Source organism: Culicoides brevitarsis, chromosome 2, assembly GCF_036172545.1.
Source record: "Culicoides brevitarsis isolate CSIRO-B50_1 chromosome 2, AGI_CSIRO_Cbre_v1, whole genome shotgun sequence".
NCBI classification, from domain to species: Eukaryota; Metazoa; Arthropoda; class Insecta; order Diptera; family Ceratopogonidae; genus Culicoides; species Culicoides brevitarsis.
In genome coordinates, this window is record NC_087086.1 from 16,361,098 (window position 1) to 16,416,387 (window position 55,290).

General features: G+C 29.4%; 5 protein-coding genes across 14 annotated transcripts; 2 read left to right on the forward strand and 3 right to left on the reverse strand.

Annotated features, from left to right (window-relative positions):
* Positions 1 to 2,517: 2,517 nt before the first annotated feature.
* Positions 2,518 to 14,588, reverse strand: LOC134830740 (uncharacterized). Its single transcript, XM_063844310.1, has 8 exons — positions 14,401 to 14,588; positions 13,572 to 13,731; positions 12,839 to 13,511; positions 12,330 to 12,456; positions 3,527 to 3,889; positions 3,185 to 3,459; positions 2,953 to 3,125; positions 2,518 to 2,888 (listed from the first exon to the last, which is right to left on the reverse strand). The coding sequence occupies exons 1-8, from the start codon at positions 14,477 to 14,479 to the stop codon at positions 2,690 to 2,692; spliced, it is 2,049 nt and encodes a 682-aa protein (XP_063700380.1). The 5' UTR covers positions 14,480 to 14,588; the 3' UTR covers positions 2,518 to 2,689.
* Positions 14,589 to 22,520: 7,932 nt separating this feature from the next.
* LOC134828593 (uncharacterized) lies at positions 22,521 to 32,200 on the forward strand. The gene is made up of 8 exons (XM_063841573.1): positions 22,521 to 22,611; positions 22,699 to 23,423; positions 23,485 to 23,589; positions 28,187 to 28,313; positions 28,807 to 28,976; positions 29,944 to 30,142; positions 30,409 to 30,621; positions 31,809 to 32,200. The coding sequence occupies exons 1-8, from the start codon at positions 22,521 to 22,523 to the stop codon at positions 32,126 to 32,128; spliced, it is 1,950 nt and encodes a 649-aa protein (XP_063697643.1). The 3' UTR covers positions 32,129 to 32,200.
* Positions 32,201 to 36,569: 4,369 nt separating this feature from the next.
* Positions 36,570 to 37,650, forward strand: LOC134832073 (putative zinc finger protein 840). The gene is made up of 2 exons (XM_063845972.1): positions 36,570 to 37,430; positions 37,489 to 37,650. The coding sequence occupies exons 1-2, from the start codon at positions 36,591 to 36,593 to the stop codon at positions 37,648 to 37,650; spliced, it is 1,002 nt and encodes a 333-aa protein (XP_063702042.1). The 5' UTR covers positions 36,570 to 36,590.
* Positions 37,651 to 37,667: 17 nt separating this feature from the next.
* On the reverse strand, positions 37,668 to 43,108 carry LOC134832072 (serpin B6-like). Of its 9 annotated transcripts, none has more exons than XM_063845968.1 (4): positions 42,887 to 43,107; positions 41,777 to 42,713; positions 39,330 to 39,470; positions 39,131 to 39,272 (listed from the first exon to the last, which is right to left on the reverse strand). In XM_063845968.1, exons 1-3 carry the CDS (start codon positions 43,073 to 43,075, stop codon positions 39,343 to 39,345), a joined length of 1,254 nt encoding a protein of 417 aa, XP_063702038.1. In that variant the 5' UTR covers positions 43,076 to 43,107; the 3' UTR covers positions 39,131 to 39,272; positions 39,330 to 39,342. The 9 variants fall into 9 exon arrangements, with proteins under 9 accessions (XP_063702032.1, XP_063702041.1, XP_063702033.1 ...); XM_063845969.1 differs by lacking the exon at positions 39,131 to 39,272 and adding an exon at positions 39,536 to 39,665; XM_063845962.1 differs by lacking the exons at positions 39,131 to 39,272; positions 39,330 to 39,470 and adding an exon at positions 37,668 to 37,855 and having other exon boundaries at positions 42,887 to 43,108.
* A 1,009-nt stretch (positions 43,109 to 44,117) lies between these two features.
* On the reverse strand, positions 44,118 to 50,595 carry LOC134832070 (myosin heavy chain, muscle-like). Of its 2 annotated transcripts, XM_063845960.1 has the most exons (7): positions 49,814 to 50,595; positions 47,830 to 48,716; positions 47,669 to 47,747; positions 45,996 to 47,171; positions 44,711 to 45,613; positions 44,630 to 44,650; positions 44,118 to 44,569 (listed from the first exon to the last, which is right to left on the reverse strand). In XM_063845960.1, exons 1-7 carry the CDS (start codon positions 50,387 to 50,389, stop codon positions 44,489 to 44,491), a joined length of 3,723 nt encoding a protein of 1,240 aa, XP_063702030.1. In that variant the 5' UTR covers positions 50,390 to 50,595; the 3' UTR covers positions 44,118 to 44,488. The 2 variants fall into 2 exon arrangements, with proteins under 2 accessions (XP_063702030.1, XP_063702031.1); XM_063845961.1 differs by lacking the exon at positions 44,630 to 44,650.
* Positions 50,596 to 55,290: the final 4,695 nt, after the last annotated feature.

The following is a 55,290-nucleotide window of genomic DNA, read 5'->3' on the forward strand; positions in this document are numbered from 1 at the left end:
TTACAAAGTAGCATTTATAAAGTTAAGTACATCACATTATTCGTGCCATTTTTTGTATCTTTTTTTTATTCTGTGCCTCAGACCATCTTGTACCAAGCAACAGCGAATTTATTCATAAAATTTACATAAAAAGCATCAATCAGTTAAATTTCTTTTTGCAGTGCTATAAAAAATAAAAAAAAAAGACGAAGCGAAGTTGTTCTCATTTATCGACATGTAACTCTCGAACACGAATAAAATAGCAAAAGAAAAAATAAAAAATTATATTTAATAGATTAAATGTCTTATTAAAGGCATATTCTCTCGTCTTTGTCGCTGTCGCTCTTTACTGAATGTTATTCAATAAAATGCTCGTTTTGTGTGTACTTTTAATGCTGCACCGATCACAACGCGATGACATCGCAAGGAAATTAGTTTCTTTCTTTTCCTCGTTTCATTCCCAGCCGTCATTTGTTGTCAGCACTCACAACTTTAATTATGTGTACTTGTACTTGTGTGTGAAAAGTTCGAAAAAGTAGCAACAGCGAAAATTGAATCTGTCATTTTCCCTAATCTGACGAGATTTGCATTATTTTGCAGGAGTTGAGTGATTTTTTTCCAACAGCAACAATAAAAAAAAAAGTGCTGTACATATAGGAAATTTTTGTCGTGTGTCATGTTATGATTGTGAAAAGTAGACGGCAATGACAGGTAGAATGACGAACATATTTACATTGATTTTCTGTAATTTTCTTTAACAAGTTGCTGTCAATCAATTATTTTTGACCTAAATATTTCCGAAATTTGTATTTATTGGCAAAGGTTATGTTTTCGTATTATTTACTTGTATAGTGATTTGTTTTAGTTACAATAAATTTTTAAGAAAACCCTAGGCACATTTTAATTTTTTTTTATAAATTTTGATATAGAGATTTTTTTTAATCCGGAAATAAGAAATAGTTTTAAAAATCTTGAATTAAGAAAAAAATAAAAATGTGCATTGGGAAATCAAAGAAATATATTATAAAAATTTAAGATTTTTTTTTTTTAAATTCGCATGGGGTTTTTTCTTATTTTTTCTTAATAAGGCCGCTCCAAATTTTTTTCTATGTTTTTGTCCTCTGCCCCATTTCAAAAGCCGAAAATCCAATGGGGCAAAATAAAAAAAAAGTTAAAAATTTCATCAAAATTGACCTTTTTTGGTCCTTTTCCTCACTCTTTCAAGGATTTTTAAAAAAATTTTTTAAATATTTTTAATTTTTAAAATTTTTTGTGTTGAAAATCGAGATTTTACATGTACTTTCTTGTCTAAAATATTTTCTAAAAATTATTTTTCAAAAATTTTTGATGGTTTTTTACCATTTTTATATTGATTTTTTTTATGAAATTTTTTTGTTAAAATTTTTAACTTAAAATACTTTTAGATCAATTTTAAATCATCAAATCTCAATGTAGATACCATAAAAAAATTAAAAATATTCATGAAAGATCAAAATTTGTTAAAATTTTGTCATTTTGTGTAAAATAATATTTCAAAACTTTTTTTTTTATTTTGACCATTCCCCCCATTTTGAAAAAAATGTTATGGGACAAAAACATCGGAAAAAATTTGGAACGGCCTAAATAAAATATTTTAAAATCAAAAGAAATTTTGAAAATGTGCATTGGGAGATTTTTGGATTTGTTTACAAAGCTTTAAATTTTTAACAAAAAATTATATTTAAAAAATTAAAAAAAAAAAATAAATGTGCATGAGGTGTGTATTGTTGTATTGTTGCTGTTGAAAATGTTCTTAAAAAATTTAAGAAGGTAAATTTTTATTTATTTTTATAATGTTGGAAATTTTTTTCAAAGCCCGAAAACATGGAAATTCAATAACTCTTCTTTAAAAATAAGCCTTTGGCATTATGTATTTTTAATTTTTTAAAAAATTTAAATTAAAAAATAATTTTAAAAAATTTGTAATTAGAAAATACTTTTAAAAATGTAAATTGGGTTGGCATTAGAAATTTATTTTTTTACTTAAAATTTAAAAAATCAATAAATTTTAAGATTTTTGAATTGAAATACTTTTTGGGGAATTTTTAAAAATTTTGAAAATAAATAAATTTTGAAATCGTAATTTTTTCAAAAATGTGCATTGGGGTTAAAATAATAATTTGTGTCAAAAACCCATCCTATACTTTCTAAAATTTTCTAATGAAATTCCGTTTTCTCGTACATTTCCTCTCAACTTCTTCCATACCATTGTTACTCAATCTTGCCATGAAACTTCTTTGCAACATATTTTATGCTTGGATATCTTCTTATGCTGTCATGGATATATATTGACTCAACTTGACATCCTTCCCTGATTGATTTTAAATTAGAAACTTGATATGTGCATTTTCATTTCCCTGAATTGATGTAACAACCTGCTATTACAATTTCAATATTTTGTCATTATACTCCAAGTCAACTTGTAAAAACGAACTGTCAAAGCAAAAAGTTTCTGCAAAGGACTTTTTCACCGAGACAACAAATTAAAAGTCCAATTAATTATCCTTTACAACTAACGTCATTTATTTACAATATAAATAAAAAAACAACATCAATAATTCAAACTTTACACATAAAACGAACGCTCACACTCAAAACTCGCTTCACTCACAAACAAACAAAAAAAGAGCAATTAATAAATCTCCGATGTCCCAATTTTTTGCGTTGTGTCCTATTGTGGCAACAGATTTTTGTAATCAATTACTGATTGATCGATATCCGGCACAAAATTGCGGCACTTGGGGAAATTTGGTGGCGCTTTCACGAAATCACTTGGCTCGCCAACTTGCAGTACGAGACCCATGCCAACGGAAAAGTGGTACTCAAAGTGACAATGGAGCGCCCATAGACCCGGATTATCGGCACGGAATCTATTTTTAAAAAAAATTGATAAATTTTCTTTTTTTTTATGACGAAAAAGGATTTTTTTGTTACCTTAGTACGGTGTAACCTTGACTGGGAAGGGAGATCGTATCTTGCAGCGAGGCGGTATTCTGTCCCCTGAGAGTACGTTTTCTGCCTTGACTCGGCAACATGCGACTTTTATCGAGTTTTTTGTACAAATCAACCGTCATTGGGAAGTTACGAACGAAATCTGTCTCCATTACCTAAAAATTTCCCGTGAATTTTGATTTTTATTTAGATTTTTCGAGAAAAAACGCCTTACATGCATGGCATATCCGTGCAAATGGAAGGGATGATTAATGGGTCCGATATTTCGTGTCTCATCAATGATAACGAGTTCCACGACGCTACCTAATTTCGCCTTTACCAGATGCGTGCAATGGCAAAATCGCTCACCGTCACATCGTTTCGGCCAATTTCCATCCTCGCAGAACATGTCTTCCGTGATTTCGTCTGGCTGGGTAAGTGGACTTATCGGCGGAAACACAAACGAGATGTTATTGATGGCTGCCTGCAGGACATTTGACCCACGATTGTCTGAAAAAAAAAGTTAAAATATTAAAAAAAAATATTTTTTTTTTGTTGGAAATTTGCGGTAACTCACTCATAAAATGTTCATAGCGATTTTCCTGGAAGAGCTCATGCGGACTAACGGCGTAATTATTGAATGCCAGATAAAACCGTTCATCAACTGGGGCCTTGAGCAGCTCCGTGTCGGCAGCAAGTGCCGCGAGATCCGTCGAACACAAATTACGCGTCAAGGGATTGTGACATGTGGTGTTCGGGTGATTTAATGTCGCGCCAATTGGGAGTTCTTCGGCAGCCCGACAACGAGCCCCTTCGCTACCATAAGCTTCGTACTCGGAAACTGCTACTTCGTAACTCGCATCGGCATCAACGTACGACAAAACAGCAAATTGCTCGTGATTACAAACGCCCAGTAATTTAACGCGAACACAATAATTTCCTGTGAATGAGAGAGAGTAAAAAAACACATGAGACATGAATTTCAAGTGCACTCGATTTTGCAATGAAAACGTTTAATTATTATGTTATTTTCGGGTAACGAGATATGAAAAGAGGTGAAAATGTAGGTCATGCATGCTGTTGTTGCTGCTGCTGTGCAAAACGTGGCTGCTGTTTTGTTATCATATTTTGTCAAAATAAATAAATAAATGAGTTGTTTACTCATAAAGCCCGAATGTTTTGATGCAAATAATAACAAAATTTAATGAATGTTTATGCGTTTAATAGTCCGATTCGCATTCACGGGTTACCAGGCTACGCATTAGTGCAAGAATAACGCCGCTAATTAACAAACTTTGCATTATTTGAGCGTAACGAGGATCGTTAACAATTATTATGAGAGAACAGTTAACGCCTCTTCTAATTTTAGGAATTAAATTAGGAAATTATTTGAACTTATTGATTGGTATTATATAGAATTTTTAATTTTTTAAGGCTAAAAATATCAAAATTTTAAACTAATATTTAAATTAATTTTTGAGTGTATATTTTAAAATATTTTAATATTAATTTCAATCAAATAAAATTATTAGATATGCATTTAAATTTTAATTTTAATAAAAAATTTAATTTTAATTTTTTTTTAATTTTAATAATTTAAATTGATTAAAATAAATAACGTGAATTAAATTTTTATTTTTTTTAATTAATTATTTTTTTTAAATTATTATTTTAATTTTTTTATAGAAATTTTTTAATTTTAGGTTTTCAAGAATTAAAAAATTTAGAAAGCTTTTTGATTGATTTTGACTTTGAATAAATTGAATATAAATGCAAAAATAATCTCAAACTATTTTTATAAAAATTTTATTAATTGAAATTATATTAAATTTAAGAAAATAAAAAAAAACATATTTTTAATTTTAAAAAAATTGATGGGTTTTTAAAAATTAAAATTAAAAACTAAAATATAATTTAATTAATTAATTAAAATTAATTTAAATTTTTAAAAAATTAAAATAAATAAGAATTTAATAAATAAAATAAAAAAAAGTAAATTTAAAAAATTTTAAATTTTTAAAAAATTAAAATTTAATTTAAATTTTTAAAACTTTATTTTTTTTTAATTTTAAATCGGTTAAAAAGTGATAAAATGATAAATAAAAAAAACGGAAAAATTTATTTTTGTCTAATTTTTTAAGAATGAAATAATTAATTCAGCCTCACCGATGACAAAAATTAATTTTTCTAATGCTTTAAATGACTTTTCATGATAAAAATAAGCCAACTTGAGTGAATTTTCAAGGCAAACCAACAACTCTTGGTCAAACACAAAATGGCAAAAAATAATCAAACTTTCTCTCCGGGAAATAAACTTTTGCATTGTCATGAGTGTCATGTTCTGCTAATAAAAATCCCACACATACGTCATTGTTATTTATGCAGGAAAAGTTTCACAACAACTTTAAATCATCGTCACCTCCCATACGAAATGACAACGGCATTACACGACGCAAATGCATTTGAGCAAATAAAATTATTATCTAGATGGTAACTCCAGTATAATTGAACTAATTACTTTAATTACATAAAATTTTAATTAGATAGGCGTTTCGGCAAAGAAAAAATTAAGGTGACCATTTTTGGTGCAACAATTTTTTTTTTTTTTTAATTTTTCCAAAGCCACAAATTTGTATCGAAATCGAGTAAGTGAAGAGGAGGTGCATCACAAAAAAAAACATGCATGACATGTCGTAACTGAAAATTTCTTGTGTTTTACCTTCTGTCTCGGAATTCATTTAAAATTGCATTAATAAAAGCTGCATGTTACGTGCAGCCGAGAAGAAATGTGCAAAGAAGCAACATCACCCAAGGAAAAAAGCAGCATCAACATTCTGTTCTCGGGTTTAGCTGTAATTGTAACAACTATACGTTTGCATTTGCGAGCTGCACTTTCACATGTAATCATGGTTGTAAAATATCGCATCAGAATGCAGCAAATAGAGAGATACACGGAGCGCAAAGAGGAAACAATTGTAAATTTTCAAAGTGGTTTTCTGGTTCATGCAAAAGATAAATTTGAATTTTAGCATTATGTAGGCGACAACGGCGCACAACGAGGAGCAAATTCAAGACATGTTCAAGTCATAAATAAATTTTAAATTGTGTGTCGTGTCTAAAATATGTCGAGAATTGTTCACATTTTATCACCGCACCCCGAAGAAGTGACGCCGACACAGGAAGCAACTCGATAATAACTTCTCAATCTCGTCGCAAAAGCAGCCAGAGTTTAAACACCTGTCATTCAATCTTGGCGAGAATTAATGTTTACTGCCGACACACGATGACGACGTAACTTTTTCTCCTTGCAGAATCGTTATCGTCACTTGCACTTGCAATCACAGTTTCGTGTCGTGTCGTCGTCGTCGCTAAGCGAGAAAACTTGCGATAAGGGAAAATTCCGCGAAACTTTTTCTCTCAAAGTTGTTATCAGCAAGGCGCAAATAAAGATCTATGTCAACAAGATGACATTTTATAATTCCAATGAAAGAAAGGGAAAAGGGACGCGCAAATGGAAAAATTTACCTGAATCGCGTGGAGTCATCGTGTAGACACACGTTTGCAATTGTTTGAAATGTAAATATTTTATTAAATGTTATTTTTTCTGGGAAAATGTTGTTTTCGATCTCTCACTTGCTCTTTTTGCTCGGTATTTATTCGCGATATATTAGATGATGTGTGTGCCCTGTGACGTCAAAGTAAACTAGATTTACGGATTAAAAGCTTAAGGAATTAAATATTTTAAGTTTTTGTATGAAATTTAAGATATTAATTCAAACTGTGAGTCATTGAACGAGAAAATATTTCATAATTTACGAAATGACCAGAAATATATTTATTACTATAAAAATTTGAACTTTTTAATTTTTGTAGCACTTTAGGGACCAATAAAATGACTTAAAAAGTTTGATTAAAAAAAATAAATTTAAAAACTCCAAAAATTTAAACGGAAATAAAATGCTTGAATTTAACAAAAAATAATTAATAAATTTTTAATAATAAAAGTTTTTAATTAATAAATAATATTTTTTATACAAAAATTAAAAATTTAAAAAAATTTTATTTAAAATTTAAACAAAAAAATTTTTGAAAGAAAAATTTTAAAAGCTCTGAACAATCACACAAAGGATATTTCGTAAAAAGATATTTGTAAAATCGTTCTATGGATTTAAAAAAATTAAATGTTGAGTTTTTTTTTACTTATTTTCAATAGAAAAAAAATAAAAATGTCTTAAATACACTACAATGGAACCCAGATCTAAAAAATGTTAAAAATAGTTTTCAAAAATTTAAAGAAATCTGAAATTTAAAAACTTTAAGAAATATTCCATTTTTTTAAAATTTTAATTATAATTTAAATCAAAATATGAAATAAAATTACTACTTTATGATTGAAAATTTATTTTTTCTATGTGTTTGAATTTATTAATTTTTAAGTTTTAACGAAACCCAAGGACATTGAACGTACAAATTTTATCATATTTTGGATTTTTTTTTGTTTGAATGAAATTTCTTATTTATGAAATGAATTCAGATCCGGAAAAAAATACTATTTTTCATGTGATGTGAAAAATTGATAATTTTTTAAGAAATTTTTCCTTGTTGATAATTTTCTCTTAAAATATTTTTTTTTTAAAGAAAATTCTCAAAAATTAAAAAAAATTGTTAAATTTATCAACTTTTGTATCACAGTATCAAATGTCGTCATCCGTTTATAAAAAAGTATCACGTTTCTATTATTCCAAGGACGAAGAGAATATCTTGTTCAGAAATGAATACAACCTATCGAAGGTGCAAACTTTTAAATTACCCGCAGATATACCTTTGCTCACTCTCTCTCACACACAAAGACGCTCTTAATAAAAGTGTTCTATAATAATCACATAATTTAAAGAAGCTCAACACGAAGATTACAAACGGAAAACACATAAAAGGTATCAAATAAGCATCAGTGTGTATTGCATGAATATTTTCCGCACATGTGAGAATTCTGCCACTGTATCAAACAAAAAAAAACTGAAATGCTAATACTTGTTGGTTTAAAAATACAAAATGAAAAGAAATTCAAGTATGTTATAATCTTATATGGGGAACGGGAGGAACGGTGTGAATAAAATAATAATTTAAAAGACGATAATGAATGTAAAGCTGTTGTTATCATTGCAAGAAGAAGAATTTTTGTTTGGTTTTTTTTTCGTGCGTCTAACAAAGACATGAAGAAGAGCTTATGTTGATAGAGAACACTTTATTCAATGACCTAATTTATTTAAGAATACTTGAGATCTTTGATTTTGGATTTTGCAACAAAATTTTACGTTCAAGTGACGTCAAGGATTGCTCTCAGCGAGGTTTTGATTGCATTAAAATTTCTTAGCTCTATATCATGACATGAGAGCGTTGACCTAATTTTAATACTTGGATAGATTTGGTAAAATATAATCAAATTAAAAATTAATTAGGCAGTTTTTTACAAACAAAAAAAATCGAAATGAAAGTTTAATTTAATTTATATAACTTTAATTGAAAATCTAATTGAATTTTGTAACAATTTTAATTGAGCTACAAATAATTATTTTAAAGTGTTGGTTTTTATTCTTTAAAAGGTTATTTGCTTTGAAAAAAAAATATTTTTACAAATTCTAAGACTTTCATATTTTTTAGTCCAATTTTTCAAAAAAATTAGGCAAAAATATAAAGAAAAAAAAAATTGACTAAAAAAATATGATAGTCTTAGAATATGTAATATTTTCATTTTTGTTAAATTTTTGTAAATTATGATTTATATTGATTTATTTATTTTATTAAAAAATATCAAAATTAAAAAAAAAATTTTGTTTAAAAAAAATAAAATTAAACAAAATTCACGTGACTTTCAAAAACATGTTTTTTAACATTTCAATGGAAAATGTCGTAATTAAGCAAATTTCTTTATTTTTTTGAATAATTTTACCATAAACAGTAATTTTTCATGATTTTTTAATATAAAAATTCCAAAATATGTCAAAAATATTTGTATTTTATATTTAATTTTTTTTTTTCCCCCTGAATTTTTTCGACAAAATTTCATTTTAAAATGAGAAAATGTATTCATACCTATTTTTTTTTTTAAATTTTTTTTTCATTTTTTATTTGAATTTTTTACTATTGTTAAAAATGATAAAAAATAATGTTCAGATATTTTGTGGTTCTACTTCCTATGAAACTTTTATAAAATCGATTTATTATTTAAAAACTTCCAAATTGACCTGAATACATCGAAATGCAATTCGAAACCCAATTTTGTAGTAAGTAGAAAATCTCTTTGAAATCTGATTGCTTTTTAATATGCAATTCAAATTTACTTGAAAATCACTTTAAATTCCTTTAAAATCTTGATAGCACTTTCCATTTTTCCACAAAATGACCAAAAATCTCTCCATTAGACAAACAATGCACCACAAAATTTCCCCAGATTTGCATTAAAAACAAATCCTCTTGAATAAATACTCGAACTAAATGTGTTTCAGTGCAAATTTCTAACATTCCCTATCTTCACATCGACAACATCTTCTCATTATTATCATCTTCCCAGCATCAAATAATATTTTAATAACGATAATAAATGCTAATAACATTGTTATTGTTGCACGTCGTCATTGTTGTTCTTGGTACAAAATTCGAAATTAGGATTTAAAATTTATTGATTGCCACATTCTCGGTACGCAAGTTGCTCCAATCTCGTTGTTAATATTTATGAGATAACGAGAGTTGGAATAACAATAAACACCTTGAAAATATTTTTCTTACAAGTACACAGGAATGTTTAACAAGCCATAATTGTTTTTAGAGACAAAATTGTTAATCCTTCAGTTCCTCCTGAATCACGAAGAAGATTTATTAACGTATTGAAAGGAATCTTACACACGCACCGTTTTTCCTCTTGTTTTTTTCTTCACGAACCGCATGAATATGTAACGTCATGCGAGTGCACAGTGAAAAATGTACGTCTTGCGGTGTGACATGTGATGCGAAATATTGGCTAAATGTGAAAAATTTAATTTTTTGGCTTTTTTTGAAGAAATTTCAAGGCAAAAAATGATCTACTCGAGACGTTAAGGACTTCCTTTTCAAAAAATTTCATAAAAATCCTCCAAAAGTTGAAGGTTGAATGAAATTTTTTGAAAAAAATAATTAATTGCTGTCTCGAGAAGATCATTTTTTGCCTTAAAATGTTTTTAAAAAAAGCCAAAAAAATTAATTTTTCACTTTTTGCATCACGTTCTGCCCGTGAGACGTACATTTTTCGCTGTGCAGATAAGAAAACGAAGAAAAATATGGAAGGAAAAAACTCCTTAGACGCCATGTGTGCAGATTTTTATCTTGAAAATTACTTGACATCCACTTGACATGCATTTGACATCACTTGGGGCAAGCATACTCTCGTGAACGAAACTTTTTCGCAACGTTTGTCTTTAAAATTGTTTCTTCAACCCCAAAAAATCTGATAAGATGAAAGAAAGCGATAATGTCCCTTCCTTTCGTTTTTTTTGCCCATTAAAAATGGGACAACCGACGTCTATTAATGTGGTTGTAATGATAATAATGATGAGCAAGGTAAAAAGTATAAACACCTGATTTTAATGAAAAATATGAAAAATTAATTCGTACAAAAGATCGACAGTAGAGACCAAAATCCACAAAAAAACGACAATAAAAACTGTCAAAAACCAACAAAGTTGAAAGAAGAACAACAAAAAAAAATTGTGTGCTAAATTACTTTCAGAAGATAAGATAAACAACGAAAGAATGGGAAAAGTACCTTTTTGGTGGCAATTGAAAAGAATTATAAATGATTTCCATTATGTCACATCGCACACCCGCCCGCTGCGACGAACATACAAAACACCATTAAAACATGTTGTTCATGCAAAAATTCCGTGTAAAGAAGGATTAACACTAAATTTTAAAAGCCAGCCTGTTAAATGTTCATTATTAAAAAACATTCACTTAGCGTACGTTTGCCGCTTGTAGACTTTTAGTCTTTTCACTTCTATCACCTTGTCTCATTTATTTTACCACTTTATAACATGCTGCCGCTACACATTCGCACAAATGGCGTTTTTGTCTCATTTCGCTTTTCTTTTTATTTTTTTCGGTTGTTTTGTATTTAGTTATGGCAAAACAGAGAAAAAAGGAATCATAATAAAAATTCAACGAAAGAAACATATGTAACGAGAATTGTATATCGAATTTTCACACACACGCAGACATTTCACATGAAAAGAAAAAAAACAAATGTTGATGGTGCGTGTTCCCAAAACATAACAATTTCTCGCATAAAATGATGCTTTATGATTACAATAACGAAAGAAGAAACAACAAAAGCACGCGTGGATCGTAGGTTTCGTACCTGTCTATTGTTCTATTTTCTACTTTATCGCATTTTGAGGTAATTTTACGAAAAACACATCGATTGTCCATTTTTGTGTTCGATTAAAATATTCGAGGAAGTTTAAAAAATTAATATTTTTTACTTCTAAAAATTTAGTGATAAAATTTATTAATTTTTATTTTTAAAAGATTTTTGTAAAATTGTAAAAAAAAATTAAATTTTTAATAAAAAAATATTTGCATGTGTCATATAAAAAATAATGATTAATAAAAATTGATTTAAATTAAATTTAATTAATTTAATTCAATAAATTAATAATAAAATAAAAAATATTTTAAATTTAAATTAATTTAATTAAATAAATTAATAATAAAATAAAAAAATATTTTAAAAAATATACAAGAATAATTGAAGCAGTTGAACGAAAAAATTTTAATTATAATTTTTTTAATTTAAAAATATTTAAAGCTTTTAATAAAAATAAATTGAAAAAAAAATAATTATTTATATTCGAAAACAAGCCTTGGAACAATAATATTGTTCAATACTATTTATTGCCATAATTAAATTATTGTTGAGAAAAATTATGGAAAATAAATAATTGTCGAAAAAAATTATGGAAAATAAATAATTTTCTAAAGAAATTATGGAAAATAAATAATTGTCTAAGAAAATTATGGAAAATAAATTATTGTTGAAAATATTTTTACCCCATAAATAAAAAATAATATTGTTCCAAGGCTTGCTCGAAAAATAAATTTTTAACCATAAATTTAATTTATTTTATAAATTAATAATTAAAATAAATTTATATAATTTTTTTTGATTAATTTTGATTGATAAAAGAAACATATATAAAAAAGTTTCAAATTAAAATTTATTTAAACATTTTTGAAATTTTCGAAAACGACTCAAAATGCGATTTAGTGAAAAAAAAATCTCACGAAAGTTTCTCGTTCTTTCATTTTTTTTCGTTAGTTGAATTTTTTCAAGGTTTCATGTGACTTACCTGGCGCTTGATCTGCATTCACTACAAAGTCGTACCGCTCCCCAGACGTACTGATCAGAGTATTGACATTTTCAGGATGCACATCAAAGGAATCCGTGGAAATTACACTTAGGTTATGACCTTGAATCTGTTCAAAAAAAGGTGAATTATAAATTCAATCGTCTCTTTTCGACATCATTAGTGAGACAATTCACAATTATTATTTTATTTCTTGTCTAGACAATGAGCGAGAGAAAATATTAAATCTGAATGACAAACTTGCTTTGTGTGTTTTGGGATTTAAATTCGCAAATTCACAAGAGAGAGAGAAAAAGAGCTACCGCAAATATTTAATTTTTATTTAAATCTCGTTCCAAGAAACTAAATGAATTAAAAATATTTGGATAAGAGTTTTTTATCGTAGAAAAAATATGAAAAAAATATTCATTTCTGACGAAACCTTCGTCAATTACAGATTTCATCACATCTGTTCGGGTCAGTTGTCTGGTCAAAAGGAGTAACGAACTCACCTGGATTTGTACGGGACATACGTGACTGCCGCTGTTGATGAATCTAAATCTATATCTCGAGCCTTGTTTCACTTTGTACACCTCAATGGGACTATTCACGTACTGCTCGGGTCTCTTTTCGTCGACATAGACGCCTTTTCCGTTAATTAGCACGTTTTTCGGAACGATTCCAGGACGGCGTGTGGGCAAGCCAGGCATAAACATGTCAGCATCGTCGTGCATCCAGTCCGAAACAATCACCGTGTGCTCTTTCAAGTCAAAATCGTACAAATTCTGATGCGGACTCGTTTCGTTACGCACGACAAAGGCACCGTAATGTCCATTTACTTTGTGATGGCCCGAATGCGAATGATAAAATTGCGTACCTGGTTCACTCGCCCAGAAGGAATAACGGAACGTTGTGGCATAATCGATGGGACATTGTGTAAGGAAGGGAACGCCATCCATGAAGGGAGTGTCTCGCATATGAAATCCATGCCAATGAATCGCAGCAGCGGTGCCAGCCATGTGATTAGCGACATCAACGACAACTAAATCATCCTTGCACACGTGCAAAAAGGGACCGGGAATTTTACGATTGATACTCATGACACCGCGTTCAACGCCATCTGCCGGCAAACAGTGCAAGTTGAAACAATCTTCCATGACACCTTCCGCGCAACGACCACAAGCACTAAAAAAATTTTTAAATTCAGCTAAATTTCGCAAAAAAAATAAAATTAGAAGAACTTACACTCCCATCGCTTGATAATGCTCCATAACGAATTTCCAGTAACAAACGCGACTTTGACCGACACTGCAGGGACGATAGCACTCTTCTCCGGGAAATTCCTCCACGTTGATTGCCTTCCAAGTGTCGTTGCTTGTTTGATTTTTTAACCACTCTTGAACATCTGGAACAAATATTTGAAACAATAAAATAAAGTCAAGGGATTTACAATAGACGTTTCTTCAGAAGAAAGAAGTAAAAAGATAAAAAAAAATGTTTGGTTTGCGTATCCGTATGTAAATTAAACAAAAGGTGGGCAAATATTTATTTTTTTTTTATAATTGCTACTTTTTATTTGAGGATTTTGATAAGAAAAAATGAAGGCCTGTCAAAAAAAATGAAGGCCTGAAAAAAAATATATTTTTTCTAAAATTTAAGAAAGTTTTAAATTTTTTTTTAAATTTTCAATTTTATGAACTCACAAATATTTTATAAGAATTTACTGATAAATAAAAATAAAATAAATATTTCCTGAACTAAAAATTTTCTAAATTTATTTTATTTTTATTTAGTTTTTTTTTTCTTTTATTTTATTTTGTTTTTTTTTATTTTTTTATTTTATTCGATTTTATTTATTTTTTCTTAAATCTTATTAAATTCTCAAGTTTTTTTTTAAATTTCCTAAATTGTCTATTGAATTGAAAAATTTAAATTATTAAAATTTCAAATTTTTCACTAAATTACTCTCAAATCCTTCAAAAATATGACCGAATATGATCGAAAATTTTCTTAAATTTCAAATCTAACCTAACAAAGTTAGAAAATCAATAATTTCTTCTAATTTCATACTTACCAAAAGGTCGTCTCGTCGTAGATGAATCCACTTGTAACGAAAGTACACTTATCAAAAAAATCACTGATTTGAGTATCATTTTTAATTGCTATCACTTTTGCTGATACTTTACAAAATTTCACAGAAAATTAAATTTAATTGATATCTTAATTTCGTATTTTTTTTGTACTTTCTCTTCTCTTCCACTTCAAAACGGAGAATAATTCACTACTCTTGAACTTCATCATTTAAATAGAGTTTTGTCAAGTGTCTTCGGATGAATTTCGTCTGTATCTTATCTAATCTAACTGCATTTGTCTACGTAAGTGAAATTGTAAGAAAAAAGTGAATTCAAAACTAGAGGAACAATTAAAATGGGAGCCTTATCTCAAGTAGTTACAAGCAAATCCGCTTAATTGTTATTTTTGAGTCATTAAATACGTAACAGAAATGCTCTTCTCGCGAAAACATGTTTTGATTTACGCGCGGATTTCGGAGAAATTCAAAGAAATGACGTGCGATTATTTAGCTTTAGGTAAGTGGGACATTACCTCTGAATTTTTTTTACAAAATATTTTTTATTTGTTTTGGCATTTAAGGAGATTTTGTTGTCATTTTTTTGTTTCTTGTAGATTAATGGTTGTTTATTTTTATTTTTTCTCAGGAAATATTCCCACAGTTTGGTTATTTTATTTTTAATTCATTTTTATCAATGTTTGACTGTTGAGGGTCGATCTTCCAAGAATATAATGAAAATTAATTTTATTTATACAGGGACGAAAAGTTGAAACCAAGAAAATTATCAAGAAAAATTGCTTAGTTGACTTATTCTTAAGCTTAAGTCATACCTTAAGTCAAACTAAAAAAAGACTAAAATTAATAGAAATTAATAAAAAAATATTCTATTATTCCAATAAAATTTTAGATTAAAGATATATTTTAGATATTTTATATCAAATTTGAATTTAAATTTTTTAAGTTAATGATTAAGTCAAAATATTTTAGATTTTTTTTTAATTGAAATTTGATATTTTGCGGCTTTTAAGTTTAAACTTAAATCTCTTAAATTGAGGCTTAAATCAACATATTTCAAATTTAAAAAAAAAACAAAGTTTAAGTTAAGATAAAATTTTTCATAAATATCTTTAAAATATATTTAAAATTAAATTTTTTTCTGTCCTGCTTCTAAGAAAATCAAATATTTAAGAAATATTTTTTGGTTTATTTGACGTCACTCTAATAAATCAATACCCTTAAGGCAACTTGTCATTTTCTAATCTTTTTATGGTACTTCTGGAAAATACCAGAAGATTCGCATTTTTTATTTATTTTTTGTAATCTATGTTTAAATTACTTTACATAAACTTTTTTTATTTGTCAGAATCGTATTTCCGCTGCTTTATCTACATAAAATAGTCGTACCACCATAATGCAATTATGTAACGGGGTACTTCTTTACGTTCTGATAACTAAAATGGTTAGAAAGTTGTTTGTAAAGTACTGCTGCATTATTCAACATCATCATCATCTTCCGATCAAACATGAAGTGCAAACGTTATGCATAATAAAAAATGCAGTCAAAGACAAAGTTAGCAATATCCGATAATTGTAAAAGTTTTATAATCAATTGAAAAGCAAATTGCTATAATTACTTTTGCATGAGTCACCCACACATTCTCTCGTGCGACGGCAGACGTTAAATATGTTCGAATGCGAGTAAATCACGAATCAATGGAGTTAGAAAATAACTTTTGTGCCTTGTGTTCACCTGTGACACACAATTTATCGCGCGCATTCATCTCTGGAATATATAACATTAATAATTACTTTTTATCTGTTCATCGCGACGCGCGGTGAAAATACGTCACACACAGAACGAGAGAATTTTGTTACAATATTTAAATTACATCACAGATATTTATCAATTAATTAAATTTTATTTTGTTGAGCAAGGTTGAAGTGTTTGCATTTTGTATACACACGAACATAAGTTTAGTAGAGATAAATTGGTTTTAAATATTTATTTATATATTATAAAAAGGGAATTGGAGTGGCATGGAAATAATTATCAGTTAATTGATTTATGAGGTGAATGACGCGGAAAAACATTGTTTAGGGACAGTTTTAGTTGAATTGTGTTTATTTTGTTTCAATTGAAAGCCGCAATCTGTTTTATTGGATTACATTTAAAATGTAATGTAAATGTGGTGAAAAAATAATGAGTTAATAATGGATGTTATGTCCAGAAAATCGATTTTAATTCTATTCAATTAAATTTTAAGGGGATTAGATTTAAATTTTTAATGTTCAGTAATCATCATCTTCTGACTTTGATCAAAAATTTCGTTAAAGAAGAAAGTACTTATGATTTTGATAAAATATAGGTCGTTAAGTTTTTAAAATAAAAACTCTTTTAAAAATTTAAGAATAATATAAAATTAAAAATCCTTATTTAATTAATTTAATTTAAATTATTAAATGAATTAAATTAGATTAAATTTTTTAATATATTTTTTTTTAAATATTTTCATTATTTTTTAATAATTAAAAATTTAATTAATTTTAATTACGTTCATCAATGAGTTAAATATTTAAATTAAACATTATTTTTTGTTAAATATTAATTTTAATATACATATTAGGCCGCTCCAATTTTTTTTTTTTTTTTTGAACTTTTTGTCCCATGCCCCATTTCAAAAGTCGAAAATCCAATGGGGCAAAATAAAAAAAAAGTTTAAAATTTCATCAAAATTGGCCGTTTTTTGGTCTTTTTTCATATTTTTTCAAGGAATTTCCCAAAATTTTTAAAAAAATTTTTAAGTTTCAAGAATTTTTGTACTAAAAACCGTATTTTAACATGAATTTTCTTTTTTAAAATTAAAAAAAATATTATTTAAAATTTTTTGACAGTTTCTTTACGAAAATTTTTTGTTTAAATTTTTATCTTGAAATACCCTGAGATATATTTTAAATTATCAAATCTCAATCAAAAATTGTTAAAATTTTGTCATTTTGTATGAAAAAGTATTTCATTTTTTTTTTATTTTGCCATTTTGAAGAAAAGTTTTTGGGACAAAAAGTTCGAAATAAATTTTGAGCGGCCTTAATGTTTAGATAGATTTTTTAGATAGAATAGCCTTAATGTTTAATAAAAATCTAAATATTTAATTATTTAGTAAGTATTATCAATCGGAGGAGTTAAATTTATTTTTTTTTTATTAAAATATTTTATGTATTTTATTTCATTAAATTTTTTTTATTTTACTTTTCAAGTCATCCTTAAAAAAAATAAAAAAAAATGTAGAAAATTTTCAAATTTAAGATTCAATAAATTATTTATATGAAAAAAAAAATCCTCTGACCATTTCTATCAGTCTTTAAAACTTTTTATAACAAAAATATGCTCAGATATTTGCATATTACTTCCGCATAATTTATTTAAGAAAATCAATTTCATGAATTATTTAAAGAATTTTACTCTGCAGATATTTATATATGAACATAAAAATAGTTCAGCACACGAAGCAACTTACTTTAAATATTCACAAAACTACCCAAAGGAAAATTTCTCAAACCAATGGAACAAAAAATCTTAAAGTTCAAAATGTCTTGCTCAATTATTTCTTTTCTACAGGGAAACTTTTAATGAACTTCACAAAAAAGAAAGAAAAGTGCAAAAATCCTTAAATTCAATTTTCTCCTTTTCACTTTTTTTTTGTTTTTTGTATTTTTTGACAAAACATAATTTTAAATTGAATTCCACGAAGACGACATGGGATGTCAACGCACGTGTAAGCATTCATTAATTTTAAATGACTCAAATTTGCATTCATCAAATTAAAATAAATCGTTCCTTGAACTACAAAAAATTCTACGTCATTTAAAATATTTAAAAGAAAACATCTCAGACATTTAAAAAAAAATCTTTACACAGAAAAAATAACTCTAAATATAACATGCAGGTGAGTCTCACCCTTTTTGCCAACCAGATGACGACAATCAATTTTTTCCATTGCTAATTATTTCCACTTGTTAATAAATCGAAGCGAGGCAATCATGAGGCGGCGAACGAATGAATCCACTGATGAGATGACCGGAAAAATTTTCTGTAATTTCTCGTTACACGTGTCTGAAATTACAGCCGTCGCGAACCTTTTGATATAATTATTATTTATGAGCGCAATCAAAAAGTCAGTAAATTAGGGATGTTTCATAATTTATTTTTTGTTATTTTTTTTTTTTTTGTTTTTGTTTAACTCCTAAACAGAAAACTCTGGAAGCAATGTTTTCTTAGTCCACTTAAAATGATTAGATTACCATGATAATATTTTTAATGTTTTTAAAATAAAATTTTCTTCCTCATTCGAGTTTTCGACACAAATGTAGCTCGGGCGCTCATTGCATGGGACGCAAAACTTTTGCGTGACAAATCAAAGTTGACAAGTATTTAACGTTGTAACGTAATAACTTTCTCTTTTCACGATGATGATGATGATGATGATCATCATCTTCGTGATAAAATCTGAATTTATGTTTTTTTTTTAATGGAATGGAATGAAAATAAACGTTTCAATTGTAATCCAATTATGCAAAGAATTAACATGAACCCCGAAAAAAATGTTAGACAAGATTTACTGTCTTATCAGTTGTCATCGGCCATCGCGTGTTGTTGGTCCTTTTTTTCATCGTAAATTGTGTTCTTTTTTCATTTTATTTTTTTTTTTTTGCAAAAAAGTTTCGAGATTACTTTTCCGTTTCTCAATATCGATTGAAGACACTTTATGTTTATTTTTGCTGGTATTGCATTACAAAAAGTGCTCTAAAGACATTTCCATGTATCGACGCCTCCTCCGTCTCTTACCCTTTTTGCGCAATTTTCGCGATGACAAATAAACATAAACAGTATTTTACGATTTTTTTTTGAGTCATCCTCGAACTAACAAGAATTGTATTTTATTTATTTATTCATTTTTTGTTGTTGTTGTTTGTTGTTGTAAATTGAAATGGTAGATTTGTGGATAAGATAGTCTCGGGAACGCGCTGCCATGCGAGCTTCGAACATTTCCGTGCCTAGACATGATTCGTTTGTGTTTGTGTGTGTATGTGCCAATAAACATTTTTTATAGCTTCGCATTTTTTTCTTATTTTTTTTTTTTTTTTTTTTTTGCAGTAATATCTCTTTCCGTTCAAATATTCATAAAGCTTGTGTGATCCAAAATTTATGTTTATTCCGCACACATTTCCAACATTTCGCTCTCTCACTCTCTTTCTCGACTCAGAGCTCGGTCGTGCCATAAAAATAACTGCGAATGTTTGGCTAATAATGGTTTCGAAGTAAAAAGTCGAGTTTGAAAGTCTAAATTGGGATGAGATGCGACGACGACACAAAAATTGAAGTAAAATGAAGCATAACCATCTCTTTGTTGAACATCATAAATTTTATTATTTAAATTTATTCTGACTTGTCGCACAGAAAAAACAACAACGTCGTCAAAGATACAAAGTCAATTCACTGGCAATCGGGCATGGAACATGAATTTCTCTGAATATGTTTTGAATTTGGAAAATTTTAAGACTGAAATTTTTAGGGTTAAAAATTTTTTACTTCTTTGAAGTTTGAGTAAGAATTAATTAAATTAAATTTATTAATTATTTGTTAATTAAAATAAAATTAAGTTAAATTTAATTATTTTAATTTTAATTAATTTAAATATTATTAAATTTTAGTTTTTTAAATTTCAATTAATTAAATTATTAATTGATTTATTTATTCAATTTCAAATTTAAATATTTTCATTTCATTTAATTTAAATTTATCAAGAAAATAATAATTTTTGCACGACAATTTGTCAATAATTTCAATCAATTTTGTCATAACTTTAAAATTTTTTAAAGAAAATTATATTTTTTTCAAACTTCATTTTATTAATTTTTTATAAAATTTGCAGAACAAAAACTAAAAAGCTTTTGCAACTTTAATTCAGGGTTAATAAAAATAAAATTTGTATGAAAAAATTAATTTTAACTTGAGTTAATTTAATAATTTAAATAATTAATTTAAACATTTAATTTTATTTTTTTTTAATTTTAATTTTTTTTTCTTGCAATAAATAAATTGTGACTTAAAATCTTTTTCAACCATGATCTTTTTCGAAATTTGGTCAAAAAGCCAAAAATTTATTATTTTTTTTTAATTATTCTTAAACTTAGTTAAGTTAAAATTAAAGTCAAAATTTTTTGCATCCCTGCTAAGTTCAATCGACTTTCGAAAAAACCACCCATAAATTATTTTAAAAAATGCAAAAATGTCTGAGCCTCATGTTTATTTATGTTTTAAAAGAAAGCTAATGAAAAAAAAGACAAAAAACAACGCACAACACTACTCACGAGAGCATAAATTATTTATAAAGTGTCCTTTTATACACCGACAGACACACAATCTGTCTCATTAATATTCAAATTCCAACATTTTTCTACTAGAATAAACTTAAACATGCAACGCAACAGAGAAAAAGCTCTTCAAAAAGCAAATGAAATTGAACCAAAAAGATACGTCGACAACGACAAAAAAAACTTTTAATGGCCTGGAAGAAAAGGAGATACAACAACAAGAAAAAAAAAAACAAAAAAAAAATCTATTTATTTATGTTAATGTGATTTAGGCTCATTTTCATACAAGAATGAGCCACATGCCCGATTTATGTCAATCGGATTAGCAAAAATGGGTCCCGCACGCAAGAAGTGACAGTTGAAGTCAAATGTAGGAGAAAAAATAAGGGACATTTTTCATTTCCAATCAGTGAATAATGTAATGAGACTTGTCTCTTTTTAACAGTGAAAAATAGACAAAAAATTATTTTAAAATATATTTTTTTTCCGAGAAAAGTTAAATTTAGCGATTTTCTCCCACATGAACGCCGAATCACAAAGACACACACGTGTGACTTGTAATTAAAAATTATCTTCACTGAGGCTGTTTGTTCTCTCAGCAAGGCAACAATTTTCTTTCAACTTTGTTTCGTTCGTCTCGTGTTTACATTGGCTTTGCTTTGCTTTGCTTGAAAAACGATAAATTAAATTAAAACGTTTGCCCCAGAACCATCATGATCTTTATCATTCGATTCGGCATCATCGGCATTGAAAAGTTCAAAAATATATTGATTAACGCAATTATTTTACTCTAGGGGTTATTTTATGACTCTTTCTCTTTCGAACATATTTCGAAAATTATCATTCACAATGAATCTGCTGGAATATATTGAGAAATATCTATTTTTGATTAAATTTTAGTATGATGACTTAATTAACGTGCAGTTTGTGTTGGTTCTATAAATAAATTGTGAGAAGTGGGTGTTTCGAAAAAAAAATGTCAAAAGCAACTTTAAAAAGCATGAAAAAAATATTTTCAGTAAGTAATTAAAAATTAAATTTTTTTTGTTAACTATTCTTTTTTATACAAAAATATTGATAATTTTTAATAAAAATCTGAAAAAAATTGTAAGTAAAATAATATAATTTATTTCTATTGAAAATTTTTAAAAAATTGATACTTGGAAATTAAATAATATTTTTTTTCCTTAATTGATTTTTTTTTTATTAAATTATGATTTTTCTTTTATTTTAATTTTTATTTATTTATTTTTTTTTTCAAATAATGAATAATTAAAATTTTTAATTTTTAATTAAAAAAAATGAATTAAATTTAAAAAAAAATTTATAAATCCTTTTTTTGTATAATTTTAATTATAAAATTAATTATTATTGATAATTTATTTTTATTATTTTAGATTTTTTTTATTTGATCGAATAATAATAGGTAATTCGAATTTAAATAAATATTTTTTTTAAATTTATATTATTTTTAAGTTTCTCTAATTTTTTTTAATTTTTTAATTTAAAGAATTTTTTTAGTTTATTTCGAATTTTATGAAAATTTTATTATTTTTTTAATTAATTAATTTATTTTTTTATTATTTTCCAGAAAAATAAGAAAATATCAAGTGAGAAACAACATTTCATCACATTTTAGAGATTACTTCAATTTCAATAGAGAACGAAAGAAATACAAATCAGATCAGAATTTCAGTCAACAGAAGAATTTCTCGCAATAATGCCTCAGTTGTAAGGAAACTTTCATCGCGATGTATCATCATTCATACGTAAAAATAATTGCTCTGCTCCTTCTCCTGGATTTCACAACTGCAACATTTTTTCCCAGAGGCAATGAAACGAGTAAGACCAAGTTTCGTAATCAATTATTGAAATTATTATCGAATCTCTCTCTCCCACACGCCGCTGTTATTTATCGCAATTTAATAGGTAATTCACGCGAGACCAAAAACAAACCCGATAATCATCGAACTCCGTCGTCGTCGTCGTCGTCTTTACGTGAACAACATGCGGGCGAAAATTGTTTGCGACCATGCACAATCGACAACGCCAAAATCTGCTATTTCAAATTCACACTGGAACACTACCACGTAATGGGAAGTGCTTGTAGCGGTTGTCGCGTCGGCCAGCATCTCAATTGCTCGCATCCGGCATGCGTTACGGCAGACGGCATCGAACGCGGTTTCATGAGTATTAATCGGAGGTATCCGGGGCCGTCGATCGAGGTGTGCGAAAATGACACAATTGTGGTAGATGTGGAAAATTTGATGGCTGGCACAGCCACATCGATGCATTGGCACGGAATTTTGCAAGAAGAAACGCAATTTATGGATGGTGTGGCGCATGTAACGCAATGTCCCATTCCGTATTTCAGCACATTTCGGTACCAGTTTAAGGCGAGGCATGCGGGAACGCATCATTATCACAGCCATGCCGGGCATCACAAGTCGAATGGCATCGCGGGACCTTTAATCATCCGAGAGCCACGCTCAAGAGACCCAAATGGCCCGTTTTATGACTACGATTTGAGTGAACATACGATTTTCCTGAGCGACTGGATGCACACGTATGCCGAAATGTTCGTGCCTGGACTCCCGAGTACGCTGCTACTGCCAAAAAGTGTGCTAATTAATGGGCGTGCGAGATTTAACAAGGTTAGCTTTTGTTCCATCGACAAAAAATTAAAAAGAAAACTTACTTTCCTTTCATTCGTAGGACGATCCGAACATCCCCCTTGCTGTGTTCCGCGTGAAATCAGGTGGGCGATACAAGTTCCGGTTGATTAACAGCAACGCGCTTACGTGCCCGCTACAATTCCAGGTAAGTAGCTGCCGTGTAATGACGACGCGTCGTCATTGCGGACCAAATTTTCGGTCAATTAATGAAGTGAGATAATTTGCAATTTTTGCGTGAATGCATCAATTATTTACGAGTCATTAAAATTTTGTAACAAAATATTCAGGGCATATAGCACGAACACACTCCATAAAACATGAATTTTATGCGGATAATCATTCGAAATGTATTTATTTAAACAAATTTATTTTAATCTGTACCAATGTCGATGCATCGCCAATAAAATATACATGCAGAGGTGTTCGTGTGTGCGTTTTTAGTACCCAAAGGTCAAACCAATAATGCGATAAATTTTGAATGAAGTTGATATTTAATTAAGGATGAAATGATTTCTGCTCCACTTTGCCACGTGCTATATCATTTTGATTTAATTCCAATTTATTGCAAGTGAAATTGTTTTAAAAAAATTAAACCAGAAAAAGTCAATATTCGAGTCGAAATGGCAAAAAATTATCAATATTTGACTTGTTGCAAATTAATATTTTATTTCAGATTTATTTATTTAATGATCTTGATTTTTCGCGTGTAATTGATTGTTGTCGAAAATATTTTTCCTCAAAATGTTTGTTTTGGTGTAAGTTTAAATTTGATTTTATTTTATTTATTTTTTTTTCGTTTAATTTTCAGTCAATATGTCAATTTGAATTTCATTACGACTGAATTTAAATAAAAATGTCTCTCTCAATTTATTATTTATTTATTTTATTTTTCAATTTATTTATTTTATTAAACGAAAGTTAATTTTTTATAAAAAAAAAATTTTAAATTTAAATTAAAATTATTTGCTGGTTAATTGATCAAACAGAATTTTTTTGAGAAATCCTTTAATATTAAATATTATTTTTTTTTATTTTTTTAAATTAATTATTTTAAAATATTTAAAATTGAATTTAAAAATAATTTTATTAATTAATTAAAAAAAATAGAATTTTAAATATTAAAAATTTGAATCTATAAAATTTGAAAATGAAATAAAAAATTGTTTCTTCTGCCATTTTTTAGCATTCCCATATAAAATACAATTTTTATAATGAACATAAAATAAAAAAAAATAATTAATAAAATATTTAAGCATAAAAATATTAAAATAAATAAATTAATGAAAAATTTAATTTTAATTTAAATTAATTTAATTTAGAGAAATTTAAATTTTAAAAATCTAAATTTAAATAGAAAAAAAAAATAATAATTAATAACATTTTTGTCAAAATTGTAATTTTTAAAAATTTCAATTAAAAAATTTTCATGCATTTTAATTTGCACTATTCATTTTGAACATTTTAAATTAATTGACCACTGAATACCCAATAATTAATTTAATATTATTTTTTTTACGAAAAGTCTAAAATTTTTGTTTTTCATTCGTCCTTTAAAAAAATGAATTTTTCATTACAATAAATTTCCTTACCTTGACTGCCATTTATTGTCTCTTAACATCCATAAAATGCAATTTCATGCCTGTCTGTCAGGTACTTTCACTTTTTTTTCTCGAAATTGATTAAAATAGGTTTCATTTAATTTCAATTTTTATTAATCAAATATGAGTCGAAACGAATTTCAATAATAAATGTAATTTTTTGGCTGAATTGCAATTGAAAAGTAAATTAAATTGCGCATCATTGTACCACACACCAGATAATCGAGTGGGAAATAAAATTAATTGCCTTTTTATTTTCTTTATTAATAAAACTCATTTAAAAAAGGGCATTCGTTTCGATTTTATCCTTATAATGAGGCGTCAAGTTTGACATTTCAATGCTAAAGTTTTCACACTTGCCTGTCATTTACTAAAAAAATTCTCGCCCGCTACACTTTAACTTTATTTGAACTAACCACTTTTTTGTGCATGCGGCTTTTTTTCTGCCGTAAGCGTTCTTTTTTATTAATATTTTTATTATCATAGAGTGGAATTTGTTACGCAATCGCTTCGTTTTTTTTTCATACATTTCCACTAAATATTATCTTTTATTACGAATTTTTTATGTTCGCAATGTAATTTAATCTTTTGACCGACCACGACACATTCATATTCATATTCGGCCTTCATGGTCGAGTAACGGTAACCTCTCTTCCTCTCTAACGTTAACAGCAAAAATTTCTTATTTTAGAAAATTTTTTTCTCGGAAACATGTTTCCAATTAAATTCATGATGCGAAAAGGAACCGAAATTCAAGCAGCAAAAATCGATTATTGGAATTGAAACAAAAATACCGATAAATTTTTATAGTCGTTCTGCTTTCGAAGACAAATATTCGAACGAAAAAAAAAACATATTGGAATTCCTTTTTAATTTACATAATAAAATTTTATGTGGAAAATTCCCTTTGCCAAAAAAGAAGTAAAAATATCGAAAACGAGAGAAAAGTTTAAAGTGAACTGGTAAAAGTGGCTGTAATTGAATATGCATATTAAGTTTCATTACAAAATTCTTCTTTTTCTTTCTTTATTTTTTTTATTTTTTCAAAAAAAAAAGTTGTTCCTTTTGCGATCATGTCAACTTACTTACCTCCGTCGTACAAGTAAAAATATAATGAAACATCAATTTCCTTTTAATGTGTCTTCCGACTTACAACCTACTTTACTTTACTCCATATATTGATTGACATCACTTGACATTTATTTAGTGTGCTATCATGTTGCGAGCGTTTCAAGTGTGTTTGTGTGTCCTTTATTGTTATTATTGGTTCAATTGATGCAGTTTTATGCTCCTTTTATTGCATTTTACTACAATAAGTTGAATGACATGCATTGTTTTGTAATCTTTTAAATTGCAATTTTTCTTTATTTTATTTTAGTTTTGTATAAATAACAACAACAAATTGCGTGTTCTTTTGCAATTTAATGGTTTATTTGTAATTTGCTGAAGCAAAGCTTTAAATAACTTTCGCATCGAAACATAATAAAAGAATAATTTAAATTTCATTGATTTTTCGATGGCAGCGGCGCGGCTTCTAATGGTACCTGTTTGGATTTGTTTTTGTTTCTTTGAAGTTATAATGTGGTAAATTTGTGTGTTTCGTGGTGACATTTTATTTAAATATAAATTAATTTTTTGATAAACGTGAAAAAATTTATTCGAAAATTAAATTAATTCTGAAAAAAGTTTTAAAAAACTTAAATTTAATTTCAATATAAAAAAATAACAAACATTTTTATTTTTTTTTTTAGTTAAAATATATTTTATTTTGATATTTTTTCTAAACTTTAAAAAATAAATTAATTATTTTTTTATTTTACTTTTATTAATTAAAAATTTAAATGTCTAACTTTTTGCCTGAAAATTTTTTAAATAATTTTTAATTAAAGTTATAAATATTTTTCATTAATCTGGAATAAAATAAAAGTAAATTAAATAAATTAAAATTTATTTTAAAATTTTATAATTTTAATAATAATATTTTTATTTTAAGGCGAATAAATTTAATATTTTCATTTTTTGTCCCATTAAGATTTTCTCGAGGGGAAGGGGAGAAATAAAAAAATAAATATTTTTGAATTTTTTGTTTGTAATTTTTTAACGTTTTTAGACGTTAAACGTTGATTCTTAACATTTATTTAATTTTAGTTTATATTGTTTTAAAATTTGAACTTAAAAGTAAAGAAAAAGCAACAAAATCTCCCAACATAAAATTTTTTGAAAAAAAAATAATTTTGGTCACGTGACTTCCAAAAAAAATTTTTTCAACAATTCAATAGAAAATGTCGTAATTAAGCAAATTTCTTTAGTTTTTTGTATAATTTTACCATAAACAGTAATTTTTCATGATTTTTTAATATAAAAATTCCAAAAGACACTATAAAAAATCCATGTCTCGCACGGTGTCTCGCAAACTTTCATATTTGCGAGACACCGCGAGACACGGCGCGAGACACGGTGCGAGACATGGTGCGAGACACCAGGACAAGAAATTTGGGGAAGATAAAATTTTTAATTTTCAATATTTTTCAATTTTTTACAATCTTTTTTGATGGATTATGATTAGAAAAAGCAAAAGGAAGCATAAAAACACAAAATTTGCTCATAACAACTGGTTTTTGACAATTTTTAGAAGTTTTTTGATAAAATTGAACAAAAACAACCATTTTTGGCATCGCGATTTATATTTTTGACTTTCGAAAATACATTGACGTCAGAAGAAATCAAAAATTCAAGAAAAAATCTTATGTTTTCATCAATTTTTCGAATTTTCAAAATTTTTACGGTGTCTCGCATCGTGTCTCGCACCATGTCTCGCGCCGTGTCTCGCGGTGTCTCGCAAATTTTTGGGCTTGCGAGACATGGATTTTTTATAGTGTATGTCAAAAATATTTGTATTTTATATTTAATTTTTATTTTTCCCCCTGAATTTTTTCGACAAAATCCGAGGGGGGGGGGGGAGACAAAAATTGGATATATTAAATTTATTCGCCTAAGTAATTTTTTTAATTTAATTATTTTAAAATTAAAATTTATTAAAATGACAAAAATTAAAGTGTTAAAATTAATGTTAAATAATTGAAAAATTAAGAAATGCATTTTTAAACACATTTTTGTATCTATCTACGATCTATTTTTTTTCAGATTGAAAAACACCGAATGTCAATAATCGCCAGCGATGCAAACAATTTGAAGCCAATAACGGTCGATACATTGATCACAACTTCCGGAGAGCGATATGACTTTATCTTGGAAGCAAACCAAACAAAAGGTAAGTGAACATTCAAATGACATGCAGCGCAAATTATTCCATTCCTTCCTCCACACTCATCGTTAACGTTTTCGTGTTTGCATAAGTAAGAACGATGAATAATTTATCCTTTTATCTGTCTCTGGTTCGTTTATTGCCATGCTGCCGAATTGAATCTCTGTTATTCCTGCGGGCTGCCAATTGAATTGATAATGAGTGAGTTTTACGAATTACTTAAGGCCCAACATACAAGGTGTTTCAAATCGTCTCACTTACTCGTAAATTGTTAATAATAAATAATCTCTTTCTATTTCCGGGAAAATTTAAATTCGATCCCTTATGAAGGATACTGTGAAGAACAAACGATGCGTGTTGTCGATCTAAATATAAATATAAACAAAAGGTCCTCATTCTCAATCGAACTACAAATATTTATTCAACTTAAAAGAGCATTTAAAACTGTGTCCTTTATCATGTCTCTCTCTCTTTTTCTCTTTTTTTGCATGCACAACAGGAAACTACTGGATACGTGTCCGTGCAATTGGTCAATGTGCTTTAGATAGTAATCAAATTGAGTCATTTGCTGTGCTCACTTATTATACGGGAAGTGAGATAAATGATACGGAGTTGGCGTTCACCACTGCAATGCAACCAGCATATGAGGACAATTTTCCACCTGGCATTGTACGTATTCGTTCTGTGTGTGTTCCCTTGACTTGCGAGCATAGAGTTTCACTTAACGGTCATTTTGTGAGAAAAAATCAAAATTTCCTTTAAAATTTTTATTTAAAAGAGATTTTTAGGCAAAAATTTTTAAAAATTTTAAGTCATTGATAATTTAATTTTTAATTTAAGTCAAAATAACTCAATTAACTTTAATTTTCTAAGTTGAATATTTTTTATTTAAATTTTGCAAAAAAAAAAAATATTATATTTTTCCTAATATTCAATCAAAAGGCCAAAAATTAATCAACTTATTTTAATTTTTTTCTCAAATTTGAATTTTACAAATTTAATAATTAGAGTTTTAATAATATTTCAAGTCAAGTTTTTATATGAGTTTCAATTCATTTTTAAAATTTTTTTAAAATTTTTGCTTAAAAAATATTTAAAAAAATTTTTCAATTGAACAAAAATACATAAAAACTATTTTTTAAAAAAATATTTCAAATAAAAAAATGTTAAAAAAAAAATTTCTAAAAATTTAAAAGATAATTTATTTAAAATTTATTTATTAATAAATTTTAAAAAATATAATTAAAATTTTTGAATATTATTTATTAAATTTTTTTTTTATAAATATAATTATATTTTAATTATTTTTATAATAACAATTTTTTTTGTCTAAATTTTGACAAATTTAGCAAAAAAAAAAAAATGTTTACAATTCAAAAACTTAAAATCGTTTGAAAAAATCCATAAAAATGTGTCAACTGCAAATTCCTCACAAAATGATTTTCAAATTAAATAAAAAGGGAGTGTTGGAACGAATTTCCCTCAAAATCATCTGCAAAAGTTGAAAATTTGTCACAAAACGTTCCAACACTCCCTCGTAACTCGCATGCAAGGGACACACATAAAATATTCAAAAAAAATCCTGATGCATTATTTTGTATTTATGCCCCCTTTTTACCTTTCGTACTGCACATAGGTCATAAATAATCCAAATGGAACATGCCAGGAGGCAAACGCCGACTCTATTTGTTTAACAGATTTAGAATCGTACACACGAGATGCGAATTTGCTAAATTCTATTCCTGATCATACATTCCAATTACGATTCACTACGCCAATGATAAACAATGATATATTGTTTAATAATGACAACAATAAGCATTATTCGTTTTTCAGTAAGTATATATTCGGAGCTCGTGCCCTGCGACGAACCATAAGACAAAGCATGGACAAATAATGTCCTTTTTTGTTCCATTTTACAACGAGCTGACGATGATCATTATAAATGGAATTGAAAAAGGATATTTATTTGCCTATTTTCTTATGCGTCACATTTATCTATTTATTTATTGACTTTATTTTCTCTCTCTTTCATTTTTTTTTTACTCAACTCAACTCCCCCATCGACGACAACGACGGCATTTTTGTTCTCGTCCAACAGATGTTTTCGGTCCGAACAATAATGTTGGTGTAATTAACAATATCAGTTTCTATCTTTCGCAATCATTAATTCAGACAAATGCGATAAAGGAAGACTTATTTTGCGATGAGACAGCAAAAATGTGCGAAACTACGGAAATCTGCTTCTGTTTACATCGCATTAAGGTCAAGCTGAATGCCATTGTGGAAATTACGTTGAAGGATAGCTCAAAAGGTGAGATTTTTATTGGATTACTAATTGACTAAGAAGGATGTGGGGAACGGAGCGAAAAAGGAAAGTTGTGATAAATTTTGTGGCTAAGAAATGCCGCTCGTCTTTTGTGCTGTCAACGCAATGTGACGATGGAAAATTTCTTGTCCCTTTTTTTTCTTTGCTAATCAAATATATTAAATTAAAAACCCAAACTGGTCCCAATTGTTCAATCAAATTACCATTCTAATCACACTTTTCATTTATTTTTGACGCATTTTGATGAAATTCGATAAAACAGAGGGTTTTCAACCGTTTTGTTGATTGTCCGTAAAATTAATGAAAAATCATTCAAATAAATTTAAATCGTGAAAATTAGAAAATTTTCAAAAATAATTATTTTAAATGTTAAAATCCATACAAGAAAAAAAATTAAATGCAAAAAAATTCAAGCAACAAAAAAAAATCATCAAATATTTTAATAAATGTCTTTTTAAAATAAAACAAGAGAAAATAGGAAAAAAAAGGACAAGTACAAAGAAGAAAGACTAAAAAAAAGGAAAATCATTGGCCCAATCAAAAAAATTAAACACTTCGTTTAATATCACCACACACACACTCACGCATACGATCCAGAAAAAATCGAAAGAAAAGAAGAAAAAATTGTGATTGTCTCTCAATATTATTTGCTTATCATTATTCTTAATTTTCGCCAGACAAGCACAATTTCTCGCTCTTCTTCCGATTTTTCTATCATTTTTTTCTCTTTTTCCTCCGATGGGGACCATACACACTTTTTAATTGAACAGATCACTGATTTTTTTTTTCGAACATACGAAAGAAGAACAATAAAGGAACGTGAAAGATTGCTCAATAGAAACGCAATATATCACTCGATGCTGACTTGAATGTACGGATGTGTGTGTCTTAAAGAGAAGTTTATCTTGTCCTTTCTTAACGCTTTCCTTCGTTCCTCTTCTGACATTGAGCGGCAATAAATATTTCAATGTCTTTTGACGTGTCGAGTACGTCGCATGCCATACATGGCACGAGATTGAATTCCATAATAACAATGATTGATTATTTCCTTAATGATTCAAGATTTCGGGGAATGTGTTTGCTTTGTGTCCCAAAATACTTAAACACACACACACAAACTGATATGTTTATTGTTTTAAATTGAAAGATTTTCTCTCATGTTTTTCTTCTAGATTGGGAGCCAATTTATCACCCAATGCATTTGCACGGACATCGAATGGTCGTTACCGAAATGAATTCACCGAAATTTCCGAGAAATGGAACAATTAAGGAATATCCTGCGTACAAGGACACAATTGCCGTGCCGAGTCAAGGTCAGGTAACGGTGAGATTTCGCGCAAACAATCCCGGCTTTTGGATGCTTCACTGTCACTTTGAGTGGCATTTGAACATTGGCATGAACGTAATTGTGCAAGTGGGTGAGTTGGCGCAAATGACACAAATTCCAGCGGATTTTCCGACGTGTGGAAATTACATCCCTGAAATTGTTTGATAGTTTTTTATTCGGATCAACACAAATGTGTAATCATCAAATAGCAATTGTACCGAGTGTTCAACTTGATTTCAGCTTATCTTTTATAGTATATTTTTTTTTCTTTAAAATTAACTGATAAAATTTAGAAATATTAAAAATGTCTTATTTTAAGTTTAAAAACATAAAAAAAAAATTAAATCTCAAATTTAACTTGAATTTCTTGATTATCATCATTCATGAGATTGAGTTTATATATAAAAGTGTATTATATGGCGTCATCCATTAAAGGCGTCGGCAAAAATAGGGCATTTTTTGACCCCCACCCCCCCTCAAACTTCCGACGCCGTAACTGGATCGTAAACCGTCGAAATTTAACAACCCCCCTAAAATTTACGACGTGTTTTTTAAGTTTAAAAACATAAAAAAAAATTAAATCTCAAATATAACTTGAATTTCTTGATTATCATCATTCATGAAAAGGAAATTTTTAGTACCAGTTCAAATTTCAATGAAAGCTCGTGAAAAATTTGAAAAAAAAACTCAAATTAATGAAAATTTGAAAAAAAAGATTAAAAAGTCTGAAATACTCTCGGAAATACTTCAAAAATTATTTTAAATAATTCAAAACGAAAAATTTTTAAATCGTGAATATGGCATATTTTTACGACGCCGTACATTTCTGTTTCGTCAAATTGGCAACCAACAGCAGTGGAAATTTACAGTCCCTTGTTCGAAATGAACTCGTCACGCACCAAAGAATTCGAATTAACATGTAAGGCCTGGTGCAATTTAAACAGACTTAGAACGGGACATGGAAGATGCGGAGCAACTCTGACAAAATGGGGATATATTGATGATCCTAAATGTGTGTGCGGACATCCCATGCAGACAATATCGCACATTTATAAAGACTGTCCGCAAATGGCATTTGAAGGAACGATGGCCTTGAACAATAATTTTGGTTTCTTCTTGTGAAAATTTAAGGCTAAATTTAAATAATAATAATAAGACTTTTACTGCTGTTCATTTGTGTATAGAAAATTGCTTCCAACTCTTCATTGTATTTTCTGGTCTTCTCATCAGATCATTCAGACACGATGAAAAAAATGCATTTTAAACTGGTTCAAATCTGTAAAAAAAATAATTAAAAAATGTAATAAATCAAATTGTCAAATAATAGCAACAAATGTTAAACGAACCCACGGTACATTATTGTAATTTTAGACACAGAACGATATTGAAATAAATACACTTTCCTATTGAAAAAAAAAGTAAATAACATGAAAATGAAAATTATTCTCGAGGGTGTGTGTTAAAACGTTCTCGTATAAAATAAAATAAAAAAGCAAAATGAGTAAAAAAAAACTATAGCATATTGATGAAATTATATCGACATCTGGCTCAATCAACGATATTGATAGAAAAAGCAGCAATTTGCATGATCAATACCGAATAGTGCAACTTTTATAGCAAAAGTTAGTTTTTTTTACACAGATCTTCAGTGGGTGTTTTTCTCGTTAGCAGTCAATCCAATTTACGGTGCCCTTGGTTTTCGCAAATAGTGTTTCTTCCTTGTTCATGTAATAAATGTAAAATATTGCAATTTAGGGCAAAAAGTCGTTCATCATAGCAAAAAAAAATCCTGAATTAATGTTTAACAAGTGTTGCCATGGGCAAAGATTTGTACAATAAATGACTTTCTCTCGTAATAATGGAAACATAGCTTTTAAAAAAATAAACGTTTTGCTGAACAACAACATAAACTGAAGAAAAAGATGATGGAGAAGCATGTGTTCCATTGCAACAAAAGGCGCATTTTTATGCATGACATTAACTTTGCAAAACGCAGAACTAATTGAACATTGCGTACGAGACTTGTTTCGAAAAGTATTTAACAGAGGGGGAAACTTCAACCGCAATTATGCACTACTCTCACATTTCTACGTTGATTGACTTTTTTATACAATACTTTGTATAAGAGAGTGTTGATACCATTTGATATGCTTTCTTACATTTTTCCGAGTGTGCAATTGACTCTCTAAGGAATTGTCGGAACCTGTTTTGATCTCTCCCCTCAACATTAATTTGGCATTTTCTTATGATGATTAGGGTTTTTTTGTTTAATCTAATTTATTGGTGTTGTAAATATTAGATCCAATAAAAATATGACTTTGGATGACAAATGTTTGAATATTTGCTGGAATCATTCGCCAGCGGTAATGGTATTTCGTCGTAACGGAGTTATAATTAGATTTTGTTTTGCAGGCACAAAAACTTTTATTTTATTTAGAATATTTTCATTTTTTCAACTTTTCGTTTAGTTTAATTTTTGGATTTAATATTAATAATTTCAAGAAATTTACGAAGAAAAAAAATATGTCAAGTTTCGAAAAATTAAAATTTTTGTTTAGATTGAAGAATTTTAAACATAAATTCTAAATTGCTTCAAAATTTTCTTTTTTTGGTTGGTCAAGAATTTGCATTTCTCAAATTACAAAAAAAAAAAACTCAATATTTAAGGTTGAAGTACAATTTTTTGTATAATTGTTCAGGAATTTTGTAAATTGTTTTTAATTTTTAAAACTAAAAAAATTGGGAGGAATATTTTTCATAAAAAAATTTAAAATTTATCATAAAAAAATTTAAAATTTTTCATTAAAAATTTTGAAATGTATAAAAATATTGACTTTTAAATGGCAATTTTTATTATATGCTTTTTTATTGAAATTCCAATGGTGTCTGTCTGTAATAAAAAACGTGTCATTTTAGTTCTCTTTATATCAAGAACTTTACAGAGTAGCGTGCCCGTTGGTAATTCTGAGAGACCCAGAATGTGTGTTGGGGCAAGGTTTTAGAATATGCATTGGGACAAAGTTTTAGAATGTGCATTGGGGCAAAGTTTTAGAATGTGCATTGGGACAAGGTTTTAGAATGTGCATTGGAGCTTCGAGAAACTTCATAGAATGTTCGAGAAACTTCATAAAATCTTCGAAAATTTTTTAAAACCTCATAAAATTTTAAGGAAAAATTACATCTTTTGTAATAACTAAAAAGAATAAAATAAAAAATTATAAAAAAAAATATTTTAAAAAGATGCTTTTTTATTTGGGGCCCTAAAAAGTTGAAAATAAATGAAAGTTTTTCAAAATTTAAGCAAAAGAAAAAAGCATGCGAGGCCAAAATAAGTGAGAATAACTTCAAATGTAAGTGAAAAGTAAAAAATTGTTGGACTCGAATTGTTTTTTTCTTTTTTTAAAATTTTTATTTTTCACTTGCTTTTTTGAAAAACTTTCATTTATTTTCAACTTTTTAGGGCCCCAAATAAAAAAGCATCTTTTTAAAATATTTTTTTTTATAATTTTTTATTATCTTTGTAAATGAAGAAATAAAAAAACAACGATTTTTGCTCCTCATATGAAAAAATCGTTGTTTTTTTATTTCTTAAGTCAAGTTTCAACCCATTTTTGATGGGTTTCAAAGCTAAAATTAAATAAGTATGCATTCTAAAGATAATTTCCATGCATTTCTGCTCGATTTTTGAAGAAATAAAAAAAAACAACGATTTTTTCTTATGATAAAACAATTTTTTTATTAAAATTTAAATATTTTTTTACATTTTTTTTTTAATTTTTTTGCTTGAAATTTAAAAAAAAAATAAACAGGATGCAAAAAAAATCAATTTTAATTATTCACAATGCTTTTGTATAAAAAAAGCAAAAAAAAAAAGAGATGAAAAAAGTCATATTTGATAAAAAAAAAAAACAAGGCCTTGTCACAACAACAATTACCACCCACTTAACTACAAAGCACTTTTCATAAACACGTGAGTGAGCAAAAAGTTGTTAGAAACACACACAAACAGACCGTGTCTTTCTGTCGAGAAGTTAACACTCTCAAAAAGGAAATTTATACATTACCTTAATTAATCAACAATATGAAAATATGCATCACTCTTGTAAACTTTTCTTCGGTAACATGCTAACAAGTCAAAGTACAGCTTACAAGGATTTTCGTTTGTTGTTGCTCTGAAATGTGATGTCTGCAAAAAGGAATAATTTCGTACTTACGTGGTGTGTAGCTGCTTTTTATGTTCCGTCTGGTGTGGTGCAAATTGTTCCATTTAGTATGTTAATGTCGTTTGAATATTCAATATGAAAACCAGAGAAATAATTAGGGACGCAATTTATTTCTCCCATTATGTGTCATTTATGGAAAAGTTAAGTTACTTCCTGTGATTGAAATAATTTATGGAGATTAGAAGTCCTTGAAATCCTTTCAAAAAGATGGAAAAATCATGTCCGTTAAAAATGCTGAAGAATAATTCTAAAAATCTCCGCTATTATTTAGATGGCGCTCATCTATTTCCGGAAAATTCATATCTGGAACAGCGCCACCGGAAATGAGAAATCAGCGCCCTCTATGGTGAGCTCTGTAAGCAGTCACTCAAAAATCAAAACAAACAATAAAATCGCGAAAAATCATGGAAATTTGTCGAGTTTGTCTAAAAGAATCAGACCAATTACTTAATTTTACCTCAGCTGACAGCGAAAAGTTCCTCACAATCACGGGAATTCAAGTAAACGACTTTCACGATGAATTTTTATGTGAAAATTGCTTAAATCTCTTGGAATTGTCTTACAAATTTCGTGAAGACTCCATCAAATCTGATAAACAACTTAATAAAAGGCACAAAAATATACCTCAAAATGATGACTCTGAAGACATGGAGTACCTGGAAGAGCCGCAAGAAGATGAAAATGACCAAATTTCCTCATATTCCGCAGAAATTGCACCTGTGCAAGTACAAAAAGTCGTTTACAAATGCACCGTTTGTGAAATGGAATTCCGTTTCAAGAAAGACCGCAACGAGCATCAGAAAGAACATCGGTCAACGGAGAAAACTTTCGCTTGCGAGTTTGAGGGATGCGGAAAAAAATTCGGACTCGAGAGTTATTTGCAGCGACATATGAAAGAACGGCATATGAACGATAAATTCATCTGTGAACTGTGTGCAATGAGATGTGCGAGCAAAAATACGCTAAAAACGCATATGAGAACGCACACAGACGAGCGACCTTACGTTTGCAAGGAGCCAGATTGTAACAAAGCTTTTCGACGTACAAGTGACCTTTATTACCACATGAGCTCACATTCGGAGAAGAGATCTCACGTTTGCATGGAATGTGGAGCGGCGTATAAACTTAAATTCGCATTGCGGAATCACAGGAAACAAGTTCATAAGGTGCAAGGAGATAAGTTATTGCAGTGCCCGGAGTGCGATAGGGAATATTTGTTCAAGAATCAGCTCGAACAACATATCGTGAGTAATAATTTTAAAATTAAATTTCACTAAAATTAAAATTTTTCTTTATTTTTAGTCCATCATCCATCGAGGCGAACGAAATTACGTGTGTGAGGAATGTGGAAAGACTTACAGTAAAGGTTACCATCTTAAACGTCATTATCACGATTCGCATCCGGAACTGTATGAGGATTGTATCCAAAGAGGACTTCATCAAAAAAAGAAAAAATCATCGTAATTTTCTAAATGTTTTTAATAAAATCTATTAATTTATAATTCCATATGAGCATGTTCGTCAGATTTCTCTTCAAATCGTCGTACACTGCCACTAAATAACGTAAAAGCTGCTTCTTCTGTTTTCAGTTGAAGTGCCATATAAAAGGGATGTTCTACGTTGAAAGTTGCAAAAGACGCCATGCTTCGTTTTTTCCGCACAACTGCAGCTGAAAATTCAATTAATTAAAAAAAAACATGAAATTTTGGTGCAAAAAATATAAATTTTTATTTCATTTCAAATTTATTGCTCAAATCCGACGAACGGAACCGCTGAACATGACTAAATTGGAATTGCGATCCCGCAAGTGAAACTGGAACGGTCGATTCATGTTAAATTGAGGTGTGAGGCAGTTGTCCATCATAATACCAGCTAGCAAAGAAACAAAGGAAACAAATAAAAATCATCGTCGGTAAGAAGCTGCTAAGGATTGATTTTCTATTCCCGTTGTTCAAAGTTCGAAACGTGTCCCGCAAATAACGCGACATGATCAGTTTTGTGCTTTAATACGAAATGGAAGGGACGATCCATGCGAAAAGCGAGACAAGGCATTGGCATCATTCGCATCATTGCGATTGCAGCTGAAACGAAACGGGAATAGAAGACAATTTTAGAACTTTATTCGAAAAGTGATGCGGATGAAATGTGATTAAAACAAAAGCTTTTTCTTTTAAATTATTGCACAGATTTATTTTGAACATTTTTAAAGCGTTACATTAATATTTTGATACATTTGAACAAAAAATTTACATTTACTTCTTAAAATTGGTAACTTTTCCTTTGAAAAGTGCGACATTATTGTACTTCAAAATGAATTGGAACGGATGATCCACTCTAAATATTGGATCTGGCATCATATTGAGTGAACACATCATCATCATTGTAGCTACAGACAAAAATTGGCAAATATTATTTTTCTTTAAAATTTACTTAAAACGTAATTTTTTAACAAGAAATTTCACGATTTTTTTTTACAAAAATACAAGGAACATTTTAATTTTTGAAGTTAACAACTCGTCCGGAGAAAATTTGAGTAAGCTCATGACGCAAAATGAAATGGAAAGGATGATCCACGATAAATTTCGGATTCGGCTTCATACCGGGACAACAACCGACCATCATCATTACCGCTAATAAAAAGTAAATTTTGATAAAAAAAAAATAATCCAATTAAAATTAATGAAAATGAGCAAAAAAAAAAAGAAGTGCAAATTATGCTTAATTTTGTGCATGAGATTTTTATGAAATATTTTCGATTTTTAAGTTTTTTTAATAATTTTTGTTCGAAGGCCCTTAATACAATTTACGTACAAACATTAATTTAATATTAAATTTTAAACATTAAAATTTTATAATTTAAATTTTTTGAATACGTCCAGAGAATAACGTCACATGATCAATTTTGTTCTTCAAAACGAAGTAGAAAGGATGATCCACACGAAATTCTTTCGTTGGTTCTAATGAGAAAAAGGCACATTTCATCACCATTACCGCAGCTAAAAGGAAAATACATGTCATCAGTTTTTGATTTTGAATTTTGAAACATGCAAAAACTCTAATTTTATTTTAAAGAAACACCAAAACACCTGAAAGAAGAGACCTCATTAGAAAATTTCTTGGGCAAAAATATTAAAATCACTTACGCTTCTTGAGAGTTTAAAAATGACGAACGACACCACTGAATAAAACGGAAGATTTATGCAAAAGCATGAATTGGAATGGATGATCAACAACAAATCTAGTCTCAGGACCCATTATTGCGCAATATGCAACAGCAATCATTGCTATTTTTTTTAATGAAAAAATATGAAATAAGTTAGTTGTAAAGTCTTTGAAAAATTAGACTTACATCTAAAATTTACGGACAACGCCACTGAATAAGATGGTAGACTTATGCAAGAGCGAAAATTGGAAAGGATGATCGACAATAAATCGAGATCTTGGTCCAATAATGGCACAACAAGGAACAATATTTAATGCTGTTTTTTAAAAATAAAAACAATAAATTAACCAAAAACATATTTTAAAGAGAAAGAGAAAGTAAAAGGCCCTTTAAATACAAGACTTACATCTAAAATTTACGGACAACGCCACTAAATAAGATGGTAGACTTATGTAAAAGTGAAAATTGAAAAGGATGATCGACAATATAACGAGTTCTTGGTTCAATTTTGATGCATTGAAGAACATAATCAAATCCTATATGTATTATGATAAATGAGAAAAATTTCAGCATAAAATACGAGATTTACATCTAAAATTTACGAATTGTACCATTAAATAGTAGAAAATTGTTTGACAGCAGAGTAAGATAGAAAGGATGATCAACTAAAAATTTTCTTGGTTTTGTTTTTTTTATTCGAGCATATTGTTTCATTAGGACAACTACATAAAATATCTTTGAAAAAAATTAGCACAATAGAATCTATCTAATGTTGTATGAGTACTTAAAGAAACAGATGCAAAAATGAATTGACTTTAATTGAATTAAAGTAAGACAAATAAATGAGTGATTCGTACGCCAAAAATTTAGGTTTTAAATTTTCGAATGAGAATAAAAATATTTTCCTGTGCATTTTCTTGTGTATAAGAACGAAATATATTTTAAAGAGTTTTGAAAGAGAACACGAAACTTACATCCAAAATTTGCGGACTACGCCACTAAATAAGATGGAAGACTTGTGCAAAAGCAAAAACTGAAAAGAATGATCGACAACAAATCGAGTTCTTGGTCCACGGAAGCCGCAAAGAAAAACAATATTTGAAGCTATTTTATGAAAAATAAAAAAAAATTATATAAGCCCTTAAAATACGAGACTTACATCTAAAAATGACGGAATGTGCCAGTGAACAGTATAAACTTGTTTGACGTGAGTGTAAAATAGAAAGGATGATCGACCATAAATCTAACTTCATCTTCAGAAATGCTACATGAATCTAATCCAATCAATACTAGCGAATATATGTAATGGAAAAAATAATTAAGGTCATTGAGAAACGAAGTTTTAATTAAATTTAAAGCAAATGAGAGACCTTAAATACAAATTGCGTAAGAATCTCAAACATTTATTTTTAGTTTAGCAATGAATTCAAAATCAAATCCATAAACAATGGAGGATACTGTGATAAAATCGACGAAAGACCAAATCAAAATGATAAACTGAATTTCTTTGAAAAATAAAAGTAAGTGATTTTATATCAACCTTCTAACTAAACTTAACTTTATGCTCTTAGTCAATATTATCATTATTATGTAATCAAACTGAAAAATCATTCTACCAGAGACTTACATTTAAAAGCGTCGTATGTTGCCACTAAATAATGCAAACTGATTTTGAATGAGTTTAAAAATGAAAGGACGATCAACTAAGAATTTAATTGGCTTCGGTTTATTACTCCAACTACAATATTTTTTTCTAGCGACTAAACAAAATAAGACATAAAATGACAAATTAACATATAAACGCAAGAGTATTTATGATGAATGATATTTTCCTGAAATCAGAAAACCAATTTTGAGTCTTTGCATCGAATTTTGAAAATAATTTTGTCTTGATACCTCTTATGAAGGTCGCAAAAAGCGTCCTTGAAAAATAATGCCATCAGATGATTTCAGGAAAAATGCGAACGGATGCCAAAGTTGAAAACTTGGTGTAATCATCAAACATTCAAGTTGGGCCAATGCAGCTGTGATGAACAAAAACACATTATTTATGAATTGGAAAAATTAGAACACATGCATTCGGAAATTATTTGAAACCTAATTCCAATAGTTTGTTCTGAATAGATAATTCTCTAACAGCTGCGATAAACAATGATCTCATTTTGTCACCAATTTTTGTCGTGACATGTTTGTTCAATTTTCTCAAATATTGTAACTCGAAAAAATTTGCGATGATGTGACATATGACTCACGAAATGAACATTGATAACAATGAATTGTATTGAGTAACACAAAAATAAGATAAGACAACAAACAGAACACTAATAGAGGAAACGATAAGATAAAAAGTCCCAAGAGATATCCCAAAACACAAAGCAATAAAAATGAAATGAAATGCAATATTGAACAATAAAAAACATGACTTACCAGTTGCTGCGGCAGCTTCAGCTCCTTCTTCATCGACTTTGATGAATGCCTTGTGAATGACTTTCGAGATTTTCAGTGGTTCGGGAGAGTCCAACAACTCAGAAAAGTCAGCGGCGTCACCAAAAGCAGTCGCCATACCAAGTTTACTTAAAACATCGTTGAGTTCGCGAGTAAACTCAAACTCGAATTTTGGTAGGAACACTTCAACCTCTTGTTTGAACATTTGACTGTCTAATTCCTTCAAGTCAATTTCGTGGATTTTTTCTTCCAATGCCTTCAAGCCGTCCTTTTGGTTCGGCAAGATGAACAACATGGAGATGTTGGAGTCTTTGTATTCCATTTCGAGAGCGGTAGCATCGAATTTCGACAAAGCTCCGTATTTGAAATGCTTCTTGATTGTCATCATATCGACATTAACAGTTTCCGTTGGGGTCACGTAGAAGGGCATTGGGTAGGTCAGGTCTTTGTTGAAGGGATAAAGCCATTTTCCTTTGAAGTAGATTGCGTTAACGAGAACAGCGCGAGTCATACCGTCAAGCATATCCGGCTTAATAAGATCCTTGATTTTATCGTGAGTTTTTTCCTCTACCCAGGTATTGATTTGCTTGGCAGCAGCAGTATTTTGTGCAAAATCCAAGCTCTCAACGCCAGATTTGAAATGTTTCGTCGTCAGTTCGTTGAAGGCTTGTTTGAGTTTGTAGTTTTGCATGACATAGATGCGGTTAGCGATTTCTAATCCTTTTTCCTTTTCCGTGCCTTCGAGAATGTCTTGGAAGACTTTAGCGACTTCTTGCTTATTTCCGCTTGCTCCGTATTTCAAGACATTGCCGATTTCCTCAAAAGTGCGTCCTTTGGCAGCCATATAAACCATCGACAAACAGGTTTGGATCGACATCGGTGAGAAAACAACATTTTCTGATGGGTCACTGGCCAATTCCTGCAAAACGAAAGAAACATTATTTCACAATTGTACGCAAAAAAAGTTATGAATAACAACGCCCATGACTCATGAATAGAGTATCGGAATAGAATATATCTTCAAGGTTATTTTTTTTTTTGACTTCTAATTTTGGGCAATTAAACGCGCTTCACACGTAGATACGAACTTACCTTGTACAAATCAGCTCCAAAAGCGTAGGAATTCTTTGCAAATTGTTCCATTGTTGTTGGATTTTCGGGATTTATATCACTAATACTGTTTGATAAATGCACTTGATAAGGCAATAGCACGAAGAGCAAAACTTTTAGGTGGATTGTGGACAAAATATTTGATTTTTTGTGCAGCAAATGAAAGACCATCACTCACTAAATACGATTTTACACAGCTCGGTCTTTTTATTACTTTTTTCTAATGTGAGTAACTATTGAATGAAAACAACAACTATTTTCGAGAGAGAGAGACGAGGTTTAAGAGCATTGGGAACTTATACTTCAAATGGATGATTTTTTTCATATTATTTATTATATTTTCTTTAAAAACTCAAAAATAAATGATTTTACGAAAATATTTTTAAAAAATCAAAATTTCCCTTAAAATTGAACAAAAATTCGAAAATTAGGTAGGATGTATATCGAGTATCGAATATCTTACAGATTAAAAAAGTAAAATTTTCTTAAATTTTAATTTTTTTTATCTAGATAATTTACAGTCAACTTGAACAAAAAAATTTGGAAAAATTAAAAATATGAACAACTTTGATTCTAGCTATTTTCAAAAAAATTTAGTTGTAAAATTTGTCTTAAAAAATTGAACTCGATCTATTAGGTGGGGGTTTCAGAAAAAATATATTTGAAGCTTTTTGTTAAAAATTTGTTAAAAAAAAGATCTATAGTATATTTAAACTAATTTTTAAAAATATTTAATTCAAAAATTTTTTGACTATTCATTAATATTTTTGTCGTTCAAATATATTTAATATTGTAAAATCAGAGAATTAGCAAAAAAATCACTGATAAAATTTTTGATAAATTATTTAATTTTTATTTGATATTTTAAATTTATTTTTGATTTGATAAAAAATTTTTTTACTTAGGCTGTAATTCCTTTCAACATTAAAGATCCATATGAAAAAATAACTTCTCTCGTTTTTCTCTCTTTTATGAATGACTGAGTGCATGTTGAGTAACGGAGGATGACATCACTTGCCGGTAATATACGACACGTAAGGTTTTTTTCAATAGAAAAATAGACGAAATTCCAATCGTGAGTTATTCACTCATTCTCTGTTTACGTTTCTATTCGAATATTTCACAACAACACGCAGCAAATTGGCGCCTACTATATGCAATGAACATTAATTCATTCAAACCTGATTCAAGTAAAAATCAATTTTTTGATGATTTATTCGAAAAGCTTTTATTATTTCGTATTTGGAGCAGATTTTTATCCAAAGTATCGTTTCTACGAATATTTTGTAAGATAATGTAAATGAAGACGGCTTTTCTATAATTTTATTTTCGTTGCGGGCTGACTTTCGTTGTTATAACTACTTTAAACTTCATTTGAGCAATATCTCGTTCATATCCGCAGAACTTGACACCTCAGTGCATCCAAAGTTTATTTCTTAACCAACCATAATCTTAAATTTTATATGGAAATGACCTTCAATACCATCCAATAGTATAGTATTAAATAAATAAATGAACATAACAATGTTAAAAACTTCAAAAAAAGAGTGAATAAATGATTCGATTTTCGTCAAACGGCTTTCTTTAGACCTCCTCTCCGGCAAGATCGAATCTTGGTGGGAAGGATAATCCGTCATATTGGGGTTGGGCAGACATGCCTCGTGGCTGAAATGAAAAAAAATGTTATTTTGTGAGGAAATTTTTTGTTTTTCACGGGAAACTTACTGCACATGAGCCTCCACGTGGCTGAAACGAAAAAAATTGTTATTTTGTGAGGAAATTTTTTGTTTTTCACGAGAAACTTACTACACATGAGCCTCCACGTGGCATCGATCCACCGTGCTTTCCACGTAATTTGTTGAATGCTTGTTCGGCAAAGTCAGCACGTTCTTCGGCTTCCTCGTAATCCTGTTGTGCCTTACGGAATTTGGCCAAATTCAACGCGGCAATTTCTTCGGCTTCCTCAATCTGTCTCTTGTAGCTCTTGATTTGATTTTGTAATTTATCGACCAAATCTTGCAGCCGTTGATGATTCTTTCTGTCTTCCTCCGATTGGAACGTCAATTCCTTGATGCGACGCTCATTCTTGCGATTATTTTTCTCGACTTCGGCGTGTTTCCGTTGCTCATTGTCCAAGTCATTTTCGATCGCGCGAACACGCGTTTCCAATTTTGCGATAATTTTCTTGCCGCCCTTCAAGGCATTCGCTTCGGCTTCGTCGACGCGTGCTTGAAGTTCGGAAATTTGTCCTTCCAAGTCTTTGCGAGCGCGTTCCTCAGTTTGGGAGTGTTCTTGTTCGGCACGAAGTTCATCGGCGAGACGAGCAGCATCAACCATTGCTTTCTTGGCTTTTTCTTCGGAGTTCTTGGCTTCGTTCAACAATTCATCCAAGTCGCCGTGCAAACTTTGGAGTTCGCCATCGAGCTTTTTCTTGGCGGCAGTCATTTGGGCGTTTGCAGCTTCGATTTCGTTCAATTCGACGTGCGCATCGGCGAGGTTGGCTTCAACTTGGCGACGAGCACGATCGGCTTGTTCGTGCAAAGTACGGGATTCCTCGAGTTCGTTTTGCAAGGCGTTGGCATGACGTTCAGATGTTCCGAGAGCTTCGCGGGCTTCTTCGAGATTGCGGGTTTCTTCCTCCAAGGATGCTTGCAAGTCACGTGATTGTTGTTGGAGACGTTTCAATGTCTTTTGGGCCTCCGCAGTTGCCTTTTTGGGAGAAAAATCATTAATTAAATCCATTTCTGTGATAATTTTTAAGGTTATTGAAGTATTTTTACTAAATTTTTCAAAATATTTTTTTTTATTTTTTTTTTTAAATTTTAAATTTAATTTTTTTAATTTAATTTTTTATTAAAAATCGCCAAAAATTTTAAAATTAATTTTTTTATTATTTTTTTCATTTTTTAAAGTTTTCTGTAAAAAAATTATTTTTAATGATCTTTTAGAAAAACCTCAAATTTTTATCAATTTTACCGAAAATTTTTATTTAGAATTTATTTTTAAATTTTTTTTTTTCAAAAATTAGAGAAATATTTATTTAAGTAATTTGAAAAAGCTTAATTAGAGAAAATTTTCGGGAAATTCTTACCTTATTAGTGTGGTCCAAAGAAATTTCGAGTTCATTGATATCTTGTTCCAACTTTTTCTTCATCTTGAGAGCTTCGTGCTTGCCCTTGGTTTCAGCATCCAAAGAGGCTTGCATTGATTCCATCGCGCGTTGATGAGTTCTGCGCGTATTTTCGAATTCCTCTTCCTTCTCTTGGATACGACGTTCGGCTTCTTGATGAACTTGTTGCAATTCAAGTTGGGCACGCAAAACTTTGTTCTCCTCAGCCTCCAAAGCAGCTTCGCCTTCCTCTAATGCGGATTGCAAATCGTCCTTTTCGGTCTCCAAACGCTTCTTGGCCTTCTCGATTTCGTGGAAATTCTTCGTAGTGTCGCCCAATTGGTCGTACAAGTCCTTAACCTCATCCGCCAAGTTCTTGTTTTCGCGACGCGCTCCTTCAAGTTGCTCTTGTCCCTCTTCGTAGGCAGCCTTGAGACGATACAATTCGGTAGCGTAAGCGCGACATTCGCGTTGCGATGCATCCAACTCAGCCATCAAATCGTCAACCTTCAACTTCCATTCGGCAATGACCTTGTCGAAGGCACGTTGCTTGCGTTCCGCCGCTTCAGCCAACAACAAGACACGATCGCATTCGACTTGGAGTTCGGTAACTTCGATTTCGAGACGACTCTTGGTCTTGTCCAAGGCAGTGCATTTGGCGCCCAACGATTCGATCGTTTCCTCGGCTTCGGTCAAGCGAGCTGTCAACTTCTTCTTTGCCTCGTCGAGTTCTTCGACACGTGCAAGTCCCTCGTTTTCGTATTTGTTCTTCCACATTTGGGCGTCGGAGGTGGCGCCACTCAACAAACGTTGAAGTTCTCCCTTTTGATCGGCTTCTTCTTCGAGTTGATCGCGCAATTTCTCGTATTCGAGTTCGAGATTGCGTGTTTTGCCCAAAAGAGTTGCCTTTTCGCGGGTTTCTTCGTCAGCAAGACGTTTCGTGTCTTCGAGTTGTTGCGTCAAGGAAGTCTTGACTTTGCCAAGTTGAGATGCTTGAGACTCGGTTTCTTCGATTTTGCGTTCAAGCTCGCTGTTCTCGTAAGCCAACTTCTTTTTGGCTTGATCAAGCTCGTTGACGGCACGGTAATTTTGCTCCAATTGAGCTTGAGACTCGGAGACAGATTGTTGCAATTGCTTGGCAATGCGTTCTTGGTTTGCCTGAAATGGAAATTTAATTAAAATTTGACCTCATAAATTATTAAAAATAAAAAATTTTATAAAAAAAATGTTTTTTTCTCATGAAATTTAAGATTTTTTTAATGTTTGATAAAATTACCTTACATTTTAACGAGAATTCTTTTCTACAAAAATATTTTTCATTAAATCCTAAAACTTCATTATTTAATTTAAAATTTTATAAAGTTATTTTTCAATTATTTTTAAAAATTAAAAATTTAAGAAATTAAAAATTCAGAAATACAAAAAAAAATATAATCGAATAAAATTTTTAATTATAAAAGTAGGTAATTATAAAAATTATTTCAAAACCATTAGAAAAGTAAAATTATTTTTTTTTTATTTTAATTTAATTTTTTATTTAAAATTTAAATTAAATTTAATTAAAAGTTTAATTTTTAATTATTAAAAATTTTAAATAAATTAATTTAAAAAAGCGCTTAAAATATAAAAATAAATTTTCTTTTAATGAAAGTTACCTTTTCTTGAACAATTTGGTCCATTTGATGACGAGCATCGTTCAATTGAGCATAAATTTCCTGCACTTCCTTGTCAGCCCTTAAAAGAAAATTAATTAAAAAATTATAAATTTATCAAATTTTCATCATTTTCCTAATTTTCATTAAAAAAAACTCCTTACTTAGCCTTCAATTTGGTCAATTGATCAACTTGTTCGTTCATCTCAGTGACCGCATCATTGTGCTTCTTACGCAAATCGCCGAAAACTTTTTCGCTGCGTGCATTATCTTCCTCCAATTGCCCGCGGATCTTGTTAATTTCAGCTTCACGTTTCTTGTTCAACTCAACTTGGGCAGCAGTAACGCCAGCAGCTTCCTCCAAGCGTTCCGCGAGTTCTTCCATTTCGCGGGCAAGATCAGCACGTTGTTTCTCGGCACGTGCTCTTGCTTGTCGCTCCATCTCAACTTCGTCATCCAACTCATCCAAGCGCCCGTAAACCTCCTTCGTTTGCTTCGTGAGTTTAACATTGAGATTTTGCTCGTCCTCGAGTTTGGCAGACAACGAGCTAAGTTCCTTCTCTTTGCGTTGAACGGCTTGCTCGAATTCCTTCTTGTGACGCTCCAAGTCCTGAACTTGTTCCTGCGCGAGTTTCAAGTCACCTTCGCACTTGCGCTTGGATTTTTCGGCATCACCAGTGAGACGCTTCTCACGCTCGATATTGTCCTCGAGTTCGTCCAAATTTTGCTCGAGCTTCGCTTTGACCTTGTTGATGTGATTCAACTTGTCTTCGTTCGCTTGCAACTCTTCGGCGGTCTTTTGGTTGATTTGCTGCTGGATTTTCTTCTCCTTGGCCAGCTGTTGGATGAGGTTTTCTTGCTCGGCAATGTCATCCTTGAATTGGCGGATTTGTTGGTCCTTCAAGGCTTTGTCTTGCTCGGATTTTTTGAGCGCCAACTCGAGATTCTCCACGTCCTTCTTGTAGGTCCCGATCTGCTGGTCCATTTTTTTGGACGTGTGGAACAAGTTGTTGCGCTCATCCTCGTCTTTGGCGAGACGATCTTGGATTTCCTAAAAATAGAACGTTTGCAATGAAAAACAACATTAAATGACTCAACTTTTCGTGCAAGAGTTGCTTAATGTCACGCATCATCGTCGTTAATTTTATTTTTTTAAATATTTTTTTCGACGGAGATGTCACGCTTTAGGCGAATAATTTATTAATTTTTTGTAGTGCCCCCCTCCGATTTTATCGAAAAAAATTTAGGGGGAAAAATAAAAATTAAATTAAAAATGGAAATATTTTTAAAATTTTTTAATTGAAAAATAAAATTAATTTATTTTAAAAAAAACCTTTCCAATTTTTTTAAGTCACGTGATCTAAATATTTTTTTTTTCAAAAATTTTTATTTGGGAAATTTTGTTTGATTTTAAGTTTAAATTTGAAAATAAAAAAAGTAAAAATTAAATAAATTTTAAGAATTAACATTTAACGTCTAAAAACGTTAAAAAATCAGAAAAAAAATTTAAAAAAATGTTTTTCCCATCCCCCCCTAATTAAAATCTTCATGAGACAAAAAAATGAAAATATTAATTTTTTTCGCCTTAATAAAAAAAAAATTTCCACGCACATCGAATTACACGAAAATTTGCGCGTTCCAGATGCGATTTTCAAAGTTGTAAAGTCGGAAAATTGATTAGAATGTCTGGAAAATGTTTGTCACACGAGCTGCGATCGAAATTATTAACATGGAAATTCATTCCAGATGAGATTTTTTACATTCTTTCAAGGTAGTCACCGTGTTTATTTTTAATTCCCTTACATTATATAAATTTTTTAATGTATTTTTGAGTAATCAGGTAAAGACGACGATAAATAAATGGTTTGTTATGCTTGGCATCTCTCCAAAGTACGCGCTCAACGCAGAAAGAACTAACTGGAATTTGTTACTTTTTAATAAAATTTCTTCTTCTTCTGCAACACGCGCACAGTCCGGTTAGCAAAAAAAAAAATTTAATATTTCGAATCAACTGCTAATATTAAATTGCTCTAAGCACTTAATTTATGTCATCAATAAATGCCAGAAAATACACGAGTTTTTTTGGAAAGTTGGCGTTGATGTTTGATCTAAAAATAGAAGAAAAAAAAATCTGATATTCTGACTTACACGCAATTGACTTTCCAAAGATTTCTTTTGGCTTTCCAATTTATTGGCTTTTGCCTGAATCTCAGCCAAAGATCCCTTTTCGCCATTGATGGTATCGAGCAATTCCTGCTTTTCCTTCAGCAATTGCTGATGTTCCTTCTCCAACTCGATGCGTTTTTTCTCCTCGAGTTCCGCCAATTTCAACGTATCCTTGGCATTTTGCTCCAATTGTTGCAACGCGGGTCCACGATTGCCCGCCACATGCACAAGTTCCGCCAACGAGTGCGTCGCTTGCGGTGTCGAGGCCAACAACGTGGCATTTTGCGCCATCAATTGGGCAATTTGGATCGCGACATCCTCCGAACTCAAGCCTGGATGGGGATTTGGCAACTTGCCAATCATACTAATGGGTTCAGGCTCGGGTTCGCGTGCTGGAGCAGCAGGAGCCGAAACAGAGTCCTCACTAAAGCTCACATCTTCAACACCATTTTCGGTATGCCCGTTTTCGGTAAGAGGCGTTGCTTCCGACGAATCTGCGGAATCAACAGCAGCTTTTGGCTTTTTTGTTTTTTTCTTCACTGGAGTGTCAGCTTCCATTATTTTTTTTTTTTTTTTAATTCACTTGGCTAAAAAAAATTCACTTCTAACTAGTTTCGTGTCGTCGTACTTGTAACTACAGGTGCATTAATTAATAATTTTTAATTGTTTTAATTGTAAAAATGTATAAAAAAAAAGTCGCGAAGAAGAAGAAGGTGCGAAAAAATAACGGACCGATCTAAAGCTCAGGTAGAGGTCCGCAAGTGTCGACTGTCAGCCACTTACTGTGCCGTGTGCTGGAGTCAAATGGTTAAAAATAATATGAAGAGGCATCTTTGCGTCTTCCACACGTCGTACACGATGCATATTATTATGGTCATATCACGTCTCCGGAAAATATTTTTCGCACCACCCACTCGCCACGTATCCGTACCGCGTACCGAAGATCGCACAATTTCAACGAAATTAAAAAGAAAAATTTATTTGGATACCTCTCTCTCCTCCAATTAAATGTTTAGACACGATTATTTGTAAACAAATAGCAACGAAAGAAATTAAAATTTTTGTGGGCTTGATGAGTCAATGGCACGTTACTCACGATTTTTCGAGATTTTCTTTGTTCTTTTTTTATTTCTTGTTTTTTTTTTTAATTTTTTTCTATAAACAGAATTTTTTTCTGAATAATTTCCAAAAATACCTGCCTAATGTACGTATAAAAAATTCCATAAAACCTTAAGAAAAATGAAAAAAATTTGATCAAAAATAAAAACAAATTTAAAAATAGAAAAATATAATATAATTTTATCATCATCATCACTTACTTGATCGAATCACTGGTTAATTTAAGATCAAGATGCGCGACATGCGTGTATTTGTCACATCACATCGTACGTTGCCGGTTTGAGAAAAATATATAAAAAAAAAAATTAAAATTAAAAGAGAAGCAAAAAGAAAATTTTCTCCAGAATTTAATGAGAAGAAAAATATCAGATAGTTAAATGGTCTGTTCCACACGAAAAAACGAGGAATAAAGTCATTAATAATTAAGGAACGATCACGAATTACATGAGAATTTTTGAATTTGGATGTTAAATAATTTGTGAGAAGCTCTCGTGATTCATATCAATCTAAGTCGAGTCTCGAAAGATAAACGAACGGAGATAGGCACGTGAGAACATTTACGTAAATTAGTTTGTGACAAAATTTCTATCAAAAAAAATTTGTTAAAAATAATTTTTCGTCAAGCATTTTGATTATTTTTTTCATGAAAAAATTAGTTTTTGTGACATTTTTAAAAAAAATCGTCAAAAATTTACAAAAAATTAATAAAAACTAAAAAAAATAAAAATTAGGTCATGAGAAAGAAATTAAAAAAAAATGATAAATTTTTTTTTGTATTATAATAAAAATACGATTAGGTCATTCTATTCTTGCTGACTCAAAAATCTATTTTCCGACGACGACGACGAGAAAAAAAAACATCATAAAACTCTTTTTCACATCAACAGATTAGCGTAGAAGATGAAGAAAGTAGGTCGATTATTTGCCATTCATAGACAAATTGTGGATTCATGTCGAAAAATATAACACCTGTTTTCATTTCCTGGCAAGGCAAGACATGATGCTTAAAGAAATGTATACGTAAATATTTAACTTGTAAGAATTTGTTTATTTATATTTGGTCTACTTGTCAATAAAAATACAGAAAACTACGAGACATTCATGGATTGAGGTAATTTCTGGATTTTTTTTTGTGTATAAAAATAATAAAAAAAAATTATTTTAAAATTTATTTAATTTTTACATTATTTTTAAATATTTATTTAATTAATTTAATTGCAGTATTTAATTAATATTTGATTTAAATTTATTTATTTAATGATTTTATTAAAAAAAATAATAAAATTCGTAAAAAACAAAAATAACGATTAAAGTAGTAAATAAATTATTATTTAAAAAAATTATTGAATTTTAATTTATTTTTTTTTAATTCATTTTATTTAATATTAATTTAATTTTATTTTATTTTTAAAATATTTTTCTTTATTTTTATTTAAAATAAATTTTATTTAATTTAAAAAAAATAAATTGTTTTAATTTTAAAAATATTAAATTAAATTTATAAAAACTTAAATTAAATTTATTTTTAAATTTTATTTTCCATTTATAAAAAAAATTATTTACACTAGTCGAAAAGAAAAAATAACGGATTTTTAGAATTTATTCATTCAAAATTTAATTCACAATCTGCAACGTTGTTGAGAGCAAGTGCACAAATTGTGAATAATTTTATAAATATTGTTAGGTAATTTTCTGCTTAATTTTCTCTTTTCTGCAGAATTTTATCTTTTCAACGTAATTTTATGGAATTTCAGAATAAATTTACTTGAAACATGTTAAATTAAAGGAATTAAATTATTTTTTTCCGCAAAATTATAAGTAAAAATAATAAAATTAAAGAAAATTTTCGAAATCAATGCCATATGAAAACACTTTTCCCGTCGTGTTTCACGTAACAATGCCACGACTCGTTTGGCTCACGACAAGTACATCAACCTTCCCACATCCAATTCATTCACCCGACACACATATTCTGGCCCCTACAGCAAAATAAACGCACAAACGTACCGAACACCGTAAAAATGTATTTTATTATCAAAACACGAAAAAGAGAAGAGGCAGAAAAAGTTGATTGTGTAGCGGCTGTACGCAACACGTAACTGTCGGTATTCTGAGCGCCTGTTGTATAAAACTGGCTAAGGTTGTGGACTTTTGTATGAAAAGGCAGTGAACTACAAAACGAACTTTAACGTTGTTATGCGAAAAATATTGCCTGCCTTCGTTCGTTCGTAACATTTTCCGGCATGTACACACTACGATGGAATTTAATATCGTACTTTTCCGTGAAAACGCACTCCATCAAAACGTCGCTATATTGGAGGTATGCGAGAGACAAAAGAGGCGTTGCCCCAAACAAAAATTGCTTCGTCGTGATTATCACAATGAATGGGCTTTTTTTTCGTTTCATTTTATTTTATTTTCGTCGCTTTTGTTGTTGTTTGACGCGAACACGGCTGGAAATAGTCTCATTTCGTATGCATGTCTCGCTACGAAAAAAGCTATTTATAACCCATGATAAGCCCACACTTGTCTTGTGTGCCTTTTTCGCAGCACACAAAAATAAAATATATGAAATTAAAAAGAGGGTCAGGTATTTGAAAGAAATCTTTCATAGGAAAGCATGTGCGGAAAGAGGTAAAAGAGCTCCCACGAACCATGCAGTCACATACACACATATCGCGTCGTCGACGTCGACGCTGTCGTCATCAACATCGTATCATAACACTCTTTTTTTTTCGTTTGTTTGTTTGATTTTATGACGTGACATCAGCATCAGCATCCAAAAGCGGCACCCAAATGCGAGCATTGTACGAACCCCAAATAGTTGTTGCGCTATTAGTAGGTAGAAAAACGATAGCAGAGCCGAATACTGACGTAAATGGGGATTTTTCTTTATTATTTTGAACAGGGCAGGAGAAGAGAGAGCAGAAATGCATTATTTTTTTGGAGAACGTCGTCGTCGGTGGAGCATGCACTATGAAAAAACTACGTTTTGAGATGAGAGGCGTATGCGAGATGCGGAAATTTCAATAATTTTGAATAATTTGAGTGATTTTTAGGCATAAATTAAATATCAGGCTAACAAGTGAAATGCAATAAGTCAAACATGGAAAATAACGGATCCTAGTTTTTACTGCTTCGAACATTGTGAAAAACGATTTTATTCAAAAAAGTCCTCAATTTGTTAAAAAATAACTTTTTTAAACTTAAAATTTATTTTAAATCAATTTAAACTAAGCTAAAAATTTAACTCATGATTTTTTGAGGGTCATTAACCTTGAGATCCATAATTTGACTCAAAAATGTATGATTTTCATCATTTGAATTGCATAAAAAAATTAATTAATTAAATCAATTATTTTAAATTATTAAAAAAAAAATATAAAAATAAATAATTAATAAATATAAAAAATAATTAAATAAATAAATTTAAATTAAAAAAAATCAAGTTAAAATTAAATAATTAATTAAGTTAAAAATAATAAATTATTTTTAAATTTTAACAAAAATTCCATTAAAATGTAAAAAAAATATATTAATTTTGGATTCAAAGAAAAATTTAAAAAAACAAATTAAATTTCTCAAAAAAATATTATTTTATGAATTTTAGAGTTGAAATTTAAAATAAAAAAAATAAAAAAAAAATAATTTTAATATTTTTTGAAATTTTTTATTGATCCATATGACTCAATATTACCAACGCAATTTTTTTAACCTCTTATTTTAAATTTTTTACCATTAAAAAAAATTTAAATAATTAATTTTTCTCGCGCTTTGTCTCTCTCTCCAATAAATGATGCGAGATGTAAATTTTTTATAGTATGGAGCTCGTTATACAAAAGAATTTCATTGCCAAACAATTTTTTTCTCATTCCGAGATTATTCAAATTACTTCAACAAAACTGTTGAATAATTTGAATTATACAGTCATTAGGGATACAGAAAGTCTCTTGCTTTAAAACAATGTTGGCGCGGTGCTTCATTCGGATGAGAAAACCCGTTAACCGTGAAATTTTTTATCGCAGAGCCCAATTTTAAAGCCCGCAACGAAAAGCCTGAAAATATTCAAATTTAACTTAATATCATAATTTTTAATGTTTAGTTAAAAAATAAAAATTCCCTTACCACAACATTTTTCAAAGTAAAAATAAAAACAACAACAATCCTTTATTTTTACAAGTTAACGCGATGTTGTTGCTTTGAATGTCGCAGTTTTATGAAACAGGGTAACATAAGACACGACACGATCTTTTGTTGTTGTTTTTGTTATGTTATGTCTGTCGAGCGGTGTACATTACACCGCATCGCTATATATTTTATATAAATACTACAATAAACAA

Excerpts from the sequence above, each read along its gene's own strand:
- LOC134830740 (XM_063844310.1), bottom strand. The coding sequence starts at position 14,479 with ATGATACTCAAATCAGTGATTTTTTTGATAAGTGTACTTTCGTTACAA. Across the intron at positions 3,460-3,526 it reads TCGCTATGAACATTTTATGA|ACAATCGTGGGTCAAATGTC; the intron begins GTGAGTTACCGC and ends TTTTTTTTTCAG. Across the intron at positions 2,889-2,952 it reads CAAGGTTACACCGTACTAAG|ATTCCGTGCCGATAATCCGG; the intron begins GTAACAAAAAAA and ends TTTTAAAAATAG.
- LOC134828593 (XM_063841573.1), top strand. The coding sequence starts at position 22,521 with ATGTATCATCATTCATACGTAAAAATAATTGCTCTGCTCCTTCTCCTG. Across the intron at positions 23,424-23,484 it reads GGCGTGCGAGATTTAACAAG|GACGATCCGAACATCCCCCT; the intron begins GTTAGCTTTTGT and ends TTTCATTCGTAG. Across the intron at positions 30,622-31,808 it reads GTTGAAGGATAGCTCAAAAG|ATTGGGAGCCAATTTATCAC; the intron begins GTGAGATTTTTA and ends TTTTTCTTCTAG.
- LOC134832073 (XM_063845972.1), top strand. The coding sequence starts at position 36,591 with ATGGAAATTTGTCGAGTTTGTCTAAAAGAATCAGACCAATTACTTAAT. Across the intron at positions 37,431-37,488 it reads ATCAGCTCGAACAACATATC|TCCATCATCCATCGAGGCGA; the intron begins GTGAGTAATAAT and ends CTTTATTTTTAG.
- LOC134832072 (XM_063845962.1), bottom strand. The coding sequence starts at position 43,075 with ATGGTCTTTCATTTGCTGCACAAAAAATCAAATATTTTGTCCACAATC. Across the intron at positions 42,714-42,886 it reads TTGGAGCTGATTTGTACAAG|GAATTGGCCAGTGACCCATC; the intron begins GTAAGTTCGTAT and ends TTCGTTTTGCAG. Across the intron at positions 37,856-41,776 it reads TGAAGCTGCCGCAGCAACTG|CTGCAGTTGTGCGGAAAAAA; the intron begins GTAAGTCATGTT and ends TTGAATTTTCAG.
- LOC134832070 (XM_063845960.1), bottom strand. The coding sequence starts at position 50,389 with ATGGAAGCTGACACTCCAGTGAAGAAAAAAACAAAAAAGCCAAAAGCT. Across the intron at positions 47,748-47,829 it reads TTGACCAAATTGAAGGCTAA|GGCTGACAAGGAAGTGCAGG; the intron begins GTAAGGAGTTTT and ends TTTTCTTTTAAG. Across the intron at positions 44,651-44,710 it reads CACGTGGAGGCTCATGTGTA|CCACGTGGAGGCTCATGTGC; the intron begins GTAAGTTTCTCG and ends TTTTCGTTTCAG.